The sequence below is a fragment of the Durio zibethinus genome, chromosome 1 (assembly GCF_047325235.1).
Source record: "Durio zibethinus cultivar Kanyao isolate XHJ-2024 chromosome 1, ASM4732523v1, whole genome shotgun sequence".
In the NCBI taxonomy this organism is placed as follows: Eukaryota; Viridiplantae; Streptophyta; class Magnoliopsida; order Malvales; family Malvaceae; genus Durio; species Durio zibethinus.
The window spans coordinates 22,267,346-22,339,434 of NC_143162.1; positions in this window are offsets into that span (position 1 = coordinate 22,267,346).

Consider the following 72,089-nt stretch of genomic DNA (forward strand, 5'->3'; position numbering starts at 1 on the left):
CAGCTAATAACTCGAAGTGTACAAGATTTTCTGACCATTTGAAAAAAGTGTCCCCATTTCGAATACTTTAATGGTTACTGGCAGCAAACCTGTAAAATCTCAAATGCTCTTTAAGGGGGTGTGAGTTCTCGAGGATTGATTAGGGATAAGGGGTCAATATAAGGGCCAAGTACCAGCACTCATCGCACATCATGTGCGCACACCCCCTCCGCCCCCCGATCGTCGGAACCCCAATGCCGCCGGTCAGGTTCTCTGGCGATGCTCCGAAGATGGTGCCCCGACGAAGAAAAATACGGCACTAGCCCAAGCCTGAGCCCAGCATCTGCTGTCGCAACCCTTGATCCAGTCTGATCTTAGACTGGGAATGAACTCCGTATGCCTAAGCCATCCGACGAAACAAGCGGGTGGGCGGGTGGGCGGGTACTACACCGACCAGAGAGACGGGATGCACAAGCCGTGGATCGATAGGGTGGTAGGTGGGTTTAGGCACATCTTCAAATTTCTATGTGCCAATGCCATTTTTATGGCTTATAAATTCATACAATGGTCCCTTAAGCCTTCACGTGAAGTTTCATGGCAAGACGACTCGTTTTCTATTTTTCATGATTTTCGAAACTTTTTGCGGTTCGGGTTTTTTAAAAATTTTTGGGAAGGAGCTTTGGCCCCAAACTTAGTAGACGTGATCCCTGTATTTTTATTGGCATGCACAAAAAAAATCAGCTAAAAACTCAATTTGAAAAAGTGTCCCTATTTCAGACACTGTAATGGCTACTGGCAGCAAACCTGTAAAATCTCAAATGCTCTTTAAAGGGGTGTGAGTTCTCGAGGTTTGATGAGGGATAGGGGGCCAATATAAGGCCCAAGTACCAGCACCCATCACAAATCATGTGTGCACACCCCCCCGGCCCCCCCGATCACTGGAACGCCAACGCCGTCGGTCAGGTTCTCTGGCGATGCTCCGACAATGGTGCCCCAACGAAGAAAAATGCGACACCAGCCCATGCCCAAGCCCAGCATGTGCTGTCGCAACCCTCAGTCCGGTCTGATCTTAGACTGGGAATGAACTTCGTATGCCTAAGCCAACCGATGAAACAAGCGGTCGGACGGGCGGGTACTACACCAGCCAGAGAGACGGGATGCGCAAGCCGTGGTTTGATGGGTGGTAGGTGGGTTTAGGCACATCTTTATATTTCTGCATGCCAATGCCATTTTTATGGCTTGTAAATTCATACAATGAACTCCGTATGCCTAAGCCATCCGACGAAACAAGCGGGTGGGCGGGTGGGCTGATGGGTGGGTACTACGCCGGCCAGGGAGACGGGATGTGCAAGCCATGGATCGATAGGGTGATGGTGCCCCGGCGAAGAAAAATACGACACCAGCACATGCCCGAGCCCAGCATGTGCTGCTGCAACCCTCGGTCCGGTCCAATCTTAGACTGGGAATGAACTAAGTATGCTTCGACTGGGAATGAACTTCGTATGCCTAAGTCAACCCACGAAACGAGCGTGCGGGCGCTCAGCTGGCCATAGGGGCAGGATGCGTAAGTCGGGGATCGGTCGGGTCCCCCTCTGCGTGCTGCTGATCTTGCTACCGCAACCCTCGTTCCGGTCTGATCTTAGACTGGGAATGAACTCTGTATGCCTAAGCCAACTGACAAAACAAGCATGCGGGTGGACGGGCAGGCACTACGCCGGCCAGAGAGATGGGATGCGCAAGTCGTGGATCGATAGGGTGGTAGGTGGGTTTAGGCACATCTTCATATTTCTATGTGCCAATGCCATTTTTATGGCTTGTAAATTCATACAATGGTCTCCTAAGGCTTCACGTGAAGTTTCATGGCAAGACGACTCATTTTCTATTTTTCATGATTTTTGAAAGTTTTTGCGGTTCGAGATTTTTTAAAATTTTTTCAAAAGGATTTTTGGCCCCAAACTTGGTAGACGTGAGACTCGTATTTTTTTGACATGCACAAAAAAAATCAGCTAAAAACTCGAAGTGTACAAGATTTTGTGACCATTTGAAAAAGGTGTCCCCATTTTAGACACTTTAATGGCTATTGGCAGCAAACCTATAAAATCTCAAATGCTCTTTAAGGGGGTGTGAGTTCTCGAGGTTTGATGAGGGATAAGGGGCCAATATAAGGGCCAAGTATCGGCACCCATCACATATCATGTGCACACACCCCCCGGCCCCCTCGATCGCCGGAACACTAACGCCATTGGTCAGGTTCTCTGGCGATGCTCCGAAGATGGTGCCCCGACGAAGAAAAATGCAGCACCAGCCCATGCCCGAGCCCAGCATCTGCTGTCGCAACCCTCGGTCCAGTCTTATCTTAGACTGGGAATGAACTCCGTATGCCTAAGCCAACCGACGAAACGAGCGGTCGGATGGACGGGTACTACACCAGCCAGAGAGACGGGATGCGCAAGTCGTGGTTCGATGGGTGGTAGGTGGGTTTAGGCACATCTTCATATTTCTGCATGTCAATGCCATTTTTATGGCCTGTAAATTCATACAATGATACCTTAAGCCTTCACGTGAAGTTTTATGGCGAGACGACTCATTTTCTATTTTTCACGATTTTCCAAATGTTTTCCGATTCGGGATTTTTTAAAATTTTTTTGGAAGGAGTTTTGGCCCCAACTTGGTAGACATTATCGTTGTATTTTTGTTGACAATCACAAAAAAAACCAGCTAAAAACTTGAAGTGTACAAGATTTTGTGACCATTTGAATAAAGTGTCCCCATTTCAAACACTTTAATGGCTACTGGCAGCAAACCTGTAAAATCTCAAATGCTCTTTAAAGGGGTGTGAGTTCTTGAGGTTTTATGAGGGATAGGGAGCCAATATAAGGGCCAAGTACCAGCACCCATCGCACATCATGTGCGCACACCCCCCGGCTCCCCGATCGTCGGAACCCTAATGCTACCGGTCAGGTTCTCCGACGATGCTCCGACGATGGTGCCCCGATGAAAAAAAATGGGGCACCAGCACATGCCTGAACCCAGCATGTGCTGCCATAACCCTGGGTCCGATCCGATCTTAGACTGGGAATGAACTCCTCATGCCTAAGCCAACCGACGAAACGAGCGGGCCAGAGAGACAGGATGTTCAAGTCGTGGATCGATAGGGTGGTAGGTGGGTTTAGGTACATCCTCATATTTCTATGTGCCAATGCCATTTTTCTGGCTTGTAAATTTATACAATGGTCCTTAAGCCTTCACGTGAAGTTTCATGGCAAGACGACTCGTTTTCTATTTTTCACGATTTTTCAACTTTTCACGGTTCGGAATTTTTTAAAACTTTTTTAGAAGGTTTTTTGGCCCCAAACCTGGTAGATGTGGTCCTTGTATTTTTGTTGGCATGCAAAAAAAAATTAGTTAAAAACTCGAAGTGTACAAGATTTTGTGACCATTTGAAAAAAGTGTCCCCATTTCAGACACTTTAATGGCTACAGGCAGTAAACCTGTAAAATCTCAAATGCTCTTTAAGGGGGTGTGAGTTCTCGAGGTTTGATGAGGGATAGGGGGCCAATATAAGGGCCAAGTACCAGCAACCATCGCACATCATGTGTGCACACCCCCCTCGACCCTCCGATTGGCAGAACCCCAATGCTGTCGGTCAGGTTCTCCGGCGATGGTGCCCCGACGAAGAAAAATGCGACACTAGCACATGCCCGAGCCCAGCATGTGCTGCCGCAACCCTCGGTCCGGTCTGATCTTAGACTGGGAATGAACTTTGTATGCTTAGACTGTGAATGAACTCCATATGCCTAAGTCAACCCATGAAACGAGCGTGCGTGCATTCAGCCAGCCAGAGGGGTGGGATGCACAAGCCGGGGATCGGTAGGGTCCCCCTCTGCGTGCTGCCGATCTTCCTGCCGCATCACTCAGTCCAGTCTGATCTTAGACAGGGAACGAACTCTGTATGCCTAAACCAACCGACGAAACGAGCGGACGGGCGGGCACTACGCCGGCCAGAGAGACGGGATGCGTAAATCGTGGATCGATAGGGTGGTAGGTGGGTTTAGGCACATCTTCATATTTCTACGTGCCAATGCCATTTTTATGGCCTGTAAATTCATACAATGGTCCCTTAAGCCTTCACATGAAGTTTCATGGCAAGGTGACTCGTTTTCTATTTTTCAAGATTTTCAAAATGTTTTGCAGTTTGGGATTTTTTAAAATTTTTTCGGAAGGAGTTTTGGCCCCAAACTTGGTAGACATGATCCTTTTATTTTTGTTGGCATGCACAAAAACATTCAGCTAAAAAATCAAAGTGTACAAGATTTTGTGACCATTTGAAAAAAGTGTCCCCATTTCAGACACTTTAATGGCTACTGGCAGCAAACCTGTAAAATCTCAAATGCTCTTTAAGGGGGTGTGAGTTCTCGAGGTTTGATGAGTGATTGGGGGCCAATATAAGGGCCAAGTACCTGCACCCATTGCACATCATGTGTGTACACCCCCTCCGGCCCCCCCGATCGTCGGAACCCCAATACCGCCGGTCAGGTTCTCTGACGATGCTTCGACGATGGTGCCTTGGCGAAGAAAAATGCAGCACCAGCACATGCCCAAGCCCAACATGTGCTACCACAACCCTCGGTCCAGTCCAATCTTAGACTGGGAATGAACTCTGTATGCTTAGACTGGGAATGAACTCCGTATGCCTAAGTCAACCCACGAAACGAGCGTGCGGGCGCTCAGCCAGCCAGAGGGGCAGGATGCGCAAGCCAGGGATCGGCCGAGTCCCCCTCTGCATGCTGCCGATCCTATTGCCGTAACCTTTGGTCTGGTCTGATCTTAGACTGGGAATGAACTCAGTGTGTGTAAGCCAACTGATGAAACGAGCGGGCGGGCGGGCACTACGCCGGCCAAAGAGACTAGATGCGCAAGCCGTGGATCGATAGGGTGGTAGGTGGGTTTAGGCACATCTTCATATTTCTGCGTGCCAATGCCATTTTTATCTCTTGTAAATTCATACAATGGTCGCTTAAGCCTTCATGTGAACTTTCATGGCAAGACGACTAGTTTTCTATTTTTCAAGATTTTTGAAACTTTTTACGGTTTGGGATTTTTTAAACTTTTTTCGGAAGGAGTTTTGGCCCCAAACTTGGTAGACGTGATCCTTGTATTTTTGTTGGCATGCACAAAAATGTTCAGCTAAAAACTAGAAGTGTACAAGATTTTGTGACCATTTGAATAAAGTGTCCCCATTTCAGACACTTTAATGGCTACTTGTAGCAAACCTGTAAAATCTCAAATGCTCTTTAAGGGGGTGTGAGTTCTTGTGGTTTGATGAGGGATAGGGGGCCAATATAAGGGCCAAGTACCAGCACCAATCACACATCATGTGCGCACACCCCCTCGGCCCCCCCGATCGCCGGATCCCCAATGCTGTCAATCAGGTTCTTCGACGATGCTCCGGCGATGGTGTCCCAGGGAAGAAAAATGCGGTGCCAGCACATGTTCGAGCCCAGCATGTGCTGCCGTAACCCTCGGTCCGATCTGATCTTAGACTGGGAATGAACTCTGTGTGCCTAAGTCAACCCACGAAACAAGCATGCATCCCGTAGATCGGTTGAGTCCCCCTCTGCGTGCTGCCGATCCTGCTGCCACAACCCTCGATCTGATCTGATCTTAGACTAGGAATGAACTCTGTATGCCTAAGCCAACCGACAAAACGAGCGGGCGGGCGGGCTGGCAAGCACTACGTCGGCCAGAGAGACGGGATGCGTAAGCCGTGGATCGATAGGGTGGTAGGTGGGTTTAGGCACATCTTCTAATTTCTGGGTGCCAATGCCATTTTTATGGCTTCTAAATTCATACAATGGTCCCTTAAGCCTTCACGTGAAGTTTCATGGCAAGACACTCATTTTTTATTTTTCACGATTTTTAAAACTTTTTGCGGTCTGGGATTTTTTAAAATTTTTTCAAAAGGCGTTTTGGCCCCAAACTTGGTAGACATGATCTCTGTATTTTTTTTGGCATACAAAAAAAAATTCAGCTAAAAACTCGAAGTGTACAAGATTTTGTGACCATTTGAAAAAAGTGTCCCTACTTTAGACACTTTAATGGCTACTGGCAGCAAACCTCTAAAATCTCAAATGCTCTTTAAGGGGGGTGTGAGTTCTCGAGGTTTGATGTGGGATAGTGGGCCAATATAAGGTCCAAGTACCAGCACCCATCGCACATCATGAGCGCACACCCCCTCGGCCCCCCCAATCACTAGAACCCCAATGCCGCTGGTCAGGTTCTCCGGCGATACTCCGACGATGGTGCCCCTGCAAAGAAAAATACGGCACCAGCACACGCCCGAGCCCAGCATGTGCAATCGCAACCCTCGGTCCGGTCCGATTTTAGACTAGGAATGAACTCCGTATGCCTCAGTCAACCCACGGAATGAGCGTGCGGGTGCTCAGTCGATTGGAGGGGTTGGATTCACAAGTCGGGGATCGACCGGGTCCCCCTCTGCGTGCTATCGAACCTGCTATCGCAACCCTCATTCTGGTCTGATCTTAGATTGGGAATGAACTCTGTATGCCTAAGAGAATCGATGAAATGAGCGGGCGAGCGGGCGGGAGGCCACTACGCCGACCAGAGAGACAGGATGCGCAAGCCCTGGATCGATAGGGTGGTAGGTGGGTTTAGGTAAATCTTCATATTTCTACGTGCCAATGCCATTTTTATGGCTTGTAAATTCATACAGTGGTCCCTTAAGCCTTCACGTGAAGTTTCATGGCAAGACGACTCGATTTCTATTTTTCATGATTTTTAAAACTTTTTGGGGTTCGGGATTTTTTAAAAAAATTTTCAGAAGGAGTTTTGGCCCCAAACTTGGTAGACATGATCCTTGTATTTTTGTTGGCATGCACAAAAACATTCAGCTAAAAACTTGAAAGTGTGCAAGATTTTGTGACCATTTGAAAAAAGTGTCCCCATTTTAGACACTATAATAGCTACTGGTAGCAAACCTGTAAAATCTCAAATGCTCTTTAAGGGGGTGTGAGTTCTCATGGTTTGATTAGGGATAGGGGGCCCATATAAGGGCCAAGTACCAGCACCCATCGCACATTATGTGCGCACACCCCCACGGCCCCCCCGATCGTCAGAACCCCAATGTCGCCGGTCAGGTTCTTCGGCGATGCTCCGACGATGGTGCCCGACGAAGAAAAATGCGGCACCAGAACAAGTTCGAGCCCAGCATGTGCTGCCACAACCCTTGGTCCGGTCCGCTCTTAGACTGGGAATGAACTCCGTATGCCTAAGTCCCCCTCTGTGTGCTGTCGATCCTGCTGCCGCAACCCTCAGTCCGATCTGATCTTAGACTGGGAATGAACTCTGTATGCTTAAGCCAACCGACAAAACGAGCGGGCATGCGGGCTGGTGAGCACTACGCCGGCTAGAGAGATGGGATGCGCAAGCCGTGGATCCATAGAGTGGTAGGTGGGTTAGGCACATCTTCTTATTTCTATGTGCCAATGCCATTTTTATGGCTTGTAAATTCATACAATGGTCCCTTAAGCCTTCAAGTGAGGTTTCATGGCAAGACGACTCATTTTCTATTTTTCACGATTTTCAAAACTTTTTGTGGTTCAAGATTTTTTAAAATTTTTTCGGAAGGAGTTTTGGGCCCAAACTTGGTAGACGTGATCCATGTATTTTTGTTGGCATGCATAAAAAAATTTCGCTAAAAACTCCAAGTGTACAAGATTTTGTCACCATTTGAAAAAAGTGTCCCCATTTCAGACACTTTAATGGCTGCTGGCAGCAAACCTGTAAAATCTTAAATGCTCTTTAAGGGGGTGTGAGTTCTCGAGGTTTGATTAGGGATAGGGGGCCAATATAAGGGCCAAGTACCAGCACCCATCGCACATCATGTGCGCACACACCCCCGGCCCCCTCGATTGTCGAAATCCCAATGCCACCGGTCAGGTTCTCCGACGATGCTCCGGTGATGGTGCCCCGACGAAGAAAAATGTGGCACCAGCACATGCCTGAGCCCAGCATGTGCTACCACAACCCTCGGTCCGGTCTGATCTTAGACTGGGAATGAACTCTGTATGCTTAGATTGGGAATGAACTCCGTATGCCTAAGTCAACCCGTGAAATGAGCGTGCGGGCGCTCAGCCGGCCAGAGGGGCGGGATGCGCAAGCCGAGGATCAGTCAGGTTCCCCTCTGCATTCTACCGATCCTGCTACCGCAACCTTTGGTACAGTCTGATCTTAGATTGGGAATGAACTCCGTATGCCTAAGCCAACCGACGAAATGAGCAGACGGGCGAGCACTAGGCCAGCCAAAGAGACAGGATGTGCAAGCCGTGGATCGATAGGGTGGTAGGTGTGTTTAGGCACATCTTCATATTTCTATGTGCCAATGCCATTTTTATGGCTTGTAAATTCAAACAATGGTCCCTTAAGCCTTCTTATGAAGTTTCATGGCATGACGATTTGTTTTCTATTTTTCACGATTTTTGAAACTTTTTATGGTTCGAGATTTTTTAAAATTTTTTCGGAAGGAGTTTTGGCCCCAACCTTTTTTAGACGTGATCCTTGTATTTTTGTTGGCATGCACAAAACAATTTAGTGAAAAACTCGAAGTGTACAAGATTTTGTGACCATTTGAAAAAAGTGTCCCCATTTCAGACATTTTAAAGGCTACTGGCAGCAAACTTCTAAAATCTCAAATGCTCTTTAAGGGGGTGTGAGTTCTCGAGGTTTGATGAGGGATAGAGGGCCAATATATGGGCCAAGTATCGGCACCCATCGCACATCATGTGTGCACACCCCCCGGCCCCCCGATCACCGGAACCCCAATACCGTCGGTCAAGATGTCTGACGATGCTCCGACAATGGTGCCCCGACGAAGAAAAATACGGCACCAGCACATGCCCGAGCCCAGCATGTGCTGCCGTAACCCTCGGTCCGATCTGATCTTAGACTGGGAATGAACTCCATATGCTTAGACTGGGAATCAGCTCCGTAGGCCTAAGTCAACCCACGAAACGAGCGTACGGACGCTCAACCGGCCAGAGGGGCGGGATACGCAAGCCGGGGATCGGTCGGGTCCCCTTCTGCGTGCTGTCGATCCTGCTACCTAACCCTCGCCCAGTCCAATGTTGGACTGGGAATGAACTCCGTATGCCTAAGCCAACCGAGGAAACGAGCTGGTGGGCGGGTGGGCGGGCACTACGTATGCCTGGGTGTGACTAAGTCAACCCACGAAACGAGTGTACGGGGGCTCAACCGGCCAGGGGGGCGGGATGCGCAAGTCGGGGATCAGTCAGGTCCCCCTCTGCGTGCTATTGATCCTGCTACCGCAACCCTTGATCTAGTCTGATCTTAGACTGGGAATGAACTCCGTATGCCTAAGCCAACTGACGAAACGAACGGGCAGGCGGGCACTACGCCGGCCAGAGAGACGGGATGCTCAAGCCGTGGATCGATAGGATGGTAGGTGGGTTTAGGGACATCTTCATATTTCTACGTGCCAACACCATTTTTATGGCTTGCAAATTCAAACAATGGTCCCTTAAGCCTTCACGTGAAGTTTCATGGCAAGACGACTCGTTTTCTATTTTTCATGAGTTTTTAAACTTTTTTCGGTTCGGGATTTTTTAACATTTTTTTGGAAGGAGTTTTGGCCCCAAACTTGGTAGACGTGATCCTTGTATTTTTGTTGGCATGCACAAAAAAATTCTGCTAAAAACTCAAAGTGTACAAGATTTTCTGACCATTTGAAAAAAATGTCCCCATTTCAGATACTTTAATGGCTATTGGAAGCAAACCTGTAAAATCTGAAATGCTCTTTAAGGGGGTGTGAGTTCCCAAGGTTTGATGAGGGATAGGGGGCCAATATAAGGGCCAAGTACTAGCACCCACCGCACATCATGTGCGCACACCCCTTCCTGGCCCCCCCAATCGCCAGAACCCTAATGCCGCCGGTCAGGTTCTCCGACGATGCTCCTGCGATGGTACCCCGGTGAAGAAAAATATGGCACCAGTACATGCCCAGGCCCAACATGTGCTACCACAACCCTCGGTCTGGTCTGATCTTAGACTGGGAATGAACCCCGTATGCTTAGACTGGGAATGAACTCCGTATGCCTAAGTCAACCCACGAAACGAGCTTGTGGGCACTTAGCAGGCCAAAGGGGCGCGATGCGTAAGCCGGGGATTGATCGGGTCCCCCTCTGTGTACTGCCGATCCTCCTGCTGCAACCCTCGATCCAGTCCAATCTTAGACTGGGAATGAACTCCGTATGCCTAAGCCAATCGACGAAACGAGCGGGCGGGAGGGCGGGAGGGCGGGCGGGCACTACATCGGCCAGAGAGACCGGATGCGCAAGCCGTGGATCGATAGGGTGGTAGGTGGGTTTAGGCACATCTTCATATTTCTACATGCCAATGCCATTTTTATGGCTTGTAAATTCATACAATGGTCCCTTAAGCCTTCACGTGAAGTTTCATGGCAAGACGACTCGTTTTCTATTTTTAACGATTTTTGAAACTTTTTGCGGTTCGGGATATTTTAAAATTTTTTCGGAAGGAGTTTTGGCCCCAAACTTGGTATACATGATACTTGTATTTTTGTTTGCATGCATAAAATTCAGCTAAAAACTCGAAGTGTACAAGATTTTGTACCCATTTAAAAAAAGTGTCCCCATTTTCAGACACTTTAATGGCTACTGGCAGCAAACCTGTAAAATCTCAAATGCTCTTTAAGGGGGCGTGCGTTCTCGAGGTTTGATGAGGGATAGGGGGCCAATATAAGGGCCAAGTACCAGCACCCATCGCACATCATGTGCGCACACCCCCCTCGGCCCCCCCGATCGTCGGAACCCCAATGCCGTCGTTCAGGTTCTCTGGCGATGCTCCGACGATGGTGCCCCGATGAAGAAAAATGCGACACCAACACAAGCTCGAGCCCAGCATATGCTGCCGTAACCCTTGGTCCGATCTAATCTTAGACTGGGAATGAACTCCGTATACTTAAGCCAACCGATGAAATGAGCAGGCGGGCTGGTGGGAGGATACTACGCCGTCCAGAGAGACAGGATGCGCAAGCCGTGAATCGATAGGGTGGTAGGTAGGTCTAGGCACATCTTCATTTTTCTGCATGCCAATGCCATTTTTACGGCTTGTAAATTCATAAAATGGTCCCTTAAGCCTTCACGTGAAGTTTCATGGCAAGACGACTCGTTTTTTATTTTTCACAATTTTTGAAACTTTTTTACGGTTTGGGATTTTTTCAAATTTTTTTTGAAGGAGTTTTGGCCCCAAACTTGGTAGACGTGATCCTTGTATTTTTGTTGGCATGCACAAAAAAAATCAGCTAAAAACTCGAAGTGTACAAGATTTTGTGACCATCTGAATAAAAGTGTCCCCATTTCAGACACTTTAATGGCTACTGGCAGCAAACATGTAAAATCTCAAATGCTCTTTAAGGGGGTGTGAGCTCTCAAGGTTTGATGGTGGATAGGGGGCCAATATAAGGGCCAAGTACCAGCACCCATCGCACATCATGTGCGCATGCCCCCCGGCCCCCCGGATCGGCGGAACCCCAATGCCGTCGGTCAGGTTCTTCGACGATGGTGCCCCGGTGAAGAAAAATGCGGCACCAGCACATGCCCGAGCCCAACATGTGCGGTCACAACCCTCGGTCCGATCCAATCTTAGACTGGAAATGAACTCCATATGCTTAGACGGGGAATGAACTCCATATGCCTAAGGCAACCCACGAAACAAGCGTGTGGGCGCTCAGCTGACCAGAGGAGCAGGATGCACAAGCCGGGGATCGATCGGGTCCTCCTCTGCGTGCTGCCGATCCTGCTACTACAACCCTCAGTCTGGTCTGATCTTAGACTGGGAATGAACTCCGTATGCCTAAGCCAACCGACGAAATGAGCGGGCGGGCGGCCAGGCGGGCACTACGTCGGCCAGAGAGACGGGATGCTCAAGCCATGGATTGATAGGGTGGTAGGCGGGTTTAGGGACTTCTTCATATTTCTACATGCCAATGCCATTTTTATGGCTTGTAAATTCAAACAATGGTCCTTTAAGCCTTCACATGAAGTTTCATGGCAAGACAACTCGTTTTCAATTTTTTATGATTTTTTAAACTTTTTACGGTTTGGGATTTTTTAACATTTTTTTGGAAGGATTTTTGGCCCCAAACTTGGTAGACGTAATCCTTGTATTTTTTTTGGCATGCACAAAAAAATTCAGCCAAAAACTCAATGTGTACAAGATTTTGTGACCAATTGAAAAAAGTTTCCCCATTTCAGATACTTTAGCGACTACTGGAAGCAAACCTGTAAAATCTCAAATGCTCTTTATGGGGGTGTGAGTTCTCAAGGTTTGATGAGGGATAGTGGGATAATATAAGGGCTAAGTACTAGCACCCACCGCACATCATGTGCGCACACCCCCTCTCGGCCCCCTCGATCGCTAGAACCCTAATACCGCCGGTCAGGTTCTCCGACGATAGTGCCCCGACGAAGAAAAATACGGCACCTGCATATGCCCAATCCCAGCATGTGCTACCGCAACCCTCAGTCCAATCCGATCTTAGACTGGGAATGAACTCCGTATGCCTAAGCCAACTGACGAAACGAATGGGCGGGCAGGCGAGCGGGCACTACGTCGGCCAGAGAGACGGGATGTGCAAGCTGTGGATCGATAGGGTGGTAGGTGGGTTTAGGCACATCTTCATATTTCTATGTGCCAATGCCATTTTTATGGCTTGTAAATTCATACAATGGTCCCCTCAGCCTTCACGTGAAGTTTCATGGCAAGACGACTCGTTTTCTATTTTTCATGATTTTTGAAACTTTTTACGGTTTGGGATTTTTTGAAATTTTTTCGGAAGGAGTTTTGGCCCCAAACTTGGTAGACGTGATCCTTGTATTTTTGTTGGCAAGCACAAAAAAATCAGCTAAAAACTCGAAGTGTACAAGATTTTGTGACCTTTTGAAAAAAGTGTCCCCATTTCAAACACTTTAATGGCTACTGGCAGCAAACTTCTAAAATCTCAAATGCTCTTTAAGGGGGTGTGAGTTCTCGAGGTTTGATGAGAGATAGGGGGCCAATATAAGGGCCAAGTATCGGCACCCATCGTACATCATGTGCACACCCCCCCCGGCTCCCCGATCATCGAAAGCCCAATGCCGTCGGTCAGGTTCTCCGACCGATGCTCCGACGATGGTGCACCAGTGAAGAAAAATACGGCACCAGCACATGCCCGAGCCAAACATGTGCTGCCACAACCCTTGGTTCGGTCCGATTTTAGACTGGGAATGAACTCCGTATGCTTAGACTGGGAATGAACTCCGTATACCTAAGTCAACCCACGAAACGAGCTTGTGGGCACTTAGCCGGCCAGAGGGCCGCGATGAGCGAGCTGGGGATCGGTCGGGTCCCCCTCCGCGTGCTATCGAACTTGCTATTGTAACCCTCAGTCTGGTCCGATCTTAGACTGGGAATGAACTCCATATGCCTAAGCCAACCGATGAAACGAACGGGCGGGTGGGCGGGCGGGCAATACGTCGACCAGAGAGACCGGATGCACAAGCCGTGGATCGATAGGGTGGTAGGTGGGTTTAGGCACATCTTCATATTTCTACGTGCCAATGCCATTTTTATGGCTTGTAAATTCATACAATGGTCCCTTAACCCTTCACGTGAAGTTTCATGGCAAGATGACTTGTTTTCTATTTTTCACGATTTTTGAAACTTTTTACGGTTCGAGATTTTTTAAAATTTTTCGGAAGGAGTTTTGCCCCAAACTTGGTAGACGTGATCCTTGTATTTTTGTTGGCATGCACAAAAAAATTCAGCTAAAAACTCGAAGTGTACAAGATTTTGTACCCATTTAAAAAAAGTGTCCCCATTTCAGACACTTTAATTGCTACTGGCAGCAAACCTACAAAATCTCAAATGCTCTTTAAGAGGGTGTGAGTTCTCGAGGTTTGATGAGGGATAGGGGGCCAATATAGGGGGCCGGATGCGCAAGTCGGGGATCCGTCGGGTCCCCCTCTACGTGCTGTCGATCCAGCTGCCACAACCCTCAATTCGTCTGATCTTAGACTGGGAATGAACTCCGTATGCCTAAGCCAACCGATGAAACAAGCGGGCGGGCGGGCGGGAGGGCACTACGCCGGCCAGAGAGACAAGATGCGCAAGCCGTGGATTGATAGGGTGGTAGGTGGGTTTAGGCACATCTTCATATTTCTGCATGCCAATGCCATTTTATGGCTTGTAAATTCATACAATGGTCCCTTAAGCCTTCACGTGAAGGTTCATGGCAAGATGACTCATTTGCAATTTTTCATGATTTTCGACACATTTTGCAGTTCGGGATTTTTTTAAATTTTTTTGGAAGGATTTTTGGCCCTAAACTTGGTAGACGTGATCCTTATATTTTTGTTGGCATGCACAAAAAAATTCAACTAAAAAATCGAAGTGTACAAGATTTTGTGACCATTTGAAAAAAGTGTCCCCATTTCAGACACTTTAATGGCTACTGGCAGCAAACCTGTAAAATCTCAAATGCTCTTTAAGAGGGTGTGAGTTCTCGAGGTTTGATGAGGGATAGGGGGCCAATATAAGGGCCAAGTACCAGCAGCCATCACACATCATGTGGGCACACCCCCCGGCCCCGCTGATCGCCGAAACCCTAATCCCGCCGGTCAGGTTCTCCAGCGATGCTCCGACGATGGTGCCCCGATGAAGAAAAATACGGCACCAGCACATGCTCAAGCCCAGCATGTGCTGTCGCAACCTTGGTCTAGTCCGATCTCAGACTGGGAATGAACTCAGTATGGTTAGACTGGGAATGAACTCCGTATGCCTAAGTCAATCCATGAAACGAGCGTGCGGGCGCTCAGTCGGCTAGAGGGGCGGGATGCATAAGCCAGGGATCGGTCGGGTCCCCCTCTGCATGCTGTTGATCCTGCTCCCACAACCCTCGATCTAGTCTAATCTTAGACTAGCAATGAACTCCGTATACCTAAGCCAACCGATGAAACGAGCGGGCGGGCGGGCGAGCACTACGCCGGCCAGAGAGATGGGATGCGCAAGCCGTGGATCGATAGGGTGGTAGGTGGGTTTAGGCACATCTTCATATTTTTGCATGCCAATGCCATTTTTATGCCTTGTAAATTCATACAATGGTCCCTTAAGCCTTCACGTGAAGTTTCATGGCAAGACGACTCGTTTTCTATTTTTCACGATTTTCAAAACTTTTTGTGGTTCAAGATTTTTTAAAATTTTTTCGAAAGAATTTTTGGCCCTAAACTTGGTAGACGTGACCCTTGTATTTTTGTTGGCATACACAAAAAAATTCAGCTAAAAAGTCGAAGTGTACAAGATTTTGTGACCATTTGAAAAAAGTGTCCCCATTTCAGACACTTTAATCGCTAATGGCAGCAAACCTGTAAAATCTCAAATGCTCTTTAAGGAAGTGTGAGTTCTCGAGGTTTGATGAGGGATAGGGGGCCAATATAAGTGCAAGTACCAGCACCCATCGTACATCATGTGCACACACCCCCCCTGAGCCCCCCGATCGTCGGAACCGCAATGCCATCGGTCAGGTTCTCCGGTGATGCTCTGACGATGGTGCCCCGTCGAAGAAAAATGCGGCACCAGCACATGCCCGAGCCCAGCATGTGCTGCCACAACGCTCGGTCCGGTCCGATCTTAGACGAGGAATGAACTCTATATGCTTAGACTAGGAATGACTCCGCATGCCTAAGTCAACCCATGAAATGAGCGTGCGGGCGCTCAGCAGGCCAAAGGGGCGGGATGCGTAAGCTGATGATCGGCCGGGTCCCACTCTGTGTGCTACCAATCCTGCTGCCGTAACCCTCGATCTGGTCCTATCTTAGAGTAGGAATGAACTCCGTAAGCCTAAGCCAACCGAAGAAACAAGCGGACGGGCGGGCACTACGCCGATCAGAGAGACGGGATGCGCAAGCCATGGATCGATAGGGTGGTAGGTGGGTTTAGACACATCTTCATATTTCTACGTGCCAATGCCATTTTTATGTCTTGTGAATTCATATAATGGTCCCTTAAGCCTTCACATGAAGTTTCATGCCAAGACGACTCGTTTTCTATTTTTCACGATTTTTGAAACTTTTTGCGGTTCGAGATTTTTTAAAATTTTTTCTTAATGAGTTTTGGCCCCAAACGTGGTATATATGATCCTTGTATTTTTGTTGGCATGCACAAAAAAATTCAGCTAAAAACTCGTAGTGTACAAGATTTTGTGATCATTTGAAAAAAGTGTCCCCATTTCAGACACTTTAATGGCTACTAGCAGCAAACCTGTAAAATCTCAAATGCTCTTTAAGGGGGTGTGAGTTCTCAAGGTTTGATGAGAGATAGGGGGCCAATATAAGGGCCAGTACTAGCACCCATCGCACTTCATGTGCGCACACCCCCCGGCCCCCCCGATCGCCGGAACCCCAATGTCGTCGGTCAAGTTCTCCGACAATGGTGCCCCGGTGAAGAAAAATGCAGCACCAGCACATGCCCGAGCCCAGCATGTGCTGCCACAACCCTCAGTCCGATCCGATCTTAGAATGGGAATGAACTCTGTATGCCTAAGTCAACCCAAAAAATGAGCGAGCGGGCGCTCAACCGGCCAGAGGGGCTGGATGCGCAAGCCGGGGATCGGTCGGGTCCCCCTCTGCATGCTGTTGATCCTGTTGCCGCAACCCTCAGTCTGGTATGATCTTAGATTGGGAATGAACTTCGTATGCCTAAGCCAACCGATGAAATGAGCGGGCGGGCAGGCACTACACCGACTAAAGAGATGGGATGCGCAAGCCGTTGATCGCTATGGTGGCAGGTGGGTTTAGGCACATCTTCATATTTTTGCATGCCAATGCCATTTTTCTGGCTTGTAAATTCATACAATGGTCCCTTAAGCCTTCACGTGAAGTTTCATGGCGAGACGACCCGTTTTCTATTTTTCACAATTTTTGAAACTTTTTACTGGGCGGGATTTTTTAAAATTTTTTTGGATGGAGTTTTGGCCCCAAACTTGGTAGACGTGATCCTTGTATTTTTGTTGGCATGCATAAAAAAATTCAGCTACAACTCGAAGTGTACAAGATTTTGTGACCATTTGAAAAAAGTGTCCCCATTTCAGACACTTTAATGGCTACTGGCAGCAAACCTATAACATCTCAAATCCTCTTTAAGGGGGTGTGAGTTCTCGAGGTTTGATGAGGGATAGGGGCCCAATATAAGGGCCATGTACCAGCACCCATCACACATCATGTGTGCACACCCCCCGGCCCCCCGATCGCCGAAACCCTAATGCCGTCAGTCAGGTTCTCTGGTGATGCTCCAGCGATGGTGGCCCGACGAAGAAAAATGGGGCAACAGCACATGCTCGAGCCCAGCATGTGCTACCGTAACCCTCGGTCCAGTCCGATCTTAGACTGGGAATGAACTCCGTATGCCTAAGTCAACCCACGAAACAAGTGTGCGGGCGCTCAGTCGGCCAGAGGGGCGGGATGGGCAAACCGAGGATTGACGGAGTCCCCCTCTGCGTGCTACCAATCTTGCTGCCACAACCCTTGGTCCAGTCTGATCTTAGACTGGGAATGAACTCCGTTTGCCTAAGCCAACCAACGAAACGAGCAGGCAGGCGTGCGGGCACTACGCCGGCCAGAGAGACGGGATGTGCAAGCCGTGGATCGATAGGGTGGTAGGTGGGTTTAGGCACATCTTCATATTTTTGCATGCCAATGCCATTTTTATGGCTTGTAAATTCATCCAATGGTCCCTTAAGCCTTCACGTGAAGTTTCATGGCAAGATGACTCATGTTCTATTTTTCATGATTTTTGAAAAATTTTACGGTTCGGGATTTTTTTAAATTTTTTCGAAAGGAGTTTTGGCCCCATACTTGGTACACGTGATCCTTGTATTTTTGTTGGCATGTACAAAAAACTTCAGCTAAAAACTCGAAGCGTAAGAGATTTTGTGACCATTTGAAAGAAATGTCCCCATTTCAGACACTTTAATGGCTACTGGCAGCAAACCTGTAAAATCTGAAATGCTCTTTAAGGGGGTGTGAGTTCTTAAGGTTTGATGAGAGATAGGGGGCAATATAAGGGCCAAATACCAGCACCCTTCGCGCATCATTTGCGTACACCTCTCGGCCCCCCCGATCGTCGAAACCTCAATGTCGTCGGTCAGGTTCTCTGGCGATGCTCCAACGATGGTGCCCTGGCAAAGACAAATGCAGCACCAGCACATGCCCGAGCCCAGTATGTTCTACCGCAACCCTCGGTCTGGTCTAATCTTAGACTGGGAATGAACTCCGTATGCTTAGACTGAGAATGAACTCCGTACGCCTAAGTCAACCCATGAAACGAGCGTGTGGGCACTCAACCTGTAGAGGGGTGGGATGCGCAAGCTGGGGATCGACTGGGTCCCCCTCTGCGTGCTGTCGATCTTGCTACCACAACCCTCAGTCCGATCTGATCTTATACTGGGAATGAACTCCGTATGCCTAAGCCAACCGACGAAACGAGCGTACGGACGGGCGGGCGGGCACTAGGCAGGCCAGAGAGATGGGATGCGCAAGCCGTGGATCGATAGGGTGGTAGGTGGGTTTGGGCACAACTTCATATTTCTACGTGCCAATGCCATTTTTATCGCTTGTAAATTCATACAATGGTCCCTTAAGCATTCACGTGAAGTTTCATGGCAAGACGACTCGTTTTCTATTTTTCACGATTTTAGAAAATTTTTACGGTTCAGGATTTTTTAAAATTTTTTTGGAAGGTGTTTTGGCCCTAAACTTGGTAGATATGTTCCTTGTACTTTTATTGGCTTGCATAAAAATATTCAGCTAAAAACTCGAACTGTACAAGATTTTGTGACCATTTGAAAAAAGTATCCCCATTTCAGACACTTTAATGGCTACTGACAACAAACCTGTAAAATCTCAAATGCTCTTTAAAGGGGTGTGAGTTCTCCCAACTTGATGAGGGATAGGGGGCCAATATAAGGGACAAGTACCAAAACCCATCGCACATCATGTGCGCACACCCCTCGGCCCCCCGATCGTCGAAATCCCAATGCCGCCGGTCAAGTTCTCCGATGATGCTCCGGCGATGGTGCCCCAGCGAAGAAAAATGCAGCACCAGCACATGCCCGAGCTGCGCATGTGCTGCCGCAACCCTCGATCTTGTCCGATCTTAGACTGGGAATGAACTTCGTATGCTTAGACTGGAATGAACTTCGTATGCCTAAGTAGACCCATGAAACAAGCGTGCGGACGCTCAGTCGGCCAGAGGGGCGGGATGCTCAAGCCGGGATTGGTCAGGTCCCCCTCTGCGTGCTGTCGATCCTGCTGCCACAACCCTCGGTCCGGTCTGATCTTAGACTGGGAATGAACTCCGTATGCCTAAGCCAACCGATGAAACGAGCAGGTGGGCGGGCGGGCGGGCACTACGCCGGCCAAAGAGACGGGATGCGCAAGCCGTGGATCGATAGCGTGGTAGGTGGGTTAAGGTACATCTTCATATTTCTACATGCCAATGCCATTTTTATGGCTTGTAAATTCATACAATGGTCCCTGAAGCCTTCATGTGAAGTTTCATGGCAAGATGATTCGTTTTCTATCTTTCATGATTTTCAAAACTTTTTGCGGTTTGAGATTTTTTAAAATTTTTTCGGAAGGATTTTCGGCCCAAAACATTGTAGACGTGATCCTTGTATTTTTGTTGGCATGCATAAAAAAATTCAGCTAAAAACTCGAAGTGTACAAGATTTTGGGACCATTTGAAAAAAGTGTCCCCATTTCAGACACTTTAATGGCTACTGGCAACAAACCTGTAAAATCTCAAATGCTCTTTAAGGGGGTGTGAGTTCTCGAGGTTTGATGAGGGATAGGGGGCCAATATAAGGGCCAAGTACCAGCACCCATTACACATCATGTGCGCACACTCCCCCCAGCCCCCCGATCGTCGAAACCCCAATGCCGTCGGTCAAGTTCTCCGGTGATGGTGCCCCGGTGAAGAAAAATACGGCACCAGCACATGCCCGAGCCCAGCATGTGCTGTCGCAACCCTCGGTCCAGTCCGATCTTAGACTGGGAATGAACTTTGTATGCTTAGACTGGGAATGAACTCCGTATGCGTAAGTCAACCAATGAAATAAGTGTGCGGGCGCTCAGCAGGCCAGAAGGGTAGGATGCGCAAGCTGGGGATCGTCTGGGTCCTCCTCTGCGTGCTGCCGATCCTGCTACCGCAACCCTCAGTCTGGTCTGATCTTAGATGGGGAATGAACTCCGCATGCCTAAGCCAACCGACGAAACGAGCGGGTGAGCAGGAGGGCAGGCACTACGTCGGCCAGAGAGACGGGATGCGCAAGCTGTTGATCAATAGGGTGGTAGGTGGGTTTAGGCACATCTTCATATTGCTGTGCGCTAATGCCATTTTTATGGCTTGTAAATTCGTATAATGGTCCCTTAAGCCTTCACGTGAAGTTTCATGGCAAGACCACTCGTTTTCTATTTTTCACGATTTTTGAAACTTTTTACGGTTCGAGATTTTTTAAAATTTTTTCAGAAGGATTTTTGGCCCTAAACATTGTAGACGTGATCCTTGTATTTTTGTTGGCATGCACAAAAACATTCAGCTAAAAACTCGAAGTGTACAAGATTTTGTGACAATTTGAAAAAAGTGTCCCCATTTAAGACACTTTAATGGCTACTGGCAGCAAACCTGTAAAATCTCAAATGCTCTTTAAGAGGGTGTGAGTTCTCGAGGTTTGACGAAGGATAGGGGGCCAATATAAGGGCCAAGTACCAGCACCCATCGCACTTCATGTGCGCACACCCCCCCGGCCCCCCCGATCGTCGGAACCTCTATGCCGTCGGTCAGGTTCTCCGGCGATGCTCCGACGATGGCGCCCCGATGAAGAAAAATACGGCACCAGCACATGCCCGAGTCCAGCATGTGCTGTCGCAACCCTCGGTCTGGTCCGATCTTAGACTACCAATGAACTCCGTATGCTTAGACTGGCAATGAACTCCGTATGCCTAAGTCAACCCACGAAACGAGCGTTCAGAGGGGTGGGATCGCAAGCCGGGGATCGACTGGGTCCCCCTCTACGTGCTACCGATCTTGCTGCTGTAACCCTCGATCCGGTCTCATCTTAGACTGGGAATGAACTCCGTATGCCTAAGCAAACCGACGAAACAAGCGAGCGGGCGGTCGAGCGGGCGGTCGGGCGGGCACTACGTCGGCCAGAGAGACGGGATGCGCAAGCTGTGGATCGATAGGGTGGTAGGAGGGTTTAGGCACATCTTCATATTGCTGTGTGCCACTGCCATTTTTATGGCTTGTAAATTCACACAATGGTCCGTTAAGCCTTCACGTGAAGTTTCATGGCAAGACGACTCGTTTTCTATTTTTCACGATTTTTGAAAGTTTTGTGGTTCAGGATTTTTTAAAATTTTCTTGGAAGGAGTTTCGACCACAAACTTGGTAGACGTGATCCTTGTATTTTTTTTGGCATGCACAAAAAAATTCAGCTAAAAACTCGAAGTGTACAAGATTTTGTGACCATTTGAAAAAAATGTCCCCATTTCAGGCACTTTAATGGCTACTGGCAGCAAACCTGTAAAATCTCAAATGCTTTTTAAGGGGGTGTGAGTTCTCAAGGTCTGATGAGGGATAGGGGGCCGATATAAGAGCCAAGTACCAGCACCCATCGCACATCATGTGCGGACACCCCCCGGCCCCCCCGATCGCCGGAACCCCAATGCCGCCGGTTAGGTTCTCCGACGATGCTCCGACGATGGTGCCCCGATGAAGAAATATGTGGCACCAGCACATGCCTGAGCCCAACATGTGCTACAGAAACCCTCAGTCCGGTCTGATCTTAGACTGGGAATGAACTCCGTATGCCAAAGTCAACCCACAAAACGAGTGTGCGGGCGCTCAGCCGGCTAGAGGGGCGGAATGCGCAAGCGGGGATCGACCGGGACCCCCTCTGCGTGCTGTCGATCCTGCTACTGTAACCCTCAATCTGATCTGATCTTAGACTAGGAATGAACTCCATATGCCTAAGCCAACCAACGAAACGAGTGGCCGGGCTAGCGGCCGGGCACTACGTCGACCAGGTAGACGGGATGCGCAAGCCGTGGATCGATAGGGTGCTAGGTGGGTTTAGGCACATCTTCATATTTCTGCATTCCAATGGCATTTTTTGGCTTGTAAATTCATACAATGGTCCCTTAAGCCTTCACGTGAAGTTTCATGGCAAGACGACTCGTTTTCTATTTTTCACGATTTTTAAAACTTTTTGGGGTTCAAGATTTTTTAAAATTTTTTCGGTAGGAGTTTTGGCCCCAAACTTGGTAGACGTGATCCTTGTACTTTTGTTGGCATGCACAAAAGCATTCAGCTAAAAACTCGAAGTGTACAAGATTTTGTGACCATTTGAAAAAAGTGTCCCCATTTTAGACACTTTAATGGTTACTGGCAGCAAAACTGTAAAATCTCAAATGCTTTTTAAGGGGGTGTGAGTTCTCGAGGTTTGATGAGGGATAGGGGGCCAATATATGGGCCAAGTACCAGCACCCATGGCACATCATGTGCGCACACCCCCCTCCCGGCTTCCCCGATCGTCGAAACCCCAATGCCACCGGCCATGGCAAGACAACTCGTTTTCTATTTTTTACGATTTTTAAAACTTTTTACGATTCAAGATTTTTTAAAATTTTTGTCGAAAGGAGTTTTGGTCCCAAACTTGGTAGACGTGCTCCTTGTATTTTTTTTGGCATGCACAAAAAAATTCAGCCAAAAACTCGAAGTGTACAAGATTTTGTGACCATTTGAAAAAAGTATCCCCATTTTAGACACTTTTAATGGCTACTGGCAGCAAACCAGTAAAATCTCAAATGCTCTTTAAGGGGGTGTGAGTTCTCGAGGTTTGATGAGGGATAGGGGGCAAATATAAGGACGAAGTACCAGCACCTATCACACATCATGTGTGCACACACCCCCGGCCACCCCGATCGTCAGAACCCCAAAGCCATAGGTCAGGTTCTCCGGCGGTGATCTGGCGACGGTACACCGACGAAGAAAAATGTGGTGCCAGCACATGCCTGAGCCCAGCATGTACTGCCGTAACCCTCGGTCCGGTCCGATCTTAGATTGGGAATGAACTCCGTATGCTTATACTAGGAATAAACTCCGTATGGCTAAGTCAACCCACGAAGCGAGCGTGCGGGTGCTCAGCCGGCCAGACGGGTGGGATGTGCAAGCCGGGGATCGACCAGGTCCCCCTCTGCGTGTTGTCGATCCTGCTGGCACAACCCTCGATCCGGTCCAATCTGAGACTGGGAATGAACTCCGTATACCTAAGCCAACCGACGAAACGAGTGGGCGGGGGGGCGGGCTGGCACTACGTCGACCAGAGAGACGGGATGCGCAAGCCGTGGATTGATTGGGTGGTAGGCGGGTTTAGGAACATCTTCATATTTCTGCATGCCAATGCCATTTTTATGGCTTGTAAATTCATACAATGGTCCCTTAAGCCTTCACGTGAAGTTTCATGGCAAGACGACTCGTTTTCTATTTTTCACGATTTTTGAAACTTTTTACGGTTTGAGATTTCTTAAAATTTTTTCGGAAGGATTTTTGGCCCCAAACTTGGTAGATGTGATCCTTCTATTTTTGTTTGCATGCATAAAAAATTCAGCTAAAAACTCGAAGTGTACAAGATTTTGTGACCATGTGAAAAAAGTATCCCTATTTCAGACACTTTAATGGCTACCGGCAGCAAACCTGTAAAATCTCAAATGCTCTTTAAGGGGGTGTCAGTTCTCGAGGATTGATGAGGGATAGGGGGCCAATATAAGGGCCAAGTACCAGGACCCATTGCACATCATGCGCGCACACCCCCCCGGCCCCTCCGATTGTCGGAACCCCAATGCCGTCGATCAGGTTCTCTGACGATGCTTCGGTGATGGTGCCCCGGTGAAGAAAAATACGGCACCAACACATGCCCGAGCCCAGCATGTGCAGTCGTAACCCTCGGTCTGGTCTGACCTTAGACTGGGAATGAACTCCGTATGCCTAAGTCAACCAACGAAACGAGCGTGCGGGCGTTCAACCGGCCAGAGGGGCGGGATGCGTAAGCCGAGGATCAGTCGGGTCCCCCTCTGCATGCTATCGATCCTACTGCTGCAACCCTGGGTCTGATCCGATCTTAGGCTGGGAATGAACTCCGTATGCCTAAGTCAACCCACGAAACGAGTGTGCGGGCACCCAGCCGGCCAGAGGGGCGAGATGCACAACCGGGCATCGATCGGATCCCCCTCTGCATGCTGCCGATCCTACTATCGCAACCCTCAGTTCGGTCTGATCTTAGACTGGGAATGAACTTCGTATGCCTAAGCCAATCGACGAAACGAGCAGGCGGGCGGGCGCGCACTATGCTTGCCAAAGAGACAGGATACGCAAGCCGTGTATCGATAGGGTGGTAGGTGGGTTTAGGCACATCTTCATATTTCTACATGCCGATGCCATTTTTATGGCTTGTAAATTCATACAATGGTCCCTTAAGCCTTCACGTCAAGTTTCATGGCAAGACGACTCGTTTTCTATTTTTCATAATTTTTGAAACTTTTTGTGGTTCGGGATTTTTTAAAATTTTTTCGGAAGGAGTTTTTGCCCCAAACTGGTAGACATGATCCTTGTATTTTTGTTGGCATGCAAAAAACAATTCAGCTAAAAACTCGAAGTGTATAAGATTTTGTGATCATTTGGAAAAAGTGTCCCCATTTCAGACACTTTAATGGCTACTGGCAGGAAACCTGTAATATCTCAAATGCTCTTTAAGGGGGTGTGAGTTCTCGAGGTTTGATGAGGGATAAGGGGCCAATATAAGGGCCAAGTACCAGCACCCATCGCACATCATGTGCGCACACCCACCCCCCCGGCCCCCCGATCGTCGGAACCCCAATGCCACTGGTCAGGTTCTCCGATGATGCTCCGACGATGATGTCCCAACGAAGAAAAATGCAGCACCAACACATGCCCGAGCCCAGCATATGCTACCGTAACCCTCGGTCTGGTCCGATCTTAGACCGGGAATGAACTCCGTATGCTTAGACTGGGAATGAACTCCGTATGCCTAAGTCAACCCACGAAATGAGCGGCGGGCGCTTAGCCGGCCAGAGGGGCGGGATGCGCAAGCCGGGATCAGCCGGGTCCCCTTCTACAAGCTACCAATCCTGCTGCCGTAACCCTCGGTCTGGTCTGATCTTAGACTGGGAATCAAGTCCGTATGCCTAAGCCAATCGACAAAACGAATGGGCAGGCGGGCGAGCGGGCACTACGTCGGCAAGAGAGATGGGATGCGCAAGCCGTGGATCGATAGGGTGGTAGGTGGGCTTAGGTAGATCTTCATATTTCTGCATGCCAATGCCATTTTTATGGCTTGTAAATTCACAGAATGGTCCCTTAAGCCTTCACGTGAAGTGTCAAGGCAAGATGACTCCTTCTCTATTTTTTACGATTTTTAAAACTTTTTACGAGTCGGGATTTTTTAAAATTGTTTCGAAAGGAGTTTTATCTCCAAACTTGGTAGACATGATCCTTGTATTTTTGGTGGCATGCACAAAAGAATTCAGCTAAAAACTCGAAGTGTACAAGATTTTGTGACCATTTAAAAAAAGTGTCCCCATTTCAGACACTTTAATGGCTACTGGCAGCAAACCTGTAAAATCTCAAATGCTCTTTAAGGGGGTGTGAGTTCTCAAGGTTTGATGAGGGATAGCGGGCCAATATAAGGGCCAAGTACCAGTCCCATCGCACATCATGTGCGCACACCCCCCGGCCCCCCCGATCGCCGGAACCTCAATGCCGCGAGTCAGGTTCTCTGGCGATGCTACAGCGATGGTGCCCCGACAAAGAAAAATGTGGTTCCAGCACATGCTCCAGCCTAAGCTAACCGACGAAATGAGCGTACGGGCGGGCGGGCGAGCACTACGCCCGCCAGAGAGACAGGATGCGCAAGCCGTGGATCGATAGGGTGGTAGGTGGGTTTAGGCACATCTTCATATTTCTGTGTGCCAATGCCATTTTTATGGCTTGTAAATTCATACAATGGTCCCTTAAGCCTTCACGTGAAGATTCATGGCAAGATGACTCGTTTTCTATTTTTCACGATTTTCAAAACTTTTTACGGTTCGAGATTTTTTAAAATTTTTTTGGATGGATTTTTGGCCCCAAACTTGGTAGACAAGATCCTTGAATTTTTGTTGGCATGCACAAAAAAATTCAGCTAAAAACTCGAAGTGTACAAGATTTTGTGACCATTCGAGAAAAGTGTCCCCATTTCAAACACTTTAATGCCTACTGGCAGCAAACCTATAAAATCTCAAGTGCTCTTTAAGGGGGTGTGAGTTCTCGAGGTTTGATGAGGGATAGGGGGTCAATATAAGGGCCAAGTACCAGCACCCATCGCACATCATGTGCGCACACCCCCCCAACCCCTCCGATCATCGACACCCTAATGCCGTCGGTCAGGTTCTCCGACGATGCTCTGGCGATGCCACCCCGACGAAGAAAAATGAGGCACCAGCACATGCTCAAGCCCAGCATGTGCTGCCGCAACCCTCAGTCTAGTCTGATCTTAGACTGGGAATAAACTCCGTATGCTTAGACTGGGAATGAACTCCGTATGCCTAAGTCAACCCACGAAACGAGCGTGCGGGCGCTCAGCCGGCCAGAGGGGCGGGATGTGCAAGTCGGGGATCGGCTGGATCCCCCTCTGCGTGCTACCAATCCTGCTGCCGCAACCCTCGATCCGGTCAGATCTTAGACTGGGAATGAATTCCGTATGCCTAAGCCAACCGACGAAACAAGCGGGCGGGCGGGCGAGCGGGAAATACGCAGGCCAAAGAGACGGGATGCGCAAGCCATGGATCGATAGGGTGGTAGGTGGGTTTAGGCACATCTTCATATTTCTGCATGCCAATGCCATTTTTATGGCTTGTAAATTCATACAATGGTTTCTTAAGCCTTCATGTAAAGTTTCATGGCAAGACGACTCAATTTCTATTTTTCACGATTTTTGAAACTTTTTACGGTTCGAGATTTTTTAAAATTTTTTCGAAAGGATTTTTGGTGCCAAACTTGGTAGACATGATCCTTGTATTTTTTGTTGGCATGCAAAATAAAATTCAGCTAAAAACTCGAAGTGTACAAGATTTTGTGACCATTTGAAAAAAGTGTCCACATTTCAGACACTTTAATGGCTACTGGTAGCAAACCTGTAAAATCTCAATTGCTCTTTAAGGGGGTGTGAGTTCTCGAGGTTTGATGAGAGATAGGGGGCCAATATAAGGGCACATCATGTGCGCACACCCCCTCAGCCCCCCCGATCGCCGAAACCCCAATGCCACCGGTAAGGTTCTCCGGCGATGGTCCGATGATGGTGCCCCGGTGAAGAAAAAAGTGACACCAGCACATGCCCGAGCCCAGCATGTGCTGCCGCAACCCTTGATCTGATTCGATCTTAGACTGGGAATGAACTATGTATGCTTCGACTGGGAATGAACTCTGTATGCCTAAGTCAACCTATGAAACGAGCATGCGGCCGCTCAGCCGGCCAGAGGGGCGGGATCCGCAAGCCGGGGATCGGCCGGGTCCCCCTCTGCATGCTGCCGATCCTGCTACCGCAACCCTCGGTCCAGTCCGATCTTAGACTGGGAATGAACTCTGCATGCCTACGCCAACCGACGAAACGAGAGGGCGTGTGGGCGGGCGCGCACTACGCCGGCCAGAGAGACGGGATGCGCAAGCCGTGGATCGATAGGGTGGTAGGTGGGTTTAGGCACATCTTCATATTTCTATGTGGCAATGCCATTTTTATGGCTTGTAAATTCATACAATGGTCCCTTAAGCCTTCACGTGAAGTTTAATGGCAAGACGACTCGTTTTCTATTTTTCATGATTTTCAAAACTTTTTACGGTTTGAGATTTTTTAAAATTTTTTTGGAAGGAGTTTTGGCCCCAAACTTGGTAGACGTGATCCTTGTATTTTTGTTGGCATGCACAAAAACATTCCGCTAAAAACTCAAGGTGTACAAGATTTTGTGACCATTTGAAAAAAATGTCCCCATTTCAGACACTTTAATGGCTACTGGCAGTAAACCTGTAAAATCTCAAATGCTCTTTAAGGGGGTGTGAGTTCTCGAGGTTTGATGAGGGATAGGGGGCCAATATAAGGGCCAAGTAGCAGCACCCATTGCACATCATGTGCGCACACCCCTCGGCCCCCCCGATAGTTGGAACCCCAATGCCGTCGGTCAGGTTCTCCGGTGATGCTCCGGCGATGGTGCCCCAACGAATAAAAATGCAGCACCAGCACATGCCCGAGCCCAGCATGTGCTATCGTAACCCTCGATCTGGTTCGATCTTAGACTTGGAATGAACTCCGTATGCCTAAGTCAACCCATGAAACGAGCATGCAGGCGGTCAGCCGGCCAGAGGGGTGTGATGCGCAAGCCAGGGATCGACCAGGTCCCCCTCTACGTGCTGCCAATCCTGCTGCGTAACCCTCGGTCTGGTCCAATCTTAGACTGGGAATGAACTTCGTATGCCTAAGCCAACCAATGAAACGAGTGGGCGGGTGGGCACTATGTCAGCCAGAGAGACGGGATGCGCAAGCCGTGGATCGATAGGGTGGTAGGTGGGTTTAGGCACATATTCATATTTCTATGTGCCAATGCCATTTTTATGGCTTGTAAATTCATACAATGGTCCCTTAAGCCTTCAGGTGAAGTTTCATGGCAAGACGACTCGTTTTCTATTTTTCATGGTTTTTAAAACTTTTTATGGTTCGGGATTTTTTAAAATTTTTTTGGAAGGAGATTTGGCCCCAAACTTGGTAGACGTGATCCTTGTATTTTTGTTGGCATGCAAAAAAAACATTCAGCTAAAAACTCAAGGTGTACAAGATTTTGTGACCATTTGAAAAAAATGTCCCCATTTCAAACACTTTAATGGCTACTGGCAGCAAACCTGTAAAATCTCAAATGCTCTTTAAGGGGGTGTGAGTTCTCGAGGTTTGATGAAGGATAGGGGGCCAATATAAGGGCCCAGTACTAGCACCCATCGCACATCATGTGCGCACACCCCCCCGGCCCCCTCGATCATCGGAACCCCAATGCCGTTGGTCAGGTTCTCCGGTGATGCTCTGGCGATGGTGCCTCAGCGAATAAAAATGCGGCACCAGCACATGCTTGAGCCCAGCATGTGCTGCTGTAACCCTTGGTCAGGTCTGATCTTAGACTGGGAATGAACTCCGTATGCTTAGACTGGGAATGAACTCCGTATGCCTAAGCCAACCGATGAAACGAGCGGGTGTGCGGGCGGGTGAGCACTACGCCGGCCAAAGAGACGAGATGCGCAAGTCGTGGATCGATAGGGTGGCAGGTGGTTTTAGGCACAACTTCATATTTCTGCATGCCAATGCCATTTTTGTGGCTTGTAAATTCATACAATGGTCCCTTAAGCAATCACGTGAAGTTTCATGGCAAGACGACTCGTTTTTTATTTTTCATGATATTCAAAACTTTTTACGGTTCAGAATTTTTTAAAATTTTTTTAGAAGGAGTTTTGGAACCAAACTTGGTAGACGTGATCCTTGTATTTTTGTTGGCATACACAAAAAAATTCAGCTAAAAACTCGAAGTGTACAAGATTTTGTGACCATTTGAAAAAAGTGTCCCCTTTTTAGACACTTTAATGGCTACTGGCAGCAAACCTGTAAAATCTCAAAGGCTCTTTAAGGAGGTGTGAGTTCTCGAGGTTTGATGAGGGATAGGGGGCCAATATAAGGGCCAAGTACCAGCACCCATCGCACATCATGTGCGCACACCCCCCCCGACCCCCCCGATCGTCGGAACCCCAACGCCACCGGTCAGGTTCTCCGGCAATGCTCCGGCGATGGTGCCCCGACGAAGAAAAATGTCGCACCAGCACATGCACGAGCTATCTTAGACTGGGAATGAACTTCGTATGCTTAGACTGGGAATGAACTCCGTATGCCTAAGTCAACGCACGAAACGAGCGTGCACGCGCTCAGCCGGTCGAGGGGCGGGATGCGCAAGCCGGGGATCGGCCGGGTCCCCCTCTCCATCCTGCCGATCCCGCTACCGCAACCCTCAGTCTGGTCTGATCTTAGACTAGGAGTGAACTCCGTATGCCTAAGCCAATAGACGAAACGAGCGGGCGGGCGGGCACTACGCCGGCTAGAGAGACGAGATGCGTAAGCCGTGGATCGATAAGGTGGTAGGTGGGTTTAGGCACATCTTCATATTTCTGCATGCCAATGCCATTTTTATGGCTTGTAAATTCATACAATGGTCCCTTAAGCATTCACGTGAAGTTTCATGGCAAGACGACTCGTTTTCTATTTTTCACGATTTTTGAAAGTTTTTTCGGTTTGAGATTTTTTAAAATTTTTTTGGAAGGAGTTTTGGCCCCAAACTTGGTAGACGTGATCCTTGTGTTTTTGTTGGCATTCACAAAAACATTTAGCTAAAAACTCGATGTGTACAAGATTTTGTGACCATTTGAAAAAAGTGTCCCCATTTCAGACACTTTAATGGCTACTGGCAGCAAACCTGTAAAATCTCAAATGCTCTTTAAGGGGGAGTGAGTTCTCGAGGTTTGATGAGGGATAGGGGACCAATATAAGGGCCAAGTACCAGCACCCATCGCACATCATGTGCGCACACCCCCCCAGCCCCCCGATTGTCGAAACCCCATTGCCACCGGTCAGGTTCTCCGACGATGCTCCGACGCTGGTGCCCCGACGAAGAAAAATACGGCACCAGCACATGCCCGAGCCCAGCACGTGCTGCCGCAACCCTCGGTCTGATCCGATCTTAGACTGAAAATGAACTCTGTACGCCTAAGTCAACCCACGAAACGAGCGTGCGGGCACTCAGCCGGCCAGAGGGGCGGGATGCACAAGCCAGGGATCGATCGGGTCCCCCGCTGTGTGCTGCCAATCCTGCTGCCACAACCCTCGGTCTGATCTAATCTTAGATTTGGAATGAACTCCGTATGCCTAAGCCAACCAATGAAACGAGCGAGCGGGCAGACGGGCATTACGCCGGCCAGAGAGATGAGATGCGCTAGCCGTGGATCGATAGGGTGGTAGGTGGGTTTAGGCACATCTTCATATTTCTGCATGCCAATGCCATTTTTGTGGCTTGTAAATTCATACAAGGGTCCTTTAAGCCTTCACATGGAGTTTAATGGCAAGACGGCTCGTTTTTTATTTTTCATGATTTTTGAAACTTTTTACGGTTTGGGATTTTCTAAAATTTTTTCAGAAGGAGTTTTGGCCCCAAACATGGTAGACGTGATCCTTGTATTTTTGTTGGTGTGCACAAAAAAATTCAGCTAAAAACTCGAAGTGTACAAGATTTTGTGACCATTTGAAAAAAGTGTCCCCATTTCAGATATTTTAATGGCTACTGGCAACAAACCTATAAAATCTCAAATGCTCTTCAAGGGGGTTTGAGCTCTCGAGGTTTGATGAGGGATAGGGGGCCACTATAAGGGCCAAGTACCAGGACCCATCGCACATCATGTGCGCACACCCCCCCGACCCCCCCGATCGTCGGAACCCCAATGCCGCCGGTCAGGTTCTCCGACGATGCTCCGACGATGGTGCCCCGATGAAGAAAAATGTGGCACCAGCACATGCCCGAGCCCAGTATGTTTTATCGCAACCTTTGGTTGATTTGATCTTAGACTGGGAATGAACTCCGTCGCACATCATGTGCGCACACCCCCCCGGCCCCCCCGATCATCGGAACCCCAATGCCGCTGGTCAGGTTCTCCGATGATGCTCCAACAATGGTGCCCCGGTGAAGAAAAATGTGGCACCAGCACATGCCCGAGCCCAGCATGTGCTGTCGCAACCCTCGGTCGGGTATGATCTTAGACTGGGAATGAACTCCGTATGCTTTGACTAGGAATGAACTCTGTATGTCTAAGCCAACCAACGAAATGAGTGAGCGGGTGCTCAGCCGGCCAGAGGGGTGGGTTGCGCAAGCCGGGGATCGGTCGGGTCCCCCTCTGCGTGCTACCGATCCTGCTGCCACAACCCTCGGTTCGATCTGATCTTAGACTATGATTGAACTTCGTATGCCTAAGCCAACCGACGAAATGAGTGGGCGGGCGGGCGGGCACTACGCCGGCCAGAGAGACGAGATGCGCAAGCCGTGGATCGATAGGGTGGTAGGTGAGTTCAGGTCGATCTTCATATTTCAGCGTGCCAATGCCATTTTTATGACTTGTAAATTCATACAATGGTCCCTTAAGCCTTCATGTGATGTTTCATGGCAAGACGACTCGTTTTATATTTTTCACGATTTTTGAAACTTTTTGCGGTTCAGGATTTTTTTAAATTTTTTCAGAAGGTGTTTTGGCCCAAAACTTGGGAGGCGTGATCCTTGTATTTTTGTTGGCATGCACAAAAAAATTCAGCTAAAAACTCGAAGTGTACAAGATTTTGTGACCATTTGAAAAAAGTGTCCCCATTTCAGACACATTAATGGCTACTGACAGCAAACCTGTAAAATCTCAAATGCTCTTTCAGGGGGTGAGAGTTCTGGAGGTTTGATGAGGGATATGGGGCTAATATAAGGGCCAAGTGCCAGCACCCATCGCACATCATGTGCACACACCCCCTCCCCACGCCCTCACGATCGCCGAAACCCTAATGTCGTCGATCAGGTTCTCCGACGATGCTCCGGCGATGGTGCCCCGTCGAAGAAAAATGTGGCACCAGCACATGCCCAAGCCCAGCATGTGTTGCCGCAACCCTCGATCCTGTCCGATCTTAGACTGGGAATGAACTCCGTATGCTTAGACTAGAATGAACTCTGTACGCCTAAGTCAACCCACGGAACGAGCGTGCGGGCGCTTAGCCGGCCAGAGGGGCAAGATGCGTAAGCCAAGGATCGATCGGGTCCACCTCTACGTGCTGTTGATCCTGCTGCTGCAACCCTCAATCCGGTCCAATCTTAGACTGGGAATGAACTCCGTATACCTAAGCCAACCGATGGAACGAGCGGGCGGGCGGGTGGGCGAGCACTACGCCGGCCAGAGAGACGGGATGCGCAAGCCGTGGATCGATAGGGTGGTAGGTGGTTTTAGGCACATCTTCATATTTTTGCGTGCCAATGCCATTTTTATGGCTTGTAAATTCATACAATGGTCCCATAAGCCTTCACGTTAAGTTTCATGGCAAGACAACTCGTTTTCTATTTTTCATGATTTTTGAAACATTTTGTGGTTCGAGATTTTTTAAAATTTTTTCGAAAGGAGTTTTGGGCCCAAACTTGGTAGACGTGATCCTTACATTTTTGTTGGCATGCACAAAAAAATTCAGCTAAAAACTCGAAGTGTACAAGATTTTGTGACCATTTGAAAAAAGTGTCCCCATTTTAGACACTTTAATCGCTACTGGCAGCAAACCTATAAAATCTCAAATGCTCTTTAAGGGGGTGTGAGTTCTCGAGGTTTCATGAGGGATAGGGGGCCAATATAAGGGCCAAGTACCAGCACCCATCCCACATCATGTGCGCACACCCCCCCGGCCCCCCCGATCATTGGAACCCCAATGCCGTCGGTCAGGTTCTCCGGTGATGCTCCGGTGATGGTGCCCCGACGAAGAAAAATGCGGCACCAGCACATGCCTGAGCCCAGCATGTGCTGCCACAACCCTCGGTCCGATCCGATCTTAGACTGCGAATGAACTCCGTATGCTTAGACTGGGAATGAACTCCGTATGCCTAAGTCAACCCATGAAACGAGCGTGCGAGCGCTCAACCGGCCAGAGGGGCGGGATGCGCAAGCCGGGGATCGGTCGGGTCCCCCTCTACGTGCTGTCGATCCTACTACCGTAACCCTCAGTTCGGCCCGATCTTAAACTGGGAATGAAGTCCGTATGCCTAAGCCAACCGACGAAACGAGCGGGCGGGCGGGCGAGCACTACGCCGACCAGAGAGACGGGATGCGCAAGCCGTGGATCGATAGGATGGTAGGTGGGTTTAGGCACATCTTCATATTTCTGCATGCCAATGCCATTTTTATGGCTTATAAATTCATACAATTGTCCCTTAAGCCTTCACGTGAAGTTTCATGGCAAGACGACTCGTTTTCTATTTTTCACGATTTTTGAAACTTTTTTTAGTTTGGGATTTTTTAAAAAATTTTTGGAAGGATTTTTGGCCCCAAACTTAGTAAACGTGATCATTTTATTTTTGTTGGCATGTAAAAAAAAATTCAGCTAAAAACTCGAAGTGTACAAGATTTTGTGACCATTTGAAAAAAGTGTCCCTATTGTAGACACTTTAATGGCTACTGGCAGCAAACCTGTAAAATCTCAAATGCTCTTTAAGGGGGTGTGAGTTCTTGAGGTTTGATGAGGGATTGGGGGCCAATATAAGGTCCAAGTGCCAGCACCCATTGCACATCATGTGCACACACCCCCCCGCCCCCCCGATCGTCGAAACCCCAATGCCGTCGGTCAGGTTCTCCGACGATGCTCCGGCGATGGTGCCCCGGAAAAGAAAAATGGGCACCAGCACATGCCCGAGCCCAACATGTGCTGTCGTAACCCTTGGTCCGGTCCAATCTTAGACTGGCAATGAACTCCGTATGCTTAGACTAGGAATGAACTCCGTATGCTTAGACTAGGAATGAACTCCGTATGCCTAAGTCAACCGACGAAACGAGCGTGCAGGCGCTCGGCTGGCCAGAAGGGCGGGATGCGTAAGCCAGGGATTGGCCGGGTCCCCCTCTGTGTGCTGCCGATCTTGCTATCGTAACCCTCAGTCTGGTCTGATCTTAGACTAGGAATGAACTCCGTACGTCTAAGCCAACCGATAAAACGAGCGAGTGGGCGGGCCGGAGGGCACTACGCCGACCAGAGAGACGGGATGCGAAAGCCGTGGATCGATAGGGTGGTACGTGGGTTTAGGCACATCTACATATTTCTTCGTGGCAATTCCTTTTTTATGGCTTGTAAATTCATACAATGGTCCCTTAAGCCTTCACGTGAAGTTTCATGGCAAGACGACTCGTTTTCTATTTTTCATGATTTTTGAAACTTTTTGTGGTCGGGATTTTTTTAAATTTTTTTGAAAGGGTTTTGGCCCCAAACTTGGTAGACGTGATCCTTGTACTTTTGTTGGCATGCATAAAAAAATTCAGCTAAAAAAAAAGTGTACAAGATTTTGTGACCATTTGAAAAAAGTGTCCCCATTTCAGACACTTTAATGGCTACTGGCAGCAAACCTGTAAAATCTCAAATGCTCTTTAAGGGGGTGTGAGTTCTTGAGGTTTGATGAGGGATAGGGGGCCAATATAAGGACCAAGTGCCGGCACCCATCACACATCATGTGCACATACCCCCCCGCCACCCCGATCGCCGAAACCCTAATGCCGCCGGTCAGGTTCTCCGACGATGCTCCGGCGATGGTGCCCCAGCAAAAAAAAATTGGCACCTGCACATGCCCGAGCCCAGCATGTGCTGTCGTAACCCTCGATTGGCCCAATCTTAGACTGGCAATGAAATCCGTATGCTTAGACTGGGAATGAACTCCGTATGCCTAAGTCAACCCACGAAATGAGCGTGCAGGCGCTCAGTCAGCCAGAAGGGCGGGATACGCAAGCCAGGGATTGGTCGGGTCCCCCTCTGTGTGCTGTCAATCTTGCTACTATAACCCTTGGTCTGATCTGATCTTAGACTGGGAATGAACTCCGTACGCCTAAGTCAACTGACAAAACGAGCGGGTTGGCGGGCAGGTGGGCACTACGTCAACCAGAGAGACGGGATGTGCAAGCCGTGGATCGATAGGGTGGTAGGTGGGTTTAGGCACATCTTCATATTTCTGTGTTCCAATTCCTTTTTTATGGCTTGTAAACTCATACAATGGTCCTTTAAGCCTTCACGTGAAGTTTCATGGCAAGGCAACTCGTTTTCTATTTTTCATGATTTTCGAAACTTTTTGTGGTTCAGGATTTTTTAAAATTTTTTCGAAAGGGTTTTCACCCCAAACTTGGTAGACATGATCCTTGTACTTTTGTTGGCATGCATAAAAAAATTCAGCTAAAAACACGAAGTGTACAAGATTTTGTGACCATTTGAAAAAAGTGTCCCCATTTCAGACACTTTAATGGCTACTGGCAGCAAACCTGTAAAATCTCAAATGCTCTTTAAGGGGGTGTGAGTTCTTGAGGTTTGATGAGGGATAGGGGGCCAATATAAGGCCCAAGTGCCAGCACCCATCACACATCATGTGCACATACCCCCCCGCCACCCCGATCACCGAAACCCCAATGCCGCCGGTCAGGTTCTCCGACGATGCTCCGACGATGGTGCCCCAGCAAAAAAAAATGGGCACCTGCACATGCCCGAACCCAGCATGTGCTGTCGTAACCCTCGATCGGCCCAATCTTAGACTGGCAATGAAATCCGTATGCTTAGACTGGGAATGAACTCCGTATGCCTAAGTCAACCCACGAAATGAGCGTGCAGGCGCTCAGTCAGCCAGAAGGGCGGGATACGCAAGCCAGGGATTGGTCGGGTCCCCCTCTGTGTGCTGTCAATCTTGCTACTGTAACCCTTGGTCTGATCTGATCTTAGACTGGGAATGAACTCCGTACGCCTAAGCCAACCGACAAAACGAGCGGGTTGGCGGGCAGGTGGGCACTACGTCAACCAGAGAGACGGGATGCGCAAGCCGTGGATCGATAGGGTGGTAGGTGGGTTTAGGCACATCTTCATATTTCTGTGTTCCAATTCCTTTTTTATGGCTTGTAAACTCATACAATGGTCCCTTAAGCCTTCACGTGAAGTTTCATGGCAAGACAACTCGTTTTCTATTTTTCATGATTTTCGAAACTTTTTGTGGTTCAGGATTTTTTAAAATTTTTTCGAAAGGGTTTTCGCCCCAAACTTGGTAGACATGATCCTTGTACTTTTGTTGGCATGCATAAAAAAATTCAGCTAAAAACACGAAGTGTACAAGATTTTGTGACCATTTCAAAAAAGTGTCCCCATTTCAGACACTTTAATGGCTACTGGCAGCAAACCTGTAACATCTCAAATGCTTTTTAAGGGGGTGTGAGTTCTCGAGGCTTGATGAGGGATAGGGGGCCAATATAAGGGCCAAGTACCAGCACCCATCGCACATCATGTGCGCACACCCCCCGGGCCCCCGATCGTCGAAACCCCAATGCCATCGGTCAGGTTTTCTGGCGATGCTCCGACGATGGTACCCCGACAAAGAAAAATGTGACACCAACACATGCTCGAGCCAAGCATGTGCTGCCGCAACCCTCGGTCTGGTCTGATCTTTGACTGGGAACGAGCTCCATATGCTTAGACTGGGAATGAACTCCGTATGCCTAAGTCAGCCCATGAAACGAGCGTGCGGGTGCTCAACCGACCAAAGGGGCGGGATGCGCAAGTCGGGGATCGATCCGGTCCCCCTCTGCGTGCTGTTGATCCTGCTACCGCAACCCTCGATTCGGTCTGATCTTAGACTGGGAATAAACTCCGTATGCCTAAGCCAACCGACGAAACGAGCGGGCGGCCCGGCATTACATCGGCCAGAGAGACGGGATGCGCAAGCCGTGGATCGATAGGGTGGTACGTGGGTTTAGGCACATCTTCATATTTCTGAATGCCAATGCCATTTTTATGGCTTGTAAATTCATACAATGGTCCCTTAAGCCTAAACGTGAAGTTTCATGGCAAGACGACTCGTTTTCTATTTTTCTCGATTTTTAAAACATTTTACGGTTCAAGATTTTTTTAAATTTTTTCGAAAGGAGTTTTGGCCCCAAACTTGGTAGATGTGATCCTTGTATGTTTTTTGGCATGCACAAAAATATTCAGCTAAAAACTCGAAGTGTACAAGATTTTGTGACCATTTGAAAAAAGTGCCCCCATTTCAGACACTTTAATGGCTACTGGCAGTAAACCTGTAAAATCTCAAATGCTCTTTAAGGGGGTGTGAGTTCTCAAGGTTTGATGAGGGATAGGGGGCCAATATAAGGGCCAAGTACCAGCACCCATCACACATCATGTGCACACCCCCCCGGTCCCTCCGATCGTCGAAACCCTAATGCCGTCGATCAGGTTCTCTGACGATGCTCCGGTGATGGTGCCCCGACGAAGAAAAATACGGCACCAGCACATGCCCGAACCCAGCATGTGCTGGTGTAACCCTCGGTCCAGTCCAATCTTAGATTGGCAATGAACTCCGTATGCTTAGACTGGGATTGAACTCCGTAGGCCTAAGTCAACCCATGAAACGAGCGTGCCGGCGCTCAGTCGGCCAGAAGAGCAGGATGCATAAGCCAAGGATCGATCGGGTGCCCCTCTGGGTGCTGTCGATCCTGCTACAGTAACCCTCGGTCTGGTCTGATCTTAGACTGGGAATGAACTCCGTACGCCTAAGCCAACCGATGAAATGAGCGGGCGGGCACTACTCCGACCAGAGAGACAGGATGCGCAAGCCGTGGATCGATAGGGTGGTAGGTGGGTTTAGGCACATCTTAATATTTCTGCATGGCAATTCCTTTTTTATGGCTTGTAAATTCATACAATGGTCCCTTAAGCCTTCACGTGAAGTTTCATGGCAAGACGACTCGTTTTCTATTTTTCATGATTTTCGAAACTTTTTGCGGTTCGAGATTTTTTAAAATTTTTTTGGAAGCTTTTTGGCCCCAAACTTGGTAGACGTGATCCTTGTATTTTTTTTGGCATGCATAAAAAAATTCAGCTAAAAACATGAAGTGTACAAGATTTTGTGACCATTTGAAAAAAGTGTCCCCATTTCAGACACTTTAATGGCTACTGGCAGCAAACTTGTAAAACTCAAATGCTCTTTAAGGGGGTGTAAGTTCTCGAGGTTTGGTAAGGGATAGGGGGCCAATATAAGGGCCAAGTACCAGCACCCATCGCACATCATGTGCGCACACCCCCCCGAGCCCCCGATCGTCGGAACCCCAATGCCGTCGGTCAGGTTCTCCGGCGATGCTTCGACGATGGTGCCCCGATGAAGAAAAATGCGGCGTAACCCTCGGTCCGGTCTGATCTTAGGCTATGAATGAACTCCGTATGCTTAGACTGGGAATGAACTCCGTATGCCTAAGTCAACCCACAAAACGAGCGTGCGGGCGCTCAGCTGGCCAAAGGGGCAGGATGTTTAAGCCAGGGATCGATCGGCTCGCCCTCTATGTGCTGTCGATCCTGCTGCTGTAACCCTCAGTTCGGTCTGATCTTAGACTGGGAATGAACTCCGTATGCCTAAGCCAACCGACGAAACGAGCGGGCAGGCGGGCACTACTCCGGCCAGAGAGACGGGATGCGTAAGCCGTGGATTGATAGGGTGGTTAGTGGGTTTAGGGACATCTTCATATTTCTGCATGCCAATGCCATTTTTATGGCTTGTAAATTCATACAATGGTCCCTTAAGCCTTCACGTGAAGTTTCATGGCAAGACGACTCGTTTTCTATTTTTCATGATTTTTGAAACTTTTTACGGTTCGGGATTTTTTAAAATTTTTTCGGAAGGAGTTTTGGCTCCAAAGTTGGTAGACGTGATCCTTGTGTTTTTGTTGGTTGGTGCAAAAAAATTCAGCTAAAAACTCAAACTGTACAAGATTTTTTGACCATTTGAAAAAAGTGTGTCATAACGTCTAGATCCAAGGATCTATCGCTAGACATTGACTTTTAGGGAGTCGTCACCAATCTTTTTTTATCTAAGTGCGATTGGCCACCTAAGGAATCTGTTCTTTCAGAGAACACCTAAGTTTAAGGGTCCCTAAAAGAATAGGTTCAGGTTTACAAACCAGAATAGGGTTCGAGAGTTCGATTACGTGTGAGGAAGGTTATAGCACCCTCACAACGCCCATCTTAAATTTGTGTTATCTAATTAGCCTTAAAATTTTACCAAGTAATTAATTATTGGAAATTTTTCTCAATTGACTCTAATACTTTTAGCAGAAAATTGAGAAAATTCCCTCACCTCAAGAGTATGCTCCGTCGTCGGACTAGTTAAAGAAAAATCAAAATCAAAATCAAAATAGAAAAGAAGGAGAGAATGATTGTTCTTGTGTAGGAAAATTGATACTTTCAACTTTTCCTCAAAAACCATTTTTTTTGAAAATTTATTTTTAAGGAAAATTGATATTTTCAACTTTTCCCTAAAAGTATTTTTTTTGAAAATTTATTTTTAAGGAAAATTGATACTTTCAACTTTTCCCTAAAAATATTTTTTTGGAAATTTTGATTTTCAAGGAAAATTGATACTTTCAACTTTTCCTCAAAAACCCTTTTTGAAATTTATTTTTAAGGAAAATTGATACTTTCAACTTTTCCCTAAAAATATTTTTTTTGGAAAATTTGATTTTAATTTAAAGAAAATAGAATAAAATAAAAGTGAAAATAAATAAAGATAAAAAATAAAGAAAAGTAAAACAAAAATAAAAATAAGATAAAAAAATATTAAATAAATCTAATCTAATAAATAAATAAATAAATAAATAAAACAAATAAATAAAAAATTTTGAAAAAAAAAAAAACCTGGAGCGGCTCAGCTATCGGCTCGGCTCGGCTCGGCTCAAGGAAGAGAAATGGCTCAGGGGGGCGGCTCGGAGCTCAGCTCGGCTCGGCTCAGCTTGGAGGGGGTAGACACACGCGCGGGTCAGGAAGCGGGTCGACGCTCGGGTCGGGTCGGATCTCGGTAAAATGCGCGGATCCTCTGGGTTACTTAAGGCCAAAACGACGTCATTTTTAAAGGGTATAAAAGGCACTTCCCTCTGTTTTTCGACAGAACGCTCCTTCCCTCTCTCTCTCTCCTTCCTTTTTCCTCTCCCTTCTCTCTAAAAGCTAAAGAACTCTGATTGAATATCCGTCAAATTCTGGAAAATACGGTCGAAATCTAGAAAATTTCATCGAAAGTTCACCGAAAGTTGGCCGAAAGATCATCGGTTTCTGGGATTCTTCGCCGGAATCTGGGCAAGTCACGAAAACTTCAAGTCTGGCCAAAATTTTCACCGGAAAATTCAAACTTCACCGAAAAATTCACCGGAATCTGGAATTTCCAGAAAAAAAAAATCACCAAAAAAACTTCAAAAAAATTCTTCTCACTCTCAGAACATTCCTAAACCCTTTCTTAGCTCTCTATACGCCCTTATTCTCTCAATCAATAGCTTTTGCTTACTGTTTTCTCTGTGTGTTCTTCATTCTGTTCCAGAGGTGCCTTTTATAGGGAATGATCAGGAGTTCCTAATCAATCCTAATTCCTCCTTGGACGGGAATTCAATCTTTGAATCCAACTGGACTCTTCTGATTGAATTCCCATTCACAGTGGGATTCTTCAACTTTCAATCGCAGCCCTCAAAAAAAGAAAAAAAAATAATAATCAGATAAATAAAAAAAATCAGATAAATGAATAAAATAAAATTAACAGATAATTAAAAAATAAAATAAAATAAATCCAAAAATATTACCAAAAAAAAAATTATAATATAATAATAAATATATAACTATATAAATAATTAAGATATAAATATTAACAGAAAAAAAAATATATACATAATAATAATAATAAATAATAAAATACATAAAATACAAAAGAAGGAAAAAAAAAAAAGAAAAAAAATACAAGGTAAAAAATTGAATTGGGCTATACCCATTTGGGCCAGGCCCAATTGATCTGGGCCTAGACCTAATTGGGTGTCTACAGCTGCCTCTCTTTGCACATTTTCTGTGAAACAGAAATTGCGCAAAGACGTAGACACCCAATCAAGACTCAACTCAACATTGTCATTTTTTGTTTTGTTTTTTTTTGTGTTTTTTTTTGTTTTTGACCAAAGCTCCTCTAAACAGAGGCTCAACGACTTTGAAAAATAAATTGCTCCTCTAAACAGAGGCACCACGACTTTTGAAAGCAAATTGCTCCTCTAAGCAGAGGCACCACAGAGGCACCACGACTTTGGAAAGTAAATTGCTCCTCTAAACAGAGGCACGACGACTTTGGAAAAATAAATTGCTTCTCTAAACAGAGGCACCAAGACTTTGGAAAAGTAAATTGCTCCTCTAAACAGAGGCACCACGACTTTGGAAAAGTAAATTGCTCCTCCTCTAAACAGAGGCACCACGACTTTGAGAAAGTAAATTGCTCCTCTAAACAGAGGCACCACAACTTTGAGAAAGTAAATTGCTCCTCTAAATAGAGGCAACGAAACTTTGGAAAAGTAAATTGCTCCTCTAAACAGAGGCACCACGACTTTGAAAAAGTAAATTGCTCCTCTAAACAGAGGCAACGAAACTTTGGAAAGTAAATTGCTCCTTGACAATCATGTCCAAAGGAGTTGAAAGTTGTGTTTGAAGGAATTTCAGGGGATTATGCCTAAAGGTCTTATAAATCAACCCTGATACCAAAAGCCATCCTATTTCAAGGATTAGGAACTTACCTACAAAATATCTTCATATCTGTCTTCTCCATGTGGGATGTTGGAACACCCTTGCTTCTTGAATTTATACACTCTACTTTCCTGAAAGTAGTGTATGCTATGCAAACACATATGAATTTCAATGCATGCTCTGCAAATGTTGGTCAGTTAATTCCTGTTCAATGTATGGTACTCAAATTTCTCAAGCTCTTTTCTTAGGCATCAAGCCCTTTGATTCTTCAGAGATCCAATTGCACTGCTCTTCTAAGATCGAACCCGTGTAGCTCTTGATTGTCTTTTCCACTCACTTTCTTCCTTGTTCAGTTTCAATACTTTGGAATAAGCTTCATCAATTGATCATCACTTGACCATCATTCAATGAATTTCTCAGCACTAACAAATTTCAAAACAAGTTTCATCCACCATCACTGGGTCATTACCCATAGGTGTCTCAGCATTAACCATTCCAAAACAAACTTTGTCCACTGATTGTTCTCATCATTCAATCATAACTTGCAAATCATATCGACCAATTCATCATTGTACTCATCACTTGGTTGTACCACTTTTCAAAATTTGCCCCATCATATTCTCTATTTGGTCACATCATATATTCTTCCAAATAATCTCTTTTAGGTTTCTGCCATTTCTTCATTTTGTCACCACCATCATCTTAGATTTCTTTTCAAATGAATACAAGACTCTTTTAAGCACATATTCATTCATTCATTATCATTTCAAATCTTGACAAATACAATGCAATCAAGCATTTTCTCAATTCATTTTAGGGGTGAAATAATAAGAGAACACAAGGTGAATTATCAATGAAGATCTATTTTGGTATAAAACAAATGGGAAAGGAAATAAATTGGATATATGTCATTGGGATGGATGGTATGTCCAAATGATGAATATTCAGACAATTCTCAACATTAATCTAGGATTTTTTTTCAAAAACTCATTCCATTTACTGTTGAAGTCATCTTGAGCTTGGCAAACTTTGCCCCAGTCTTTGAGGGATCTTTAGATGTCTTTGATCTTCCATTCATGTGAGCCATTTGACCTGGATCTTTTTCTACCAAAATCACATTTTCAGGTTTTCAATTTGAATCTTTTTTTTCATTTTTTTCATTTTTTCTTCTTTCTTTCTTTTTTTTTTTTCATCATCTTCTTTTTTTTTTCTCATTTTTCATCTATTGTTGATATCCTTCATACATCAAACTTTAGAGTAATGTAGCATGATTCCATTGCTTCATCATGAGCATGCCTTCGCTCAACATATGAGCATTCAAGTTGAGTATTCATACTTGATCCAAATGGACTTTTCAAGGTTGTAATGTAGGCCAAGGTGAAGGGTCATAAAAAAAAAAGATATAATAGGCTCAAAACATGTATTAAAAAGGTTCAAAACCAAAGGATCATTTGATACAACTTGGCATTTTACCCCTACATTGTTTCACTATTTTCTTTCTTTACACAAAAGATTCTCATTACTTTGCCCCAAGTCATGTGTGGCCTTTATTTTTTATTTTTTCTTTTCTTTTTTTTTCCATTTTTGAGACCTTTTGTGAAAGTTTTTCAAAAATTGCCCCCCAGTGTAGAGGGTGATCCTTGGTTAGGGTTCTTCAGAAAAAGAAATCATAATAGGCTCAAAGGGGTAGCAATAAATGGTTTTTTGAATGGTAAAAGAAAGATGGCCATTTTTCATCTCAATTGTGAATACCTTTCTTGAACATCATCTATTGAACAAAGCTCATGAATCTGTATAAAAGATTGCACATCTTCAAGACATATCTATTTCACCTCCGGTAACAGCTTACTTTTTACTCAAATCATCTTCTCATATTAATGTAGATGAGTTCTCAAAAATTAAATCCCAGAATTACTGTTATAACTGTCCAAATATTCATCATCCAAAATTTGAGAATGGGAATGTGAAGTTATGAAAGGTAACAGGGCATGGAATAATGGTCGAGTGAAAGAGAAAATGTAATGAAATGCATTAACTTGCCCTTATTAAGATGATAACAAGTGAAGTCATTTTGTAAAAAAGAAATCTAACATTACTTGAAAAGAAATCTTAAAATGACAAAAAAAAAAAACCTCCAACCAGCCTTATCTCCATTAAAAATTAGCCCCCTATATGATCAGGTGAAGAAATCCCCATTGACATCTTGCCCCTCAATTCATTGTGACTCTCCAGATCCTTTCTATTCTTGACTTTCACTCAGTATGCTAACATTAGGTGTTGTTGCTTTTCCCTGATCAAAACTTACCATTCCATCATTGATCAACCGTTGCACCTTATACTTTAAAGCAGTGCAATTTTTAGTAGAATGGCCAGTAATTCCATAATGGTAGTCACAGTGGGCTGTAGGATCATACCACTTTGGATAGGGTGGTTTAAGCGGTTCCATATGTCTAGGGGCAATCAAATGGCTATTATAGAGTTCTCGATATAACTCTGTATAAGTCATAGGAATTGGATCAAATACAGGTTTTTCTCGAGTAGTCCGTTGTTCTCGTGAGCCACTTGCTAGGTTAGTAGGGTGAATTTGGGTTCTTACAGGAGCTTGAATGTTAAGGCTATATGTAAGATCTTGAGGGCTAAAAATTGATCGGTAAGTGGATGAATAAGGTGGTTGTGGAGTTAGCTGGTATGGGTGGGATGAGGCATTATTCACAGCAGGATAGCATGGAGAGTAACCTTGGGATGGATAGGGTTGATAACCCCTGAATTGTTGTCTATCAAAGCTCACAGCTTGAGCTTCAGCTTTTTTCTTTTCTGATGTCTTCTTGGTTTCTCCTCCTTTCAATTTACCATTTTTTATGGCACTTTCAATAATTTCTCTAGAGATCACCATGTTAGCAAAATTCTTTGTTGCATTCCCTATCATCTTTTCATAATAGGGAGGTTTTAAAGTGCTAACAAACAACATTGTGGTCTCTTTTTCTGTCAGTGGAGGTTGTACCTGTGAAGCTATATCTCTCTATCTCTGGGCGTATTCTTTAAAAGACTCATTTGCCTTTTTCTCTAGATTCTATAAAGACAAACGATCAGGGGCCAAATCGATGATATGTCGATACTGATCGATGAAATCATGTGCCATATCACTCCAAGAGCGAATGTGGGTCCTATCCAACTGAACATACCACCTGGCCGTAGAGCCAGTAAGGCTATCCTGGAAGACATGCATCAAGAGTTTTTCATCATGTGCATGAGCTGCCATTTTTCGACAATACATTGTGATGTGAGTTTTGGGGCACTTTGTACCGTCATATTTTTCAAATTTTGGTACTTTAAACTTATGGGGGATAACCACATCAGGAACTAAGCAGAGCCCAGCAGCATCAACTGACCCATAAAAGCTAAATCCTTCTACAGCCCGTAGCCTTTGCTCTAACATGCTAATCTTGGAACTTTCCTGTACTTCCACTCTCATCTTTTCTTTTTCCTTCTCTTTTAAATCATCTAGATCAAGAATTGGTTCTACTACTTTTTCAGTGAATACAGGATTTATATAGCTATTATACTACCTTGGGTTGAAAGTTGATGGCATTCTAGGATATGCGAAATGTTGTGGCAGGACCTCTTGAGCAGACTGGGCTTGAGGTGGGCCAAAACCTGGAGGATACAAAGGGTCAGCCACATCTTGTTGGCTTGTATTTCCTTTAACTCCTTTTCTTTTATTCATGTTATTAAAAGCCTCCAGAATCTTGCTTAGTTCACTTTCAATCTTCTCCTGAGCTTTTTCTAGCTTTTCAAATCTATGAGAACTTTCCTCCTCCATTTGCCTTGCTCTGGATCTTGTGTTGTATGGATGAGTAGGGTTTTCACTAGATGGAGCTATCCTCGGACCTTGAGTACCATACTTATGATTAGAAATGTTATGCTGTGCCTTAAGTATGATGCTTTGATACACAAATGAAATGTACATTTTTCTGAATGAAATCTAGTATGAAATGAATGTAAATGATTGTGTTAAAACATGATCATGAAAATAATGCAGATGCATAAAATTAGACAAACAACATAGTTAGTTCCATGGATGAAATGAAAGTGATGCTGATGCATAATGTTACATATGATACTGAAAATGATACACAAAGTTAAACAATCAAAATGGTTAGATAAACACCTTTTTTGTGTCTTAATTTCAGGGTATATCTATCATTAGGTAGAAAGGGCTCTATCCTAGGTCTAGGCATTCTTAAGGTTCACTATATGCGATTTTAAAGTCAAAGTCTAAAGGTCCTCAAATTGTTCCTTACATCTTTGTCCATCACAGACTAGTAAGGCACCCTAATCCTCGCCCATTACAGGCTACAAGCGGAAAAGGTTCAATTTGAGTGGGAGTATTATGCTAGCCACTGCGGAGGCATTAGACCTCACAAAAGCAATAGATACTTTACTCCCTCCTAGAGGGACGGAGCTCGGGTGTAGAGCTCATGTTATGCACATGCACATGAATGACATAATTAACAAAGCAAATAAACATAAATGAATAACAACACATATATACAGAAGGGTTTAATTTTATTAGGCTTTTGGATAACACAAATTATTGGCTAGCCTGACTCTCAAGGTCCCCAGTGGAGTCGCCAAGCTGTCATAACGTCTCGATTCGAGGATCTATCGCTAGACATTGACTTAAGGGAGTCGCCACCAATCTTTTTTTATCTAGGTGCGATTGGCCACCTAAAGAATCTGTCCTTTTAGGGAGCGCCTAAGTTTAAGGGCCCTAAAAGAATAGGTTCAGGTCTACAAACCAGAACAGAGTTCGGGAATTCGGTTACGTGTGAGGAAGGTTTTAGCACCCTCACAATGCCCATCAAAAGATGGTACCGGCATAATTTTGTGTTATCTAAAGAGCCTTAAAATTTTACCAAGTAATTAATTATTGGAAATTTTTCTCAATTGACTCTAATACTTTTAGCAGAAAATTGAGAAAATTCCCTCACCTCAAGAGTATGCAAGAAAAACTACTGTTTCACTTGCAGAGGCTCCGTCGTCGGATTAGTTAAAGAAAAATCAAAATCAAAATCAAAATAGAAAGTAAGGAAAGGATGGTTGTTCTTGTGTAGGGAAAATTGATACTTTCAACTTTTCCCCAAAAATGTTTTTTTTTTGGAAACTTTGATTTTCAAGGAAAATTGATACTTTCAACTTTTCCTCAAAAACCCTTTTTTTGAAATTTTATTTTTTAGGAAAATTGATACTTTCAACTTTTCCTTAAAAATATTTTTCTAGAAATTTATTTCTAAGGAAAATTGATACTTTCAACTTTTCCCCAAAAATGTTTTTTTTTTTTGGAAACTTTGATTTTCAAGGAAAATTGATACTTTCAACTTTTCCCTAAAAATATTTTTTTGGAAATTTATTTCTAAGGGAAATTGATACTTTCAACTTTTCCTCAAAAATTCCTTTTTTTGAAACTTATTTTTAAGGAAAATTGATACTTTCAACTTTTCCCTAAAAATATTTTTTTTTGGAAATTTATTTCTAAGAAAAATTGATACTTTCAACTTTTCCCCAAAAGTATTTTTTGGAAATTTATTTTTAAGGAAAATTGATACTTTCAACTTTTCCTCAAAAGTATTTTTTTTGAAATTTTGATTTTCAAGGAAAATTGATACTTTCAACTTTTCCTCAAAAACCCTTTTTGGAATTTATTTTTAAGGAAAATTGATACTTTCAACTTTTCCCTAAAAATATTTTTTTTTGGAAATTTTGATTTTTATTTAAAGAAAATAGAATAATAAAAAAATAAATAAAAATAAAAAATAAAGAAAAGTAAAACAAAAATAAAAATAAAATAAAGATAAAAAGAATATTAAATAAACCTAATCTAATAAATAAATAAAATAAAATAAACAAATAAACAAAAAAATGAAAATAAAAAAATTTCAAAAAAAAAAGAAAAAAAACCTAGAGCGGCTCGGCTTGGCTCGGCTCAAGAAAGAGAAACGGCTCAGGGGGGACGGCTTGGAGCTCGGCTCGGCTCGACTCGGCTTGGAGGGGGGCAGGCATGCGCGGGTCAGGAAGCGGGTCGACGCTCGGGTTGGGTCGGGTCACGACAAAACGCGCGGATCCTCTGGGTCACTTAAGGCCAAAACGACGTCGTTTTGAGAGGGTATAAAAGGCACTTCCCTCTATTTTTCGGTATAACGCTCCTTCCCTCTCTCTCTCTTCTTCTTTTTTCCTCTCTCTTCTCTCTAAAAGGTCGAAGAACTCTGGTTGAAGATTCACCGAATTCTGGGTTTTGTCATCGAAATCTGGGTTTTTTCGTCGGAAGTTCACTGGAAGTTGACCGAAAGATCACCGGTTTCTAGGATTCTTTGCCAGAAACTGGGCAGGTCACCGGAAACTTCAAGGTTGGCCAAAATTTTCATCGAAAAATTCAAACTTCGTCAAAAAATTCACCGGAATCTAGAATTTTCCAGAAATTCCCAGAAAAAAAATCGCCAAAAATTCTCAAAAAAATTCTTCTCACTCCCAGAACACTCCTAAACCTTTTCTTAGCTCTTTATACGTCCTTATTCTCTCAATCAGTAGCTTTTGCTTACTGTTTTCTGTGTGTTTGCAATCTGTTCCAGGAGGTCCCTTTTATAGGGATTGATCAAGAGTTCCTGATCAATCCCAATTCCTCCTTGGATGGGGATTTAATCTTTGAATCCAATCTGGACTCTCTTGATTGAATTCCCCTTCACAGTGGGATTCTTCAACTTTCAATCCCAGCCCTCCAAAATCAAATAAAAAAATAATAGACAATTAGAAAAGATAGGATAAATAAAAAAATAATAATAATATCAGATATACAAAAAATCAGATAAACGGAACAAGAGAGAAGAAAAAAAATTATTAACAGATAATACAATAAGATAAATAAAAAAAAATATTACAAGAAAAAAATAATAATAATAATACATAAATAATAAATAAATTATAATATATAATAAATATAGAACTATATAAATAAAATACATATAAATATTAACAGAAAAAATAAATAAATAAAGATATACATAATAATAATAATAATAAATAATAAAATACATAAAATACAAAAGAAGAAAAAAGAAAAAAGAAAAAAAAATACAAGGTAAAAAATTGAATTGGGCTATACCCATTTGGGCCAGGCCCAATTGATCTGGGCCTGGACCTAATTGGGTGTCTACAAAGTGTCCCCATTTCAGACACTTTAACGGCTACTGGCGGCAAACCTGTAAAATCTCAAATGCTCTTTAAGAGGGGTGGGGTTCTCGAGGTTTGATGAGGGATAGGGGGCCAATATAAGGGCCAAGTACCAGCACCCATCGCACATCATGTCCGTACACCCCCCCCGGCCCCCCCGATCATCGGAACCCCAATGCGGGCAGTCAGGTTCTCCGGCGATGCTCCGACGATGGTGCCCCGACGAAGAAAAATGCGGCACCAGCACATGCCCGAGCCCAGCATGTGTTGCCGCAACCCTCGGTCCGGTCCGATCTTAGATTGGGAATGAACTCCGTATGCTTAGACTGGGAATGAACTTCGTATGCCTAAGTCAACCCACGAAACGAGCGTGCGGGCGCTCGTCCAGCCAGAGGGGCAGGATGCTCAAGTCAGGGATCGACCGGGTCCCACTCTATGTGCTGCTGATCCTGCTGTCGTAACCCTTGGTTTGATCCAATCTTAGACTGGGAATGAACTCCGTATGCCTTAGCCAACCGACGAAACGAGCGGGTGGGTGGGCGGACACTACGCCGGCCAGAGAGATGGGATGCACAAGCCGTGAATCGATAGGGTTGTAGGTGAGTTTAGGCACATCTTCATATTTCTCCATGGCAATGCCATTTTTATGGCTTGTAAATTCATACAATGGTCCCTTAAGCCTTCACGTGAAGTTTCATGCCAAAATGACTCGTTTTTTATTTTTCATGATTTTTGAAACTTTTTACGGTTTGGGATTTTTTAAAATTTTTTCGGAAGGAGTTTTGGCCCCAAACTTGTTAGATGTGATCCTTCTATTTTTGTTGGGATGCACAAAAAAATTCAGCTAAAAACTCGAAGTGTACGAGATTTTGTGACCATTTGAAAAAAGTGTCCCCATTTCAGACACTTTAATGGCTCTTGTGCTGCCGTAAAACTCGGTCCGGTCCGATCTTAGACTGGGAATGAACTCCGTTTGCTTAGACTGGGAATGAACTCCGTATGCCTAAATCAACCCATGAAACGAGCGTGTGGGCGCTCAACCGGCCAGAGGGGCGGGATGGCCAAGCCAGGGACCAGTCGGGTCCCCCTCTGCGGGTTGCCAATCCTGCTGTCGCAACCCTCAGTTGGGTCTGATCTTAGACTGGGAATGAACTCCGTATGCCTAAGCCAACCGATGAAACGAGCGGGCGGGCGGGTGGGCGGGCGGGCACTACGTCGGCCAGAGAGACGGGATGCGCAAGCCGTGGATCGATAGGGTGGTAGGTGGGCTTAGGTAGTTCTTCATATTTCTGCATGCCAATGCCATTTTTATAACTTGTAAATTCATACAATGGTCCCTTAAGCCTTCACGTGAAGTTTCATGGCAAGATGACTCGTTTTCTATTTTTCATGATTTTCAAAACTTTTTGCGGTTTGAGATTTTTTAAATTTTTCAGAAAGAGTTTTGGTCCCAAACTCGATAGACGTGATCCTTGTATTTTTCTTGGCATGCACAAAAAAATTCAGCTAAAAACTTGAAGTGTACAAGCTTTTGTGACCATTTGAAAAAAGTGTCCCCATTTCAGACACTTTAATGGCTACTGGCAGCAAACCTGTAAAATCTCAAATGCTCTTTAAGGGGGTGTGAGTTCTCGGGGTTTGTTGAGGGATAGGGGGCCAATATAAGGGCCAAGTACGAGCACCCATCGCACATGATGTGCGCACACCCCCTGGGCCCTCCGATCGTCGGAACCCCAATTCTGTAGGTTAGGTTCTCCGGCGATGCTCCGGTGATGGTGCCTCGACGAAGAAAAATGCGGCACCAGCACATGCCTGAGCCCAGCATGTGCTGCCGCAACGCTCGGTCTGATGTGATCTTAGACTGGGAATGAACACCGTATGCCTAAGTCAACCCACAAAACGAGCGTGCGGGCACTCAGTCGGCCAGAAGAGAGGGATGCGCAAGCCATGGATCGACCTGGTCCCCCTCTGCGTGCTGTCGATCTTGTTGTCGTAACCCTCGGTCTGGTCTAATCTTAGATTGGGAATAACTCCGTATGCCTAAGCCAACCGGAAGAATGAGCGGACAGGCGGGCAGGCGGGCAGGCGGGCAGGCAGGCAGGCAAGCCATGGATCGATAGGGTGGTAGGTGGGTTTAGGCACATCTTCATATTTCTACATGCCAGTGCCATTTTTATGGCTTGTAAATTCGTACAATGGCCCCTTAAGCGTTCACGTGAAGTTTCATAGCAAGACGACTCATTTTCTATTTTTCATAATTTTTAAAACTTTTTGCGGTTCGAGTTTTTTTAAAATTTTTTCGGAAGGAGTTTTGGCCCCAAACTTTGTAGACGTGATCCTTTTATTTTTGTTGGCATGCACAAAAAAATTCACCTAAAAACTCGAAGTGTACAAGATTTTGTGACCATTTGAAAAAAATGTCCCAACGAAGAAAAATCCGGCGATGCTCCGGTGATGGTGCCCCAGCGAAGAAAAATGCAGCACCAGCACATGCTCAAGCCTAGCATGTGCTGCCGCAACCCTCGATCTGGTCCGATCTTAGACTAGGAATGAACTCGTATGCTTAGACTGGGAATGAACTCCGTATGCCTAAGTCAACCCATGAAACGAGCGTGCGAGCGCTCAACCGGCCAGAGGGGCGTGATGCGCAAGCCAGGGTTCGGTCGGGTCCCCCTTTGCTTGTTGCCGTAACCCTCGATTCGATCCAATCTTAGACTGGGAATGAACTCCGTATGCCTAAGCCAACCGACGAAACGAGCAGATGGACAGGCAGGGACTACGCCGGCCAGAGAGATGGGATGCGCAAGCCATGGATCGATAGTGTGGTAGGTGGGTTTAGGCACATCTTCATATTTCTATATGCCAATGCCATTTTTATTGCTTGTAAATTCATACTATGGTCACTTACTTTTCACGATTTTTGAAACTTTTACGGTTCGGGATTTTTTAAAATTTTTTCGAAAGGAGTTTTGGCCCTAAACTTTGTAGACGTGATCCTTGTATTTTTGTTGGCATGCATAAAAAAATTCAGCTAAAAACTTGAAGTGTACAAGATTTTGTGACCATTTGAAAAAAGTATCCCCATTTTAGACACTTTAAATGCTACTGGCTGCAAACCTGTAAAATCTCAAATGCTCTTTAAGGGGGTGTGAGTTCTTGAGGATTGATGAGGGATAGGGGGCCAATATAAGGGCCAAGTACCAGCACCCATCGCACATCATGTGCTCACACCCCCTGGCCCTCCCAATCATTATAACCCCAATGCCGTCGGTCAGGTTCTCCGGCGATGCTCCGGTGATGGTGCCCTGGCGAAGAAAAATGCGACACCAGCACATGCCTGAGCCCAGCATATGCTGCCGCAACCCTCGATCCAGTCCGATCTTAGACTGGGAATAAACTTCGTATGCTTAGACTGGGAATGAACTCCGTATGCCGAAGTCAACCCACAAAACGAGTGTACGGGCGCTCAGCAGGCCAGAGGGGCGGGATGCGCAAGACGGGGATCGATGGGGTCCCCCTCTACGTGCTATCTATCCTGCTACCTCAACCCTCGGTCTGGTTCTATCTTAGACTGGGAATGAACCCTGTATGCCTAAGCCAACCGATGAAATGAGCGGGCGGGTAGGTGGACGGGCACTACGTCGGCCAGAAAGACGGGATGTGCAAGCCGTGGATCGATAGGGTGGTAGGTGGGTTTAGGCACATCTCCATATTTTTGCATGCCAATGCCATTTCTATGGCTTGTAAATTCATACAATGGTCCCTTAAGCCTTCACGTGAAGTTTCATGGCAAGATGACTCGTTTTTTATTTTTCACGTTTTTTGAAAATTTTTATGGTTCGGGATTTTGGCCCCAAACTTGGTAGACATGATCCTTGTATTTTTGTTGGCATGCACAAAAACATTAAGCTAAAAAATCGAAGTGTACAAGATTTTGTGATCATTTGAAAAAAGTGTCCCAATTTTAGACACTTTAATGGCTACTGGCAGCAAACCTATAAAATTTAAATTGCTCTTTAAGCGGGTGTGAGTTCTTGAGGTTTGATGAGGGATAGGGGGTCAATATAAGGGCCAAGTACCAGCACCCATTGCACATCATGTACGCACACCCCTCCGGCCCCCCGATCGTCGGAACCCTAATGCCGTTGGTCAGGTTTTCCGGCGATGGTGCCCCGACAAAGAAAAATGCGAGACCAGCACATGCCCGAGCCCAGCATGTGTTGCCGCAACCCTCGGTTCGGTCCGATCTTAGATTGGGAATGAACTCTGTATGCTTAGATTGAGAATGAACTCCGTATGCCTAAGTCAACCCACAAAACGAGCGTGCGGGCGCTAAGCCGACCAAAGGGGCGGGATGCGCAAGCTGGGGATTAGTCGGGTCCCCCTCCATGTGCTGTCGATCCTGCTGCCGTAACCATCTTTCCGGTTTGATCTTAGACTGGGAATGAACTCTGTATGCCTAAGCCAATCCACGAAACGAGCACCCATATAAGGGCGAAGTACCAGCACCCATCGCACATCCTGTGCGTACACCCCCCTCGGCCCGCCCGATCATCGGAACCCAAATGCCGTCATTCAGGTTCTCCGACGATGCTCCGGTGATGGTGCCCTGACGAAGAAAAATGTGACACCAACACATGCCCGAGCTTAGAATGTGCTGCCAGAACCCTCGATCCGATCCGATCTTAGACTGGGAATGAACTCCGTATGCCTAAGTCAACCCACGAAACGAGCATGCAAGCGCTCAGTCGGCCAGAGGGGCGAGAAGTGCAAGCCGAGGATCAGTCGGGTCCCCCTCTAGGTGCTGTCGATCCTACTGCCGCAACCCTCGGTTCGGTCTAATCTTAGACGGGGAATGAACTTCGTATGCCCAAGCCAACCGACGAAACGATCGAGCGGGCGGACGGGCAGGCACTACGCCTGCCAGAGAGACAGGATAAGCAAGTCATGGATCGATAGGGTGGTAGGTGAGTTTAGGCACATCTTTATATTTCTGCATGCCAATGCCGTTTTTATGGCTTGTAAATTCATACAATGGTCCCTTAAGCCTTCACATGAAGTTTCATGGCAAGACGACTCGTTTTTTATTTTTCACGATTTTTGAAACTTTTTGCGGTTCGAGATTTTTTAAAATTTTTTTGGAAGGAGATTTGGCCCTAAACTTGGTAGACGTGATCCTTGTATTTTTTTGGCATGGGAAAAAAATTCAGCTAAAAACTCGAAGTGTACAAGGTTTTGTGACCATTTGAAAAGAGTGTCCCCATTTCAGACACTTTAATGGCTACTGGCAGCAAACCTGTAAAATCTCAAATGCTCTTTAAGGGGGTGTGAGTTCTTGAGGATTGATGAGGGATAGGGGGCCAATATAAGGGCCAAGTACCAGCACCCATCGCACATCATGTGCGCACACCCCCCGGCCCCCCAGATCATCGGAACCCCAATGCCGTCGGTCAGGTTCTCTGGCGATGCTTCGACGATGGTGCCCCAGTGAACAAAAATGCAGCACCAGCACATGCCCGAGCCCAGCATGTGCTATCGTAACCCTCGGTCGAGTCCGATCTTAGACTAGGAATGAACTCCGTATGCCTAAGTCAACCCACGAAACGAGCATCCGGGCGCTCAGTCGGCCAGAGGGGCGGGATGTGCAAGCCGGAGATCGGTTGGGTCCCCCTCTGCGTGCTGTCGATCCTGCTGCCACAACCCCCAGTCCGGTCTGATCTTAGACTGGGAATGAAATTTGTATGCCTAACCCATCCGACGAAACGAACGGGCGGGCGGGCGGGCACTACACTGGCCAAAGAGATAGGATGCGCAAGCCGTGGATCGATAGGCTGGTAGGTGGGTTTAGGTACATCTTCATATTTCTTTGTGCCAATGCCATTTTTATGGCTTGTAAATTCATACAATGGTCCCTTAAGCCTTCACGTGAAGTTTCATGGCAAGAGGACTCGTTTTCTATTTTTCACGAATTTTGAAACTATTTACGGTTTGGGATTTTTTTAAATTTTTTCGGAAGGAGTTATGGCCCCAAACTTGGTAGACGTGATCCTTGTATTTTTTTTGTCATGCACAAAAATATTCACCAAAAAACTCAAAGTGCACAAGATTTTGTGACCATTTGAAAAAAGTGTCCCCATTTCAGACACTTTAATGGCTACTGGCAGCAAACCTGTAAAATCTCAAATGCTCTTTAAGGGGGTGTGAGTTCTTGAGGTTTGATGAGGGATAGGGGGAAAATATAAGGGCCAAGTACCAGCACCCATCGCACATCATGTGCGCAAACCCCCCCCGGCCCCCCCGATCGCCGGAACCCCAATACCGTCGGTCAGGTTCAATGGCGATGCTCCGACGATGGTGCCCCGACGAAGAAAAATGCGGCACCAGGACATGCCCAAGCCTAGCATGTGCTGTTGCAACCCTCAGTCCAGTCCGATCTTAGATTGGGAATGAACTACGTATGCTTAGACTGGGAATGAACTCCGTATGCCTTAGTCAATCCCCGAAATGAGCGTGCGGCCGCTCAGCCGACTAGAGGGGCAGGATGTGCAAGTCGGGGATCGGTCGGGTCCCCCTCTGCATGTTGCCAATCCTGCTATTGCAACACTCAGTCTGGTCCGATCTTGGACTGGAAATGAACTCCGTATGCCTAAGCCAATCGATGAAATGAGCGGGTGGACGGGCACTACGCCAGCCAGAGAGATGGGATGCGCAAGCCATGGATCGATAGGGTGGTAGGTGGGATTAGGCACATCTTCATATTTCTGCATGCCAATGCCATTTTTTTGGCTTATAAATTCATACAATGGTCCCTTAAGCCTTCACATGAAGTTTCATGGCAAGACGACTCGTTTTTTTTTTCACGATTTTTGAAACTTTTTACGGTTTGGGATTTTTTAAAATTTTTTCAGAAGGAGTTTTTGCCCCAAACTTGGTAGACGTGATCCTTGTATTTTTTTTTCATGCACAAAAAAATTCAGCTAAAAACTCGAAGTGTACAAGATTTGTAACCATTTGAAAAAAGTGTCCCCATTTCAGACACTTTAATGGCTACTGACAGCAAACCTGTAAAATCTCAATTGCTCTTTAAGGGGATGTGAGTTCTCGAGGTTTGATGAGGGATAGGGGGCCAATATAAGGGCCAAGTACCAGCACCCATCGCACATCATTTGCGCACACCCCCCCGACCCCCCGATCGTCGAAACCCCAATGCCGCTGGTCAACTTCTCCGACGATGCTCCGGTGATGGTGCCCTGGTGGAGAAAAATACGGCACCAGGACATGCCCGAGCCCAGTATGTGCTACCGTAACCCTTGATCCGATCCGATCTTAGACTGGGAATGAACTCCATATGCTTAGACTAGAAATGAACTCCATATGCCTAAGTAAACCCATGGAACGAGCGTTCAGGCGCTCATCCGGCCAGAGGGGCAGGTTGCACAAGCCGGGGATCAACCGGGTCCCCCTCTGCGTGCTGTCGATCCTGCTGCTGCAACCCTCGGTCTGGTCTGATCTTAGACTGGGAATGAACTCCGTATGCCTAAGTGAACCGACGAAACGAGCGGGCGGACGGGCGGGAGGGCACTACGTCGGCCAGAGAGACGGGATACGCAAGCCGTCGATCGATAGGGTGGTAGGTGGGTTCAGGCACAACTTCATATTTCTGCGTGCTAATGCCATTTTTATGGCTTGTAAATTCATACAATGGTCTCTTAAGCCTTCACATGAAGTTTCATGGCAAGACGACTCGTTTTCTATTTTTCACGATTTTCAAACATTTTTGCAGTTCGAGATTTTTTAAAATTTTTTCAGAAGGATTTCTTGCCCCAAACTTGGTAGACATGATCCTTGTATTTTTGTTCACATGCACAAAAAAATTCAACTAAAAACTCGAAGTGTACAAGATTTTGTGACCATTTGAAAAAAATGTCCCCATTTCAGACACTTTAATGGCTACTGGCAGCAAACCTGTAAAATCTCAAACGCTCTTTAAGGGGGTGTGAGTTCTTGACGTTTGATGAGGGATATGGGGCCAATAAATGGGCCAAGTACCAGCACCCTTCTCACATCATGTGCACACACCCCCTCGGCCCCCCCGATTGTCGGAACCCCAATGTCGTCGATCAGGTTCTCCTACGATGCTCCGGCAATGGTGCCCCGACGAAGAAAAATACGGCACCAGCACATGCTCGTGCCCAGTATGTGCTACCGCAACCCTCGGTCTGATCCGATCTTAGACTAGGAATGAACTCCGTATGCTTAGACTGGGAATGAACTCAAAATGCCTAAGCTAACCCACGAAACGAGCGTACGGGTGCTCAGCTGGGCAGAGGGGCAGGATGCGCAAGCCGAGGATCGATCGGGTCCCCCTCTACGTGCTGCCGATGCTGCTACTGCAACCCTTGATTTGGTTCTATCTTAGACTGGGAATGAACTTTGTATGCCTAAGCCAACCGATGAAATGAGCGAGCGAGCGGGTGGGCGGGCAGGCACTACGCCGGCCAGAAATATGGGATGCGCAAGCCGTGGATCGATAGGGTGGTAGGTGGGTTTACGCACATCTTCATATTTCTGTGTGCCAATGCCATTTTTATGGCTTGTAAATTCATACAATGGTCCCTTAAGCCTTCACGTGAAGTTTCATGGCAAGACAACTCGTTTCTATTTTTCACGATTTTCAAAACTTTTTATAGTTTGAGATTTTTTAAAATTTTTTCGAAAGGCGTTTTGGCCAAAACTTGGTAGAAGTGATCCATTTATTTTTGTTGGCATGCACAAAAAAATTCAGCTAAAAACTCGTAGTGTACAAGATTTTGTGACCATTTGAAAAAAGTGTCCCCATTTCAGACACTTTAATGGCTACTGGCAGCAAACCTGTAAAATCTCAAATGCTCTTTAAGGGGGTGTGAGTTCCCGAGGTTTGATGAGGGATAGGGGGCCAATAGAAGGGCCAAGTACCAGCACCCATCGCACATCATCTACGCACACCCCCCCGGGCACCTAGATCATCGAAACCCCGATGCCATCGGTCAGGTTCTCCGATGATGCTCCGGTGATGGTGCCCCAACGAAAAAAATGTGGCACCAGCACATGCCCAAGCCCAGCATGTGCTGCCGCAACCCTTGGTCCAGTTTGATCTTAGACTGGGAATGAACTCCATATGCTTAGATTGGGAATGAACTCCGTATGCTTAGACCGGGAATGAACTCTGTTTGCCTAAGTCAACCCACGAAATGAGCGTGCGGGCACTTAGCCGGCCAAAGGGGTTGGATGCGCAAGCCGAGGATTGGCTGGGTCCCCTTCTGCATGCTGCCAATCCTACTACCGCAACCCTCAAACCGGTTCGATCTTAGATTGGGAATGAACTCCGTATGCCTAAGCCAACCGACGAAATGAGCGGACGGGTGGGCGGGCGGGCACTACGCCGGCTAAAGAGATGGATGCGCAAGCCGTGGATCGATAGGGTGGTAGGTGGGTTTAGGCACATCTTCATATTTCTGTGTGCCAATGCCATTTTTATGGCTTGTAAATTCATACAATGGTCCCTTAAGCCTTCACGTGAAGTTTCATGGCAAGATGACTCATTTTCTATTTTTCAGGATTTTTGAAACTTTTTGCAGTTCGAGATTTTTTTAAATTTTTTTGGAAGGATTTTCAGCCCCAAACTTGGTAGACGTGATCCTTGTATTTTTGTTGGCATGCACAAAAAAATTCAGCTAAAAACTCGAAGTGTACAAGATTTTGTGACCATTTGAAAAAAGTATCCCCATTTCAGACACTTTAATGGCTACTGGCAGCAAACCTGTAAAATCTCAAATGCTCCTTAAAGGGGTGTGAGTTCTCGAGGTTTGATGAGGGATAAGGGGCCAAAATAAGGGCCAAGTACCAGCACCCATCTCACATCATGTGCGCACACCACCTGGCCCCCTCGATCGCCGGAACCCCAATGTCGCCGGTCAGGTTCTCTGACGATGCTCCGACGATTGTGCCCCGACGAAGAAAAATGTGGTACCAGCACATGCCCGAGCCCAGCATGTGCTACAACAACCCTCGGTCCGGTCCGATCTTAGACTGGGAATGAACTCCGTATGCCTAAGTCAACCCATGAAATGAGCATGCGGGTGCTCAGCCAGCCAGAGGGGCGGGATGCGCAAGCCGGGGATCGGTCGGGTCCCCTTCTACGTGCTGTCGATCTTGCTACCGCAACCCTCGGTCTGGTCCAATCTTAGACCAGGAATGAACTCCATATGCCTAAGCCAACCGACGAAATGAACGAGCGGGCGGGCGGACGGGCACTACGTCGACCAAAGAGACGGGATGCGCAAGTCACGGATCGATAGGGTGGTAGGTGGGTTTAGGCACATCTTCATATTTTTGCGTGCCAATGCCATTTTTATGGCTTGTAAATTCATACAATGGTCCCTTAAGCCTTCACATGAACTTTCATGGCGAGACGACTCGTTTTTTATTTTTCACGATTTTGGAAACTTTTTGCGGTTCAAGATTTTTTAAAATTTTTTTGAAAGGAGTTTTGGGCCCAAACTTTGTAGATGTGATCCTTGTATTTTTGTTGGCATGCATAAAAAGATTCAGCTAAAAACTTGAGGTTTGATTTGAGTTCTAGAGGTTTGATGAGGGATAGGGGGCCAATATAAGGGTCAAGTACCAGCACCCATCGCACATCATGTGTGCATACCCCCCAGCCCCCCGATCGTCGGAACCCAAATGCCGTTGGTCAAGTTCTCCGACGATGCTCCGACGATGGTGCCCCGACGAAGAAAAATACGACACCGGCACATGCTCGAGCCTAGCATGTGCTGTCGCAACCCTCGGTCTGGTCCGATCTTAGTCTGGGAATGAACTCTATATGCTTAGACTGGGAATGAACTCCGTATGCCTAAGTCATCCCACGAAACGAGCGTGCGGGCGCTCAGCCAACCAGAAGGGCGGGATGCGCAAGTCAGGGTCGGCCGGGTCCCCCTCAGTGTGCTGTCGATCCTACTGCCGCAACCCTCGATCCGGTCCGATCTTAGGGTGGGAATGAACTCCGTATGCCTAAGCCAACCGACGAAAGGAACGGGCGGGCAGGCGGGCGGGCACTACGCCGGCCAGAGAGACGGGATGTGCAAGCCATGGATCGATAGGGTGGTAGGTGGGTTTAGGCACATCTTCATATTTCTGCGTGCGAATGCCATTTTTATGGCTTGTAAATTCATACAATGGTCCCTTAAGCCTTCATGTGAAGTTGCATGACAAGACGACTCGTTTTTTACTTTTCAAGATTTTTGAAACTTTTTACGGCTCGAGATTTTTTAAAATTTTTTCGGAAGGAGTTTTGGCCCCAAACTTGGTAGATGTGATCCCTGTATGTTTGTTGGCATGCACAAAAAAATTCAATTAAAAACTCGAACTGTACAAGATTTTGTGACCATTTGAAAAAAGTGTCCCCATTTCAGACACTTTAATGGCTACTAGCAGCAAACCTGTAAAATCTCAAATGCTCTTTAAGGGGGTGTGAGTTCTTGAGGTTTGATGAGGGATAGGGGGCCAATATAAGGGCCAGGTACCAGCACCCATCACACATCATGTGTGCACACCCCCCTCGGCTCCCTCGATCGTCGAAACCCCAATTCCACTGGTCAGGTTCTTCGGTGATGCTCCAGCGATGGTGCCCCGGCAAAGAAAAAAATCTCGCACCAGCACATGCTCGATCTCAGCATGTGCTACTGTAACCCTCGGTCCGGTCTGATATTAGACTGGGAATGAACTCCGTATGCTTAGACTACGAATGAACTACGTATGCCTAAGACAACCCACGAAACGAGCGTGTGGGCGTTCAACCGGCCAGAGGGGCGGGATGCGCAAGCTGGGGATCAACTCGGTCCCCCTATGCATGCTGCCCATCTTGCTGTCGCAACCCTCGATCCAATCCGATCTTGGACTGGGAATGAACTCCGTATGCCTAAGCCAACCAACGAAACGAACGGGCGGGTGGGCGGGCACTACGCTGGGCAGAGAGATGGCATGCGCAAGCCGTGGATCGATAGGGTGGTAGGTGGGTTTAGGGACATCTTCATATTTCTGTGTGCCACTACCATTTTTATGGCTTGTAAATTCATACAATGGTCCCTTAAGCCTTCCCGTGAAGTTTCATGGCAAGACGACTCGTTCTCTATTTTTCACAATTTTCAAAACTTTTTGCGGTTCAGGAATTTTTAAAATTTGTTTAGAAGGAGTTTTGGCCCCAAACTTGGTAGACGTGATCCTTGTATTTTTGTTGGCATGTACAAAAAAATTCAGCTAAAAACTCAAAGTGTACAAGATTTTGTGACCATTCAAAAAAAGTGTCCCCATTTCAGACACTTTAATGGCTACTGGTAGCAAACCTGTAAAATCTCAAATGCTCTTTAAGGGGGTCTGAGTGCTCGAGGTTTGATGAGGGATAGGGGGCCAATATAAGGTCCAAGTACCAGCACCCATCGCACATCATGTGCGCACACCCCCTCGCTCCCCCGATCGTCGGAACCCCAATGCCGTCGGTCAGGTTCTCCGACGATGCTTCGGCGATGGTGCCTCGACGAAGAAAAATACGGCACCAGCACATGCCCGAGCCCAGCATGTGCTGTCGCAACCCTCAGTCCGGTCCGATCTTAGACTGGGAATGAACTCCGTATGCCTAAGTCAACCTATGAAACGAGCGTGCGGGCGCTCAGCCGGCCAAACGGGCGAGATGCGCAAACCGCGAATCGGTCGGGTTCCCTTCTGTGTACTGCCGATCCTGCTGCCACAACCCTCAGTCCGGTCTAATCTTAGACTGGGAATGAAGTCCATATGCCTAAGCCAACCGACGAAACGAGCGAGCAGACGGGTGGGCGGGCACTACGTCAACCAGAGAGACGGGATGGGTAAGTCGTGGATCGATAAGGTGGTAGGCGGGTTTAGGCACATCTTCATATTTCTGCATGCCAATGCCATTTTTATGGCTTGTAAAATCATACAATGGTCCCTTAAGCCTTCACGTGAAGTTTCATGGCATGACGACTCGTTTTCTATTTTTCACGATTTTTGAAACTTTTTGCGGTTCGAGATTTTTTAAAATTGTTTTGGAAGGAGCTTTGGCCCCAAACTTTGTGGACGTGATCCTTGTATTTTTTTTTTGGCATGCACAAAAAAATTCAGCTTAAAACTCGAAGTGTACAAGATTTTGTGACCATTTCAAAAAAGTGTCCCCATTTCAGACTTAATGGCTACTGGCAGCAAACCTATAAAATCTCAAATGCTCTTTAAGGGGGTGTGAGTTCTTGAGGTTTGATGAGGGATAGGGGGCCAATATAAGGGCCAAGTACCAGCACCCATCGCACATCATGTGCGCACACCCCCTCGGCTCCCCCGATCATCGGAACCCCAATGCCGTCAGTCAGGTTCTCCGGCGATGCTCCGGCGATGGAGCCCCGACGAAGAAAAATACGGCACCAGCAAATGCCCGAGCCTAACATGTGCTCTTGCAACCCTCGATCCGGTCCGATCTTAGACTGGGAATGAACTCCGTATGCCTAAGTCAACCTATGAAATGAGCGCGCAGGCGCTCAGTCGGCCGACGGGTGGGATGTGCAAGCCGCGGATCGATCGGGTTCCCCTCTGTGTGCTGTCGATCCTACTACCGCAACCCTCAGTCCGGTCCGATCTTAGACTAGGAATGAACTCCATATGCCTAAGCCAACCGACGAAATGAGCGAGGGGACGAGCGGGCGGGCACTACATCAGCCAAAGAGACGGGATGCGCAAGCCGTGGATCGATAGGGTGTTACATGGGTTTAGGCACATCTTCATATTTTGGCGTGCCAATGCCATTTTAATGGCTTGTAAATTCATACAATGGTAACTTAAGCCTTCACGTGAAGTTTCATGGCAGGACGACTCGTTTTCTATTTTTCACGATTTTTAAAACTTTTTACGGTTTGGGATTTTTTAAAATTTTTTCGGAAGGACTTTTGGCCCCAAACTTGGTAGACATGATCCTTGTATTTTTGTTGGCACGCACAAACAAATTCAGCTAAAAACTCGAAGTTTACAAGATTTTGTGACCATTTGAAAAAAGTGTCCCCATTTTAGACACTTTAATGGCTACTGGCAGCAAACCTGTAAAATCTCAAATGCTCTTTAAGGGGGTGTGAGTTCTTGAGGTTTGATGAGGGATAGGGGGCCAATATAAGTGCCAAGTACCAGCACCCATCGCACATCATGTGTGCACACCCCCCGGCTCCCCCGATCACCGAAACCCCAATGTCGTCGGTTAGGTTCTCCGGCGATGCTCCGACGATGGTGCCCCGACGAAGAAAAATGCGGCACCAGCACATGCCCGAGCCCAGCATGTGCTATCGCAACCCTTGGTCCGATCCGATCTTAGACTGGGAATGAACTCCGTATGCCTAAGTCAACCTACGAAATGAGCGTGCGGGCACTCAACCGGCCAGACGGGCGGGATGCGCAAGCCGCGGATCAGTCGGGTTCCCCTCTGTGTGCTGTCGATCCTGGTGTCGCAACCCTCGATCTAATCCGATCTTAGACTGAGAATGAACTCCATATGCCTAAGCCAAACGACGAAACGAGCGAGCGGACGGGCGGGCGGGCACTACGTCGGCCTGAGAGACGGGATGCGTAAGTGTGGATCGATAGGGTGGTAGGTGGGTTTAGGCACATCTTCATATTTCTGCATGCCAATGCCATTTTTATGGCTTGTAAATTCATACAATGGTCCCTTAAGCCTTCACATGAAGTTTCATGGCAAGACGACTCATTTTCTATTTTTCACGATTTTTGAAACTTTTTGCGGTTCGGGATTTTTTTAATTTTTTCGGATGGAGTTTTGGCACCAAACTTTGTAGACGTGATCCTTGTATTTTTGGTTGCATGCACAAAATAATTCAGCTAAAAACTCAAAGTGTACAAGATTTTGTGACCATTTGAAAAAAGTGTCCCCATTTCAGACACTTTAATGGCTACTAGCAGCAAACCTGTAAAATCTCAAATGCTCTTTAAGGGGGTGTGAGTTCTCGAGGTTTGATGAGGGATAGGGGCCAATATAGGGGCCATGTACCAGCACCCATCACCCATCATGTGCGCACACCACCCCCCCGGCCCCTCGATCGTCGGAACCCCAATGCCACCGGTCAGGATTTCCGGCGATGCTCTGGCGGTGGTGCCCCGGTGAAGAAAAATGCGGCACCAGCACATGCCCGAGCCCAGCTTGTGCAGTCGCAACCCTCGATCCGATCCGATCTTAGACTGGGAATGAACTCCGTATGCTTAGACTGGCAATGAGCTCCGTATGCCTAAGTCAACTCACGAAATAAGCGTACGGGCGCTCACCCAGCCAGAGGGGCGGGATGCACAAGCCGGGGATCGATCGGGTCCCCCTCTACGTGCTGCTGATCCTACTACTGCAACCCTCGGTTTGGTCTGATCTTAGACTAGGAATGAACTCCGTATGCCAAAGCCAACTGATGAAACGAGCGGGCGGGCACTACGCCGGCCAAAGAGATGGGATGCGCAAGTCATGGATCGATAGGGTGGTAGGTGGGTTTAGGTACATCTTCATAGTTTTTCATGCCAATGCCATTTTTATGGCTTGTAAATTCATACAATGGTCCCTTAAGCCTTCACGTGAAGTTTCATGGCAAGACGACTCGTTTTTTATTTTTCACAATTTTCGAAACCTTTTACGGTTTGGGATTTTTAAAAATTTTTTCGGAATGATTTTTGGCCCCAAACTTAGTAGACATGATCCTTGTAATTTTTTTGGCATGCACAAAAAATTCATCTAAAAACTCAAAGTGTACAAGATTTTGTGACCATTTGAAAAAAGTGTCCCCCTTTTTAATTGCTACTCGCAGTAAACCTGTAAAATCCCAAATGCTCTTTAAGGGGGTGTGAGTTCTCGAGGTTTGATGAGGGATAGGGGACCAATATAAGGGCCAAGTACCAGCACCCATCGCACATCTTGTGCGCACACCCCCGTCGGCCCCCCCGATCGTCGGAACCCCAATGCCGTCGGTCAGGCTCTCCGACGATGCTCCAGCGTTGGTGCCCCGGTGAAGAAAAATACGACATCAGCATATGCCCGAGCCCAGCATGTGCTATCGCAACCCTCAGTCCAGTTCGATATTAGACTGGGAATGAACTCCGTATGCCTAAGTCAACCCACGAAACGAGCGTGCGGGCGTTCAGTCGACCAGAGGGGCAGGATACGTAAGCCGAGGATCGGCCGCGTCCCCCTCTGCGTTCTGCCAATCCTGCTACTGCAACCCTTGGTCTGGTCCAATCTTAGACTGGGAATGGACTCCGTATGCCTAAGCCAACCGACGAAATGAGCGGACGGGCAGACGGGCACTGCGTTGGCCAGAGAGACGCGATGCGCAAGCCGTGGATCGATAGGGTGGTAGGTGGGTTTAGGCACATCTTCATATTTCTATGTGCCAATGCCATTTTTATGGCTTGTAAATTCATACAATGGTCCCTTAAGCCTTCACGTGAAGTTTCATGGCAAGACGACTCGTTTTCTATTTTTCATGATTTTTAAAACTTTTTGCGGATTGGGATTTTTTAAAATTTTTTCGAAAGGAGTTTTGGCCCCCAACTTGGTAGACGTGATCCTTGTATTTTTGTTGGCATGCATAAAAAAATTCAGCTAAAAACTCGAAGTGTACAAGATTTTGTGACCATTCGAAAAAATTGTCCCCATTTTAGACACTTTAATGGCTACTGGCAGTAAACCTGTAAAATCTCAAATGCTCTTTAAGGGGGTGTGAGTTCTCAAGGTTTGATGAGGGAAAGGAGGCCAATATAAGGGCCAAGTACCAGCACCCATCACACATCATGTGCGCACACCCCCCGGCCCCCCAGATCGTCGGAACCCCAATGCCACTGGTCAGGTTCTTCGGCGATGCTCCAACGATGGTGCCCCGGCGAAGAAAAATGTGGCACCAGCACATGCCCAAGCCCAGCATGTGCTGCCGCAACCTTTGATCCGGTCCATTCTTAGACTGGAAATGAACTCTGTACGCTTAGACTGGGAATGAACTCAGTATGCCAAAGTCAATCAACAAAACGAGCGTACGGGCGCTCAGTCGCCCAGAGGGGCGAGATGCTCAAGCCGGGGATCAATCGGGTCCCCCTCTGGATGTTGCCGATCCTGCTGTCACAACCCTTGGTCTGGTCTGATCTTAGACTGGGAATGAACTCCGTATGCCTAAGCCAACCGAGGCGGGCGGGCGGGCGGGCACTACGCCTGCCAGAGAGACGGGATGCACAAGCCGTGGATCGATAGGGTGGTAGGTGGGTTTAGGCACATCTTCATATTTTTGCATTCCAATGCCATTTTTATGGCTTGTAAATTCATACAATGGTCCCTTAAGCCTTCACGTGAAGTTTAATGGCAGGATGACTCGTTTTCTATTTTTCACGATTTTGAAAACTTTTTCGGTTAGGTATTTTTTAAAATTTTTTCGGTAGGTGTTTTGGTCCCAAACTTGGTAGACATGATCCTAGTATTTTTTTTGGCTTGCATCAAAAAAATTCAGCTAAAAACTCGAAGTGTACAAGATTTTGTGACCATTCAAAAAAAGTGTCCCCATTTTAGACACTTTAATGGCTACTGGCAGCAAATCTGTAAAATCTCAAATGCTCTTTAAGGGGGTGTGAGTTCTCGAGGTTTGATGAGGGATAGGGGGCCAATATAAGAGCCAAGTACCAGTACCCATCGCACATCATGTGCGCACACCCCCCCGGCCCCCCGATCACCGGAACCCCAATGCCGCCGGTCAGGTTCTCCGACGATGCTTCGACGATGGTGCCCTGGCGAAAAAAATGCAGCACCAGCACATCCCGAGCCCAGCATGTGCTGCCGCAACCCTCGGTCCGGTCCAATCTTAGGCTGGGAATGAACTTCGTATGCTTGGACTGGGAATGAACTCCATATGCCTAAGTCAACCCACGAAACGAGCGTGTGGGTGCTCAGCCGGCCAGAGGGGCGGCATGCGCAAGCCAAGGATCGGTCGAGTCCCCCTCTGCGTGCTGCCAATCTTGCTGCCGCAAACCTTGGTCTGGTCCGATCTTAGACTACGAATGAACTCCGTATGCCTAAGCCAACCGACGAAACGAGCGGGCGGACGGGCGGGCGGGCACTACGTCGGCCAGAGATACGGGATGCGCAAGCCGTGGATCGATAGGGTGAGAGGTGGGTTTAGGCACATCTTCATATTTTTGCATGCCAATGCCATTTTTATGGCTTGTAAATTCATACAATGGTCCCTTAGGCCTTCACGTGAAGTTTCATGGTAAGATGACTCGTTTTCTATTTTTCATGATTTTTGAAACTTTTTGCGGTTTCAAATTTTTAAAATTTTTTTTGGAAGGATTTTGGCACCAAACTTGGTAGACGTGATCCTTGTATTATTGTTGGCATGCACAAAAAAACTCAGCTAAAAACTTGAAGTCTACAAGATTTTGTGACCATTTGAAAAAAGTGTCCCCATTTCAGACACTTTAATGGCTACTGGTAGCAAACCTGTAAAATCTCAAATGCTCTTTAAGGGGGTGTGAGTTTTCAAGTTTTGATGCAGGATAGGGGGCCAATATAAGGTTGAAGTACCAGTACCCATCGCACATCATGTGCGCACACCACCCCGGCCCCCCCGATCGCTGGAACCCCAATTGTCGCCGGTCAGGTTCTCCGGTGATGGTGCCCGATGAAAAAAATGCGACACCAGCACATTCCCGAGCCCAGCAAGTGCTGCCACAACCCTCGGTCCGGTCCAATCTTAGACTGGCAATGAACTCCGTATGCTTAGACTAGGAATGAATTCTGTATGCCTAAGTCAACCCACGAAACGAGCATGCGGGCGCTCAGCTGGCCAGAGGGGCAGGATGCGCAAGCTGAGGATCGACCGAGTCCCCTTCTGTGTGCTGTTGATCTTGTTGCCGCAACCCTCAGTCCGGTCTGGTCTTAGACTGGGAATGAACTCCGTATGCCTAAGCTAACCGACGAAATGAGCGGGCGGGCGGGCGGGCACTACGCCGGCCAGAGAGACGCGATGCGCAAGTCGTGGATCGATAGGGTGGTAGGTGGGTTTAGGCACATCTTCATATTTTTTCATGCCAATGCCATTTTTATGGCTTGTAAATTCATACAATGGTCTCTTAAGCCTTCACGTGAAGTTTCATGGCAAGACGACTCGTTTTCTATTTTTCATGATTTTTGAAACTTTTTACGGTTCGAGATTTTTTAAAATTTTTTCGAAAGGATTTTTGGCCCCAAACTCGGTAGACATGATCATTGTATTTTTGGTGGCGTGCACAAAAAAATTCAGCTAAAAACTCGAAGTGTACAAGATTTTGTGACCATTTGAAAAAAGTGTCCCCATTTCAGACACTTTAATGGCTACTGCCAGCAAACCTGTAAAATCTCAAATGCTCTTTAAGGGGGTGTGAGTTGTTGAGGTTTGATGAGGGTTAGGGGGCCAATATGAGGGCCAGTTACCAGTACCCATTGCACATTATGTGTGCACAGCCCCCCCGACCCCCCCGATCGTCGGAACCTCAATGCCACCGGTCAAGTTCTCCAGCGATGGTGCCCTGACGAAGAAAAATATGGCACCAGCACATACCCGAGCCCAGCATGTGCTGCCGCAACCCTCGGACCGGTCTGATCTTAGACTGGGAATGAACTTCGTTTGCCTAAGTCAACCCACGAAATGAGCGTGCGGGCGTTCAGCCGGCTAGAGGGGCGGGATGCGCAAGCTGGGGATCGACCGGGTCCCCCTCTGCGTGCTGTTGATCCTGCTGCTGCAACCCTCGGTTTGGTCCATTCTTAGACTGGGAATGAACTCCGTATACCTAAGCCAACTGACGAAACGAGTTGGCGGGCGGACAGGCGGGCACTACACCGACCAGAGAGACGGGATGCGCAAGCCGTGAATCGATAGGGTGGTAGGTGGGTTTAGGCACATCTTCATAGTTCTGTGTGCCAGTGCCATTTTTATGGCTTGTAAATTCATACAATGGTCCCTTAAGCCTTCACGTGAAGTTTCATGGCAAGACGACTTGTTTTCTATTTTTCATGATTTTTGAAATTTTTTGCGGTTCGAGATTTTTGAAATATTTTCAGAAGGGGTTTTGGCCCCAAACTTGGTAGACGTGATCCTTGTATTTTTGTTGGCATGCACAAAACAATTCAGCTAAAAACTCGAAGTGTAGAAGATTTTGTGACCATTTGAAAAAAGTGTCCCCATTTCAGGCACTTTAATGGCTACTTGAAGCAAACCTGTAAAATCTCAATTGCTCTTTAAGGGGGTGTGAGTTCTCGAAGTTTGATGAGCGATAGGGGGCCAATATGAGGGCCAAGTACCAGCACCCATCACACATTATGTGCGCACAGCCCCCCCGGCTCCCCCGATCGTCGGAACCCCAATGCCACCAGTCAAGTTCTCCGACGATGGTGCCTCGACGAAGAAAAATGCGGCACCAGCACATGCCCGAGCCCAGCATGTGCTGCCACAACCCTCGGTCTGGTCCGATCTTAAACTGGGAATGAGCTCCGTATGCTTAGACTGGGAATGAACTCCGTATGTCAAAGTCAACCCATGAAACGAGCGTTTGGACACTCAACCGGCCAAAGGGGCGGGATGTGTAAGCCAGGGATCGGCCAGTTCCCCCTCTGCGTGCTGCCGATCCTACTGCCGCAACCCTCGGTCCGGTCTGATCTTAGACTAGGAATGAACTCCGTATGCCTAAGCCAACCGCCGAAACGAGCGGGCGGACGGGCGGGCACTACGCCAACCGGAGAGACGGGATGCGCAAGCCGTGGATTGATAGTGTGGTAAGTGGGTTTAGGCACATCTTCATATTTCTACGTGCCAATGCCATTTTTATGGCTTGTAAATTCATACAATAGTCCATTAAGCCTTCACGTGAAGTTTCATGGCAAGACGACTCGTTTTCTATTTTTCATAATTTTTAAAACTTTTTGTTGTTCGGGATTTTTTAAAATTTTTTTGGAAGGTGTTGTGGCACAAACTTGGTAGACATGATCCTTGTATTTTTGTTGGCATGCACAAAAAAATTCAGCTTAAAACTCGTTGTGTACAAGATTTTGTGACCATTTGAAAAAAGTGTCCCCATTTCAAACACTTCAATGGCTACTGGCAGCAAACTTGTAAAATCTCAAACGCTCTTTAAGGGGTGTGAGTTCTCGAGGTTTGAAGAGGGATAGGGGGCCAATATAAGGGCCAAGTACCAGCACCCATCGCACATCATGCGTGCACACCCCCATGGCCCCCTCGATCGTCAAAACCTTAATGTCGCCGGTCAGGTTCTCCGGTGATGGTGCCCGACGAAGAAAAATGTGGCACCATCACATGCTCGAGCCCGGCATGTGCTGCCACAACCCTCGGTCCGATCCGATCCTAGACTGGGAATGAGCTCCGTATGCCTAAGTCAACCCACGAAATGAGTGTGCGGGCGCTCAGTCGGCCAGAGGGGCAGGATGCGCAAGTTGAGGATCGGCCTGGTCCCACTCTATGTGCTACTGATCCAGCTATCGCAACCCTCGGTCTGGTCCATTCTTAGACTAGGAATGAACTCCGTATGCCTAAGGCAACCGACGAAACGAGTTGGCGGGCAAAAGGGCACTACACCGGCCAAAGAGACAGGATGCGCAAGCCGTGGATCGATAGGGTGGTAGGTGGGTTAATTCACATCTTCATATTTCTACGTGCCAGTGCAATTTTTATGGCTTGTAAATTCATACAATGGTCCCTTAAGCCTTCACGTGAGGTTTCATGGCAAGACGACTCGTTTTCTATTTTTCAAGACTTTTCAGGATTTTTTTAAATTTTTTCAGAATGAGTTTTGGCCCCAAACTTGGTGGACATGATCCTTGTATTTTTGTAGGCATGTACAAAAAAATTCAGCTAAAAACTCGAAGTGTACAAGATTTCGTGACCATTTGAATAAAGTGTCCGCATTTCATACACTTTAATGGCTAATGGCAGCAAACCTGTAAAATCTCCAATGCTCTTTAAAGGGGTGTGAGTTCTCGAGGTTTGATGAGTTATAGGAGCCAATATAAGGGCCAAGTATCAGCACCCTTTGCACATCATGTGTGCACACCCCCCGGCCCCCCCGATCGTCGGAACCCCAAAGCAACCGGTCAGGTTCCCCGATGATGCTCCGGCGATGGTGCCCTGACGAAGAAAAAAGTGGCACCAGCACATGCCTGAGCCCAGCAAGTGATGCCGCAACCCTCGGACCGGTCCGATCTTAGAGTGGGAATGAACTCCGTATGCCT